At 50.3% G+C, this 72,089-nt stretch overlaps 1 protein-coding gene across 2 annotated transcripts; it reads right to left on the bottom strand.

Annotated features, from left to right (window-relative positions):
• Positions 1 to 39,613: 39,613 nt before the first annotated feature.
• On the bottom strand, positions 39,614 to 68,636 carry LOC122387273 (nascent polypeptide-associated complex subunit alpha, muscle-specific form-like). 2 transcript variants are annotated; one of them, XM_043377337.1, is made up of 8 exons: positions 68,377 to 68,636; positions 58,104 to 58,250; positions 55,675 to 55,771; positions 52,090 to 52,193; positions 51,623 to 51,719; positions 45,525 to 45,657; positions 43,862 to 43,942; positions 39,614 to 43,227 (listed from the first exon to the last, which is right to left on the bottom strand). In XM_043377337.1, the coding sequence occupies exons 2-8, from the start codon at positions 58,213 to 58,215 to the stop codon at positions 40,204 to 40,206; spliced, it is 3,648 nt and encodes a 1,215-aa protein (XP_043233272.1). In that variant the 5' UTR covers positions 58,216 to 58,250; positions 68,377 to 68,636; the 3' UTR covers positions 39,614 to 40,203. The 2 variants fall into 2 exon arrangements, with proteins under 2 accessions (XP_043233272.1, XP_043233273.1); XM_043377338.1 differs by lacking the exon at positions 68,377 to 68,636 and adding an exon at positions 61,506 to 61,608.
• Between the last annotated feature and the right edge of the window lie 3,453 nt (positions 68,637 to 72,089).

The following is a 72,089-nucleotide window of genomic DNA, read 5'->3' as shown; positions in this document are numbered from 1 at the left end:
TCGAAAAGCATCGAATTAACGACAAAATAAACTTGGAGGCTAACAAGAAACTTTGACCTAAGGCAAAGATTAGGTATGACCTCACCAGAAAAGGTTATGATGCACATCGGTAGGTGTTTGACCTGGAAATATAATCCAACCGTTTTATCACTCTTCTAGGCCTTATCAAAAGTCTGTTGGAAAACGTTTCGCAACCTTTTATGACCTACCATGACATTTTAACACGCCACTGACCATCATCTGCACCTTGTCCAATGCACATGGGTAGGGATGTCAAGATTCGAATCGGAACTTATCTTGCTGGGGTTACGGACAAAAGTACGTATCGCTTAAGTACGTAGGACAAAAGTACGTAAGCAAAAGTACGTAGGATTAAAGTACGTATCGCAGAAGTACGTACAGTATAAAGTACGTACGGACAAAAGTACGTCAGGGACAAAAGTACGTATCGCAGAAGTACGTACAATATAAAGTACGTATGGACAAAAGTACGTCAAGGACAAAAGTACGTATCGCAGAAGTACGTACAGTATAAAGTACGTATGGACAAAAGTACGTCAGGGACAAAAGTACGTATCGCAGAAATACGTACTGTATAAAGTACGTATGGACAAAAGTACGTCTGGGACAAAAGTACGTATCACAGAAGTACGTAGGGTATAAAGTACGTATGGACAAAAGTACGTCACGGACAAAAGTACGTATAGCTAATGTACGTAGGGTAAAAAGTACGTATGGACAAAAGTACGTCACGGACAATACGTATCGCAGAAGTAGGCGTAGGGTATAAAGTACGTATGGACAAAAGTACGTCACGTACAAAAGCCTACGCATAGCAAATGTACGTAGGGTATAAAGTAGGGTAGCCTTGGGCAAGACGCCCCAGATAATTTATTTTGCTACATAGGTAGGTACCTTCTTTTATCTCACATCACCTGGAAGGCCAAATTTGTGCTCGATGTGTTCTTTGGACATTTTATTTTAAATTCCAACCCTCAAATTCATTCACTTGTGATCGGACTCCCAGCTAGGAAGTGATTTGTGAAGCAACTGCAAATGGGGCATTTTGCCCCAACCCCAGGGCAAAACGCCCCACGGCCTGAGGCAAGAAGCCCCATACACTAGATTAAAGATTGAACATGGTAGTTGGCTAAATCTTATATGAGAGGTCCGTTAGACCGCTGGAGGCACGGCACTGAAGGTAACACCTTCCATCCTATCAAGTGTTCAGCTATGACACTATTGTATGACCAGGTTTTTCACCTGCCTCATAAAGGCCAAATAATAAATTTTTGCAATGCAAATCAGTTAACAATATACTTCCTTTGCTATACAGTTGCTGAGAAAATACATATAAATGCATAGAAACTTGCTGTTCGCCAGCTACCGAACATTAGGAAGTGGGTAGTCCGAACAACACGAGGTAAAACGCCCCATGGGGCTTTTTGCCCCGCGACCTACTCGGGCGTTTTACCCCATCACGTAGTTCGGTCAGCGAACAACGCCTTGCGCTCCAGCAAGACATAATTTAACACGAACCAACCCGGCATCATAAGCGTTAGACAACAGCTGTTGTTCAAAATACATACATAAAAGTTGTTAACCTGATGTGGACCACAAAAGAACGCGATGATGAATAATCAGACAACCAAACATAAAAATCACTCAACAAACACATTTTTTGCTATATCTCCTTAGAGGATTATCACAATTTCTTTCCAGTATGCCTATATAATGATCATATAGTGCACATTGAACAGGAGAGAGGATCTTTCCCCAGAACCCTGCCAGTTCCGAGAAACATCGGTGAGGCGTTTTACCTCGGCGGGGCCGGTGCGAGCGACTTTAGCGAGTGTCATTCGAGCGAACGTCATTTGAGCGAACCATTTTCAGCGAATGGCAATTCAGCGATTATCAAGTTAAGCGATTATCAAATATAACGATTATCAATTTTAGCGAAAGCTATGTTTCAGCGATACCTATTTCGTCGACTACAATAGGCCTGTACACATTCAGCTGCTGTGCTGTTGTCAGCCGAGAACCACTCACACTATTGGCTGAAAAATTGATGACGTTATGTTGCACATGCAACATGACGTCACCTCTCTGCTGCCGGCAGCATGGGCTGACGGGCTGTGCTGCTACGAGAAAGCAAGTGCAGAGATGCCGAGCCGTCAGCAAAAGCCATAAATGACGCATTTAGACACTGGTAGTGGCACATGAAAGCAAATCACGTGCCAGATTTTTATTGAGCACTGCAGATAAATGAAATTTGGACACCATGTAGGCGCTATTCACATATATTTGGTTTCATAATTAATTGTCGATACAAGAAAAATACTTATTACTTTCGCACATTGTCAGTAGATATTTTGATAATATATCTAACTGCTTAAGTATTGTATTAATAAAGAACATGAAGATGAGACGAAATATTTGTTTACAACGCCATATTTGTAAACAGTCAGCCAGTGCTGACATTTCTCATCAGCCAAATGTATACAGTTCCGTCAGCCAGAAGCGGTGGGCGGAGCCTATTTCAGCTGACAACAGCACAACAGCTGAATGTGTACAGGCCTAATGTGAGCGACTGTCGGTTCAGCGAAACACTTCATCGTCCTATTACGGTGTATTTTTTTTTTTTTTTACTTTTGCCAGCGCATACGTATAATAGTAAAGTAACCTTGCGTACGAATGTTTTCGGAATTTCTCATGGTTATCCGGAACTGGATGGCGGATGTCACGTTCTAAGGTCAGACATTGAGTTCCAAATTTAATGCTACATTTCTCAAAAAAATTCAACGGTTCAATTTCACTCCCCTGCTTTTTGCCAATAATGGTGACCAAATATTTGTTCAGAGATTCATATCGCTTGCGCTGTTTTTCACGAAATTCCCCCGCTTGAATTTGGATCAGTTTCCATGTTGTAAAATTTGTTCTTGCCCCAAGCACCGTACAAATTTCCAGGCATTTGGTTGAGGTCCCTGAAACATAGACTGGATTCCCCTGTGCCATTTCTCGAGTTTATTATTGGTCCCTGACATTCCTTCCGTCGTCCTATCTCTCACATTCCACATTTTCAATTCAAATTTTGCCCGCCTCCTTCCCCTCCCGCCCTTGTTGGTCGCCCGATGTATGTGTCTTCAAATGATGCGTAAAGAGGTGCAATAATTTTCAAATTACTTTGTTCCCGAAGTTCATCCAGCTGCTGTCAAAACTATTGACCTGCTATTGACCTCAAGCTGAGAAGGAAGAAATGCCGGAAAGCCATACCCTGGGAAAGCCAAGGACTTAAAAGCAAATTTATATTTTGCCGCGTGCAGCTTGAAGCATGACACCTACCAAGCGGGTATTCCAAGGGCAAGAATTTCCGAGAAGTAGCAAATGATTGACTTTTGTCGCGTTCGGTTTCGCTGTAAGTTACAGCGTGTAACTGCATCGCTCAATTGGTCTCCCATTGACCACCATATACTCGCTCAATCTGGTTTCGCTGATTCTGGTCCTCGCCAAAGTTGATAATCGCTGTGATTGAATTCGCGGACTTGACAATCGCTGAAAAGGTCAATCGCTTAAATTGATAATCGCTGAAAATGTTTCGCTCAAATGTCGTTCGCTGAAATGACGCTCGCTCAGGTGTCGCAGAACCGGCGGGGCGACTTGCCCCGGTCTACCCTACGTGTGGACAAAAGTAAGTCACGGACAAAAAAAAAGTACGCATAGCAAATGCACGTAGCCCGTAGGGTATTAAGTACGTACCCCACCCTTGGGTTGAGTTGATCAATGTGTAATACCTTTCTTATTCTTTATTTAATGAGCATTTGGTACAAGGCATAGCAAAATTTCTCGGTGAGTAAATGGGCGAAATGGACATAGCTATATTACCTATTTGGTATATGAATTTATCATGAGTTCCTTGTTAGTATGGCAACAGAGCAGCAATAAAGAAAAAGTGGCTCAACTTACACTACCAGTATAACGCCTTATGGGCGACTAACGGAGCGAGCGAGAGGGTGAGCCTTGCACGTGCGAAATTTCGAGGGGGTACCTCCAGCTGACTTGTGCACGGCACCCTACTAACCGGTCTCTAGCGACGTGCCAAATTTGAGCACAATCGGCCCAGCCGTTCTCGAGATCTGGAATCGGCACCCTGCACGTGCGCACGTGCAAAACTAACTTTTGCACGGCACCCTACTAACCGGCCCCTAACCATGTGCCAAATTTGAGCGCCATCGGTCCAGCCGTTCTCGAGATTTGGAATCGACCCCTGCACGTGCGCACGTGCAGCAGCACCCTAACTCTGGCACATGGATATGCATTGCCTAGTGGGTGCCTACCTACATGCCAACTTTCAGCGCAATCGGCCAAGTAGTTACCGAGATATTGCAACAATTACAAAAGTGACACCTCTTCGTTTTGCACGTGGCAGTTGGCACGTGCATAAGGGGTCACCCACATGCATCGGGAATAGTCCAATACTTGGTATAGAAGGAATGAAGCTACCCTACAAAAATTACCGCGTGTAAATCGGTCAAGTGGTTGCTGAGATATAAGCCTCGCAAAAGCGTGACCACGGCCGGCAGGCCGGCCGGCCGCTCATACTCAGAAATTTCCGTTAATCTAAGGAAAGACTACGCTCGCTTCGCTCGCTCCGTAACTATACCCGACTTCTAGCATACGTACTTTATACACTACGTACTTTGGCATACGAACTGTACGTACTTTTGGCATACGTACTTTTTACACTACGTACTTTTGCATACGAACTTTTGCATACGAACATTTGCGTACGTACTTTTAGCATACGTACTTTATGCACTACGTACTTTTGCATACGTACTTTTGCGTACGAACATTTGCGTACGTACTTTTGGCATACGTACTTTATACACTACGTACTTTTGCATACCAACTTTTGCGTACGAACATTTGCGTACGTACTTTTGGCATACGTACATTTTACACTACGTACTTTTTCATACGTACTTTTGCGTACGAACATTTGCGTACGTACTTTTGGCATACGTACTTTATGCACCACGTACTTTTTCATACGTACTTTTGCGTACGAACATTTGCGTACGTACTTTTGACATAGGTACGTACTTTATGCACTACGTACTTTTGCATACGTACTTTTGCGTACGAATATTTGCGTACGTACTTTTGGCATACGAACTTTATCGCCTACGTATATTTGCGTACGAACATTTGCATACGTACTTTTGTCCTACGTACTTTAGCGATACGTACTTTAGTCCTAAAATCATCTTGCTGGTGTAGCGTGTTGTCTTCATTGCCTTCATATCAGCATTTGCTTGCTTGTTAATGGTTTCCCATTAGCCCTAACAGCCCAAACTATCAACAACAACAAGTGGTGTTTAACGGCGTTGAAAACTGAATGCAAGTTACAGCAAATGAGAAATTGCAGTGTTATTCAAAATGAAAACAATTAAAAAACAAAAACTGGTCATGCTAAGTCATTCGTGTTCGTGTTTTAATTCTTGAATTTGGTACTGGAATGATGTAGAAAATGTGTACATAACAGTGATCTATTTGTATTTCGATTTCGGTATCCATTTCCACTTGAAATTAATTCATACGGACTCAACTGCTGACCCCGGCTCGGCAGCACCCTCCTCAAACAGCACCGTCATTTTGTTCCGGCAGCCCGGCCAATGATCGCGCGACCCGTCTGCGAGCGGGCAGCGAGGCGCCGCCCCCCAGCCGACCGGCCCGGCGCGTCCTTCGACCGCCGCACTGTGGCGCCGCCTGGCGGTGGACGCACCCGGCCGGCCGACCGGGAGCCGCGCGCGGCCGACCGTCCGCGTCGCACGCGGCCGATCACTTCCGGGAGAGCGGCGCCGGTGAAAAACAGAGAGCAGTGTGTTTATTTTCCCAGCGCCGAGCCCGCTGGTGGGAAGGGAGGTGAAGGGAGGGAGGTGGCCAGCCGGACGCGACCAGCACCGCCCGAGCGGCGGCGGGCACGCGGGGAGGGATCGCGGACGCTCGACTGGTCGGCAGAGTCGGCAGAAGGACGCGCCGCCGCGCCGGCCGACCGGCACGCCCGCCCGGTCGGCAGGGCCGGGGAAGCGGACGACGACGCTTTAGGTGGTGAACGAAGAACGGCGTTGTGCTGTGAACCTCGGGAATGAATAGGTACCTACGTTGCGACAAGCTGATATATTATTTTGTACAATTGTGACTGCAACCGTTACGATCATAAATACCTAAATGGAGGAAGCAAAATGTGTCACGAATGTTACTACGTTTAATTATTGCCAATTTTGTTAAAAAAGGAGTCATCCAGTAAATCGTGTAAAAGAAGGGGGCCCATGGACGCTAGACCGCTTTTGCAGCCGGATGTGGAAGGGGTCAACCTTACACGCAGTGGCGTAGCCAGAGATCAGCGAAAGGGGGGGCCATGGTGCTCGAGGGGGCGACTTTTTCCCTTGAGAGGGGCGCCATTGTCAGCTATTGACAGGGGTGTCAGTCTAAAATGTAACGTCATGTTCATGCATGTTGCAAAATACATAAGAACCAGCTTTCGCTGATTTTCATAAAATCCAATTAATGCAATTTGCAGCCTGGTGTTTTTTATCAAAAAACCTTGATGTAGATGAATTTTTAACATGATATAGGAAACGAGCTCAGGCTACGGACATTTTATTCTCAAAATACGCATCCATGCGAATTCGAACCGGTAAAATAACTATACGTTGATCGATAGGCAGAATCTTTATTCTTTGCAAAAAAGAAAATATACGGGCTTACTCACTGATCCGAAGTGACCTGTGGGCTGCAGCCTGTGGTCGACCGGGGTTGCCGTGTTTAGAATCCCAGACCGCACGTATGTAGGATACACGCTGCGACTTATTGCCTAAATTGGAATCAAGGAAAGACTTGAACATTTAAGACCATGAGATCCACCATGAGATCCCAACTCATTGTCATACCAGCAGCGACTGCAGGCAGAGGCGACCGAACGCTGACATACGTTCTGGATTTTTTCTCCACACATCACCTTTACAATTCGATGTCTAGTGCGTGCAGCCCCTACTTGTGGACATGCATGGCTGCCTCCAGTGACTGACTGCCACTAGCCTCCAGAGGGAAACAACTCCAAAAATAACAGTTTTTATTTAAATCGTTTTCTGCAATAACTTTTGACTCAAGACAGTGACGACATTTATTTTGCCAGCATCGTATTCCTCTCGTCGAAACGCGTCAAATGAACTATACGTTGACCTTGTAAGGTCATTTTGAAAATTTGACCTCAGGTCAAGGTCATGACCTTGACGGACAGGGTCATGCTGCATATCACTCGATCCGTATCGTCGAGCTGAACACACCTGACGTGTTTTCACCGCTTTAGCACGTCTCTATCAAAAGGTATAGCCAAAGAAATGCTGGTGACCGTTCATGACCTGAGATGACCTCAGGGGCACACAGAAAGGTCACAGGTACATTTTGTCGATTCAGTGTGTTATGTTAACCTATGAACCGATGTTTGAGAGGGTTTTGAACCACATTCGTCCAAAAGAGGCGCATTTCAATTTTCTCCAATTGATTTATACCTAATGGAGAAGTCGCAAAATTGACCTGACCCTAGGTCATGGATATCAAAAGTCCGAGATAAACATTTTTTACATATTGTTAGTCTTATCAATCTCTGAAAGTTTCAAAAGTGATCGTTCCGTCGGTGTGGCGTACGCTGGGGCGGCACCGCACTGCTAGGCGGGGGCGGCATCACAATAATGGGCGGCAATGCGCTGGGGGGCACCATTTGCATTGAGGGGTGGCATTGTACGGTGAAAGGGCGGAGTCGCATTGAGGAGCGGTATCGCAACGAGGGGTGGCACTAACAAGGCTGCATTATAAGAAACGCTTGGCACATCCTAGCCCAGCTCAGCACCGCCTGACTGCTGCATCTTGAAAATGGTCCTTGGTGTCGATGAGACAGTCCCATTGTCAAATAATTACCTACCTAGCGTCAGTGTTTTTTTTTGGGGGGGGGGGCGCTATCGATCTTGAATGGGGCGGGGCGACTGAAGTCTCCATTCAGATGGGCGTCAGTGACTACTGGAGGGCGCCAACGAACTCGAATAGGGCGAATGTGATCTTCAGAAGGGCATCGGTTGATCTAGAGGGGTGTAATGCTTAGATGGGGTCACTGCTGCCTTCAGTAGGGCGTCGGACGCTCTGAAGGGGCGCCATTGATCTCGGATGATTCGACTGTTATTTTCAGAGGGGCACCAGGGGTTTCAGAGGGGCGCCATTGATTTAGGATGGGGCGACTGAAGTCCCGGTTCAGGTGGGCGCCAGTGGCTCTTGAGGGGCGCCAGCGACCTTGGATTGATGGGGCGACTGTGATCTTTAGAAGGGCGTTGAGGGACGCCATTGGGCATGGATGGGACCGCTGCTGCTTTCAGCAGGACGCCGGACGCTCTAGAGGGGCGCCTTGAACTTGGGTGGGGGGACTGTAGTCTCAAGGGGCGTTGTCTCGGATGGGGCTAATATGATTTTCAGAGGGGCGCCGGGTACTCTAGAGGGACGCCATTGGTTTCAGAGGGTTGCCATCGATCTTAAGATGGGGCAGCTGTGATCTCCGTTTAGATGGGCGCCAGTGACTTTTGAGGGGCGCCAGCGACCTCGGATGAGGACGACTGTGATCTTCAGAAGTGCACCGGACGCTCTGGAGGGGCGTCATTGGGCTTGAATGGGGCGACTTTAGTCTCGAGCGGGACGACTTCAGTCTCAAGGGGGGCGCTAGTGGCTCTCTTGAGGGCGCTATTGATCTCGGATAGGGCGACTGTGATCTTGAGAAGAATGCGGGTGCTTTAGAGGGGCGCCAGTGGTTTCAGGGGGCGCCATCGACCTTGGATGGGGCCGAATGGGGCAGCTGTGAACTTCAGAGGGGTGCAATCAACCTTAAATAGGGCGACTGTTCCGTTCAGGTGGGTGCCAGCGGCTTTCAGGGGCGCCATCGACCCTGGGGGTTCGGAATACCTATTCTGGTTTCCGGAGGGGCGCCCTTAAACATTGGGGGGCTCAGGTCCTATTTGGGGGTACCCTGGAGAACATTGGGGTGTCCAGGCACCCCTAAAGAGATATTGAGTTCGATCCCTGCCTGCACATCGCTTTTTAATTCATGTTCCCTCTGTAAAACGGCATCAGCCTAGTCGGCGCTAATTGGGGCGCCATCTGGGCGGCTGGGCGGAAAGGGGGGGGCCATGGCCCCCATGGCCCCCCCTGTCTACGCCACTGCTTACACGTGACACATAGGAGCCGACACCCTTTCTGTGGAATGGTGTTCCTGGAGGCTGGAATGATGTAATGTACATATGTATTGAAGGCATGCCGTCTTAGAACCAGTATAACACCTTTTGGGGCGACTAACGGAGCGAGCGAGAGGGTGGGCCTTGCACGTGCGAAATTGCGAGGGGGTACCTCCAACTGACTTGCTCACTGCACCCTACTAACCGGTCTCTAGCGATGTGCCAAATTTGAGCACAATCGGCCCAGCCGTTCTCGAGATCTGAAATCGACCCTTGCACGTGCGCACGTGCAGCAGCACCCCAACTGTGGCACATGGATATGTGTTGCCTAGTGGGTGCCTACCTGCGTGCCAACGTTCAGCGCAATCAGCCCAGTAGTTACCGTGATATTGCAACTATTACAAAACTGGCGCCTCTTCGTTTTGCACGTGGCACGTGCATAAGGAGTCACCCACATGCATCGGGAATAGTCCGATACTTGGTAGAAGGAATGAAGCTACCCTACAAAAATTACCACATGTGAATCGGTCAAGTGGTTGCTGAGATATAAGTCTCGCAAAAGCATCAGCACGGCCGGCCGGCCGCTCATACTCAGAAATTTCCGTTAATCTAAAGCAGGGGTCGGCAAATGGTGGGGCATGCCCCCTTTGGGGGTAATGGAGCCCTTTCGGTGGGGGTAATGAGGGATTCTGAGAAAGCCTATCTTTTTAGAGTTTGTAGCTCCAGTGATGGAGCCATCGTGACTGTTGCATCCCAGGGTTCAAAGATTAGCCCAGGCCAAAGGCACAGCACACATTGATTAGATACCAATTTTCACGTACCTGCTCGCCTCACCATCTCACCCCTCCGTACAGTCGTTCAAAAGCAGCTGCAACTTTTAACCGTCGCCCGTCTGTTGGCGTTTCAACAGCCGCTAACGTAAGGGGGAGGAGTCGATCGGACCCCCGCGGCCTCTCGGACTCTGATATGGAGCTGTGCATAAAAAAGACGAGCGTGCTACCCGTGACCATAGGAAGCCGCTGCTGCCCATTTTTAAGGTCCTTGGTCATTCCGTCTCATTCAAGAGGGCAATGATAAGTGTCGAGAAAATCGGGACCCGCTATAACTTCTTGAAGTGAGATTTTATGGCTCAAGATGATCTCCAGAAAAAGCTCATTAGCCAACGGTCATTATGGGTCCAGAGGCCAGTTTTACCAACAGAAAAATAGCCGCCTGCCGGAATTTTTGCCTAAAGATCGTTTCACATATGGAGCGTAAACGGTAAAGCCCTATCCGCTTACGAGCCCATCGCGTTTACGCTCCGTATGTGAAGCGGTCTTGAGGCAAAAATTCCGGCAGGCGGTTATTTTTCTGTTGGCAAAACAGGTCTCAGGTCATGATATTTTCCGGGCTGGTGGGGAAAAAAAAAATGATGGGCTTGAGGGTACAATTTGGTCGTGATCCAATGCCTTTTACGTGAGCTTTTAACGAAAAACCACCCGCCGCCCCTATACGTATATACAAGGGTTAAATGGGATATAGCATAGGCGGCGGAACGGGGAGGGCACCGGGGCACCGTGCACCCTTTGATTTTTGCATTTTAACATTAGCCCAGCCCTATGGGCGTTGCATGGAAAGAATGGGACCAAAAGTCGGCAGTGCTCCCCCTCCCCCTTAATTGAAGGTGTTCCGCCGCTACTGGGATATAGGCATTAAATGTTTTGTGGAGGAAGTGTCATGTTTTAAATTTGATGCATTGGAAATGCACAAATACCCAAAGAGTTCCAGGACGGTATGGAATTTCAGTAAACTTAGTTGTGTCAGCAATGGGGTCTGGTAGGTGGGGGTAATGGCCCTGCCTGGCGCCCAAAAAGGGGGCACGACCCCGAATGACCTGCCGACCACTGATCTAAAGGAAAGACTCCGCTCGCTTCGCTCGCTCCCCGTAATCAAATTTGGCGGCTTTTACGTTTCGAGTTGCAGCTTTAGTTCTCACATTTGAATTTTCATAGTTTGATTTTTATGCATTTAATCAGCCTTTGCGTTTGTCCAAGCAAACCACAATTTTTAGCACTTGGCGAGCAGGGCCAACCTCGAATCAACAGAATGTCATCGATAGAAGGGCTTTGTACGATTCGGGTGGTCTGCAGAACTTAACCATGCCGTAGTTAGCGGCGTTTCAAGTTCTCACGCCCTCCTTCCGATATTTTGCTCTCAAATATATATAAAAAAACGAGCTACGCGCCTCTCTTTTTTCCTCTTCTTTAGTTGACTTAAAAATGGCAGAATTCGGTTGTTCAAAGTTAGGTCACCAGATCACAAAGTGACCCAGGGGTGGAGCTTCCTATTCACCTAGTGGGGCGCCTGCCCCACCAACTTGCCATTTTGCCCCACCAATAAGCGTTTTGCCCCACCAACTTAAGCCGATTTGCAGGACTTTACTGCTTAGCAAACCTATGTTTTTCGCATTGAGGAGCTTTGAAATGTCTGTGTAATGCAAAATATTATCTCTGTAATGAAAAGAATTGATTCATCGTTGAATTTTATCTAACTTAACAATCGGACATTGTAGGTTTGACAACTTTTTGCCCCTCCAACTTTCCTGGAAAAGCTCCACCAAGTGACCTCGCCTAAAAAGAATGTCACTATACTCGCCGTAACTGCAGTCTGCAAACTTAACGACTGTTTTGAAGCTTCCGGTGATTGATAACGTTTAAATGATGTATGAAACGGTTGTCTCGGACATTTACATATCGGTGACCTAGTAAAGTACATTTTGTAAACCCCCAATTATAAGTCAATTGAGAATACTGAACGAAAGCTACTGAACGAAAGCCTCTTTGGGAATATTTGAAGGGATTATCGAGGCCTTGAAAATTAAAAGGGATCGGCCTGTTTTGGCGATTGCTGGATTGATCAGGCTCTGTTGATTCTATTTATATGTGTAAACATGGGTGGAGAACCTGCCCCGGCCACCCCGGCCGTGGCCGGGGTAACCTTCAGCCGACCCCGGCGCGGCCGGGGTAACTTTTTCCACTTTTGTAAATCCTAAAAGCTGTCTCCATACGAAAAAACTGCCATCTATAAAAGCGTCTCTCATTATTCTTATCTACCTTGAAAAGTTCTTGAAAATTACTTTATTTTCATTTTGGAGCTTCTATGTTTTTAAGTCTTTTCATCGCGGAGCCCGACATGTTTCATCACACAGAAGTAAATCATATTTAAGGGCCGTTATCGTAAGATGGCACTGTAATAACATCACAAGACAGGACGAGGGTAATATCAGTGAGATAGAAGGACGAGCTGCTGGGGCTCAACTTCAAGGCTCCCCCAACTTCCTGCGCCAGGGTGGTGGCCTTATCGTAACACGTTGAGTCGAGAGGTGGGCTTTTCACGCTCCTTCTAACTCGGTTACTGGGCTACGAGGCGAGAAGCGGAACGACGTTTGAAAGAGCGACAAACGTGATCAGAGAAATCAGGTCATGCTTTAGGCAAGCTCAATAATAAAATCACCATAGATCATCAAAAGCCAAATTTCTCTGATTTTAGCGTTCTCCGACAACTTTTCTCACAGTTCATGAACATAACGGAGCTTAAACACTGCAAACAAAGCATTCGATTACTCGTTTAAGGCTCGGTCGCGAATAATATTTCAGGTGCGAGCTCAAATCAATAAAGGGTCATGCAAAACGGTTAAATTTGACATTTTGTTTTGTGTGGGAAGGTTGCAACTTCCACGGAATAAGCTTTGCAAAGGGCATGATGGCATTTTTAGCACGATCATCCAGCAAATTTGACCTGATGACCTGACCTAGCACTAGTGACATGCGTCCGAAATTTTAAGGCGTGTTGCAAAATTGTTACAATTACGAAATCTTCCGCACCTGCGTACAGCAGTTTTCCCTAAAAACGTACAAACGGCAGACATCCATTATTCTATGCCACAGAATAGGGGTTTGTTGATAACCGTTGACAAATATTTGAGCATCATCGTCTTTCTGACTTTCGGTCGCCGGCCGGGGTAACTTTTTCAAACATTCTCCACCCGTGTGTGTAAACGTTCATAAGAAGTGTCTTATTGTTCCAGTTACAACCATTTTAATTTAAACTATTACCAAGAAGTCAATTTGTAAACAACCAGTAAAACGCCTTTTGGGCGACCAACGGAGCGAGCGAGAGGATGGGACTTGCACGTGCGAAATTGCGAGGGGGTACCTCCAACTAACTTGTGCACTGCACCCTACTAACCGGTCTTTAGCGATGTGCCAAATTTCAGCGCAATCGGCCTAGCCGTTCTCGAGATCTGGAAGCGGCACACTGCACGTGCGCACGTGCAAGCGGGGTCCAAACTGACTTTTGCACGGCACCCTACAAACTGGTCCCCAACCGTGTATCAAATTTGAGCGCAATCGGCCCAGCCGTTCTCGAGATCTGGGAGCGCCCCCTGCACGTGCGCACGTGCTGTAGCACCCCAACCTTAACACATGCAGATGAATTATCTGATGGAGGCCTAACTGTGTACCGAGTTTCAATTCAATCGGCCCAACCGTTTTGCCGTTATTGAGGTTGCAATTTTGGGGGTTCTTAAAAAATGTCCAACTTTACCACGCGCCACGTGCGGTGGTTGGCAAGAACGCATGGTGGCTATCACACCACAGAACTTTTACGTCCAAGTGACATTCAGTAAAGAAGACCGCTTGTCAATCGGATGTCCCGTTCCTAAGATATTAGCTTTTGAAGAGCGTCCCCACGGCCGGCCGGCCGCTCATACTCAGGATTTTCCCTTAATTCAGTATGAGACTCCGCTCGCTTCGCTCGCTCCGTAATCAGGGAAGTTACTCCGACCGATTCCGACTCCGCAGCCATGCACTAAACCAGCCATTTATTCGAGAATTGAAATCACAATTGTCCCCCATGCGCATGCAGCGCACAACTGACTCTGAGCATATGCTGTCACATGTTGGCCAACAGAAAAAGTCTTCATTTTTTTTTCAGATTCAGTCATGTGATGTTGAAACGGTCATATGGGCGGTTATCTGACAGCTAAGGGGCTTAGTCCGAACTTTTCACTAATAGCTCCGAATTTTTCACGAAAAAATATGACAGTACATTAACCGGTCTGAGACATTGCTCATCAAGCCGCTGTCGAATATAAAATAATACATTGAGCCCGTGACCCAATCTCATAACCCTAAAAAAATATGTTCATAAAAAGTCACCAGCAGATTTTCGGCCATAAACAGAAACATGCTAAATCGATGAAAATATCTTGGATGTGAGCAACTCAACAATACAAATCAAATGATTGAAACATTGGATGTCGATCTCTGCCGCGTTGCGGGTGCCCGAGTTCTTCCAAATTTACGCCGGCTAGGCTTTGGAGCCCCAACAGACGGCGCGGGTCAATGTCACCGCTAAGGTGGCGGCGGATTTGCAATGCTTGGGCACCTGCAGCTCAACAGAAATCGACACCCGCTTAAACATGAAACATAGCCTATTCAGGTTGGGCCTTTGGCTTAGATTTAAAAACTGACTTAAAACTGATCTTTTTAGGTCAAATTACAGGCTATTCGAGACATGACGACGATAGAAACGGTTGGAAAATTAATATTTTGAACCCCTCTAGGTCTGATGCAGTCACTTTCAGACCTTGCAAGGCCGAACGTGCTGCACCACGCTGATTTTGGGGACCACGTTATCCTCTGAAAAGTTTAAGAACACTGGCCTAAGAGGGCACCAGCTCGACATCTACAGGCTCCTGTACATGTAGTTACAGAGCATTAGGGGCCACTCCGAGCTCAAACGCCGGTCTCTAAGAGCTACACGTCAACCTCTGAGGACCTCACACGTGCTTCAGAGGCCTCCCGTCGGCAAACTAAGGTTTCTGAAAGCCCAACGTCAGCCTCAAAAGGTTTCATGAAGATCTCTTAGGGCCTTCGGCTGGTCGAGGGCAGTGGCTGAGGGTCTGACTCTGGGCCCGTTCCAGCGCCTCCAGAAACCTCCAGAAAGCTCCAGAAAGCTCTCGCCAAAGCTCCAGAAACCTCCAGTAGCATCCAGAGAGTTGGGAGGTCCACATTTCTCTGGAGGCTCTGGTCTACAATAATGGCGCACGTGTGACAAGCACGAATGTAAACAAAGAACTTTTGACTGCTAATTTTACAACTTGAAATTAAAGAAATTACATTGCTATACTTTTGTTTATCTTTCTTACTAAAATCAAAAACAAATTTTGTGTTTCAAGAGAGAACAATCGTCATTCTTTTGGTATCTGTGACACCAATCTCCAGAAATCTCCAGATTGCGTTCCAGCGCCTCCAGTGAAACCTCTGGTAGAGCCTCCAGTCAAGAATTTCTACTGGAGGCGCTGGAACAGGCCCTCTGTTTCTTGAGGACCTCTGAGCCCTTCTGATATCCTTTGATAGCGCCATGCCGCCCTCAGAGGCCTCACTTCAACCTCTGAGAGTCCATGCCGGGCGCCGGCCTCTGAACGCCCCACACCAGCATCAGAGGACCTACACCGGCATCAGAATTCAGAGGGCTCCACGCTGGGCCTCAAGGGGTCCTACGCTGGCATCACAAGATTCTGCACGCTGGTTTCTGAGGGCCCATGCCGACTTCTAAGGGCCCAAGCCTGCATAAGGGCTTACGGATTGCTCTCGAGCAGTGTTCGCCATGGGCCGGGCCAGCCCAATGGGCCATGGGCTGGGCTGGGCTACGGGCTGGGCTGGGCCCACAAATATAAAGGATCGATGGGCTGTGGATGGGCTGGGCCAGGAACTGTTGTGAAGTCAGGGGTTCGCAACTGAGACAAAAACTATAACTACATAGCTTATTACTGTGCAAGACTAAAAAATGAGTCAATAAAGCACGCATGCAATGTGCATTATGCAATATGCATGCAGCTCGCAAAATATTGTTTCTTTGTTGCCTTTGGGTACCTGTGCTGTGTCAATAATTTTTAACCCATTCATTTTTGACGGGCTGGGCCAGGCTGGGCTTTGACACTTTTACCATGAATGGGCTCGGGCTGGGCCGGGCTGTGAACCCATGGGCCTGGGCTGGGCTGGACTAGGATTTTGCGGCCCGTGGCGAACACTGCTCTCGAGGCCCCCAGGGGGCAGGGTCTCCTCTAAGGAAATTTCACGGGGGGGGGGGGCAGAGGCTCAGGAGCCAAACCTAGGGTACCCTCAAATCCGGCTTTCTCATCGGATTTAAACCACTTGTTTTTCGTCCCAGCCCTGATGCTATTATTTCCTTCTCTCTTTTTCTTAAAGGGACCCTCCCACCTTAACATTAGATTTGAGTTGAGATAGCCAAAATGGGGTCCCTGGCTCACAATTACCGGTTTCGGCACTCACAACATCGAGAAATGCCTTAAATCGGAAATATTGAATTTCAAAATTGCAGCATTTTGATTCAGAGGGGCTAATGCATAGGAATACCCCTCTGAATGTGTGACGTCAGCGCAGATATCTAACGATTTTTAAATGTTTGACTAAAACGTTTTGTAGCACGCGGTGGTATATGCTGCTTTGCGCGCAACAAATGCCGCACTTTCAAATAAAGTCGCTAGGAACAGCGGAGATCCCAAAAAGTAAACAAAAGTAAAAGTCTAATATCTTGAAAACCGGTGAATATTTTTCGATGAAATTTGGTAGATATTCGTTTTTGCTCGTTCTGAACCGAGCGACATCACTTTCATGCCAATTCATTAACTTTTTTGAAGGTGGGAGGGTCCCTTTAAAGAAATGTTAGGTCACCTGAGGCCTCTTGCACCAAACTACCTAGCTAGGTAAAATCGAAAAAACCGGTTTCAGAATAAGCTAATCTAACGGTGGTAAATTTGTTTGCAATAGCCCAATACATAATCCCACATGTGCTTGCTAAATTTTGCACGCAAATTGTTATATTTGAGACTTGGACTGGTTATACGATGCAAAATAATCCAAGCATTGGTGCAAGAGGATTTTGGTGCAAGAGGCCTCTGATCATATACTGGCGGATCCAGGCCGGAGATGGGGCGGGCATTTGAGGTAAATATCCCCGCAGCGCCCGAAATCGACGAAAATATGCAGTACTAGATATATTGGACAGGTATGTAGTAAAGAGCAAGTAGCATACGAATATATTCAAGTAGCAATTACATATAAATACGCGGACCGGTTTCGTCTATGAAAGACTTCTTCAGCGCTTAAAAAAAAAAAAACAGTTTTTTTTTTAAGCGCTGAAGAAGTCTTTTATAGACGAAACCGGTCCGCGTATTTATATGTAATTGCTACTTGAATATATTCGTATACTACTTGCTCTTTACTACATATGCTATACTATATGCAGTATATACTTTTTCTAGAAAATAAACATTTACTGGAAAACTGTTTTAAACCACACAACAGGGAATTCAAATCCGTTAGCTTTTGAAATATGGAAACACTTTTTGGGAGTAAGCAGTTTGCACCCCAGCAGCGTCGCCTTATGAATGCATCTGCCAGTGAATGGCCCATGTTTCCTACACAATGCTTCCTTCACAATGCTTCCTTCAATGGCCCATGCTTCAGTTTGTAGCCCATTCACATTGCCCTTCCTGTATCTACCAGATAGTTTAAAAAAAAAAAACTTAAAAAAGCCTTCGACTTAAATGTTATCCAGCACAAAATTTTACGTTGAACCTGAATCCCTTTTTAGCATTTAGGGTAGCTTGACTCAAGCCCGGTCATATCAAATAGTAGGTTGCCACTCGCCAGTAGGTTTCCCTCCGGCTAGCGAAAGAGGTGTTGATCACCAGTGACAGCTTCGTAACGTGGGTGCACTGGCAGCAGAACTACTTCTTAAATGTTCAAATGGCAGCTAGATTCGACATCAACTCCAAAAAGTGAACCAATGTCATCTAAGGTCCATGACCTTGACCTGACCTTTCCGTGCCGCTGGCACTCGCCATAATACATGGTGGACTATCTTCATCGTTGCATTTTGGCACCTTTAGAAGACACAAAAAAGACTGGAATCGCATAGATAATGTGTGCTTTAGCATTCGGCGATTCCCGATTCCGGCCTGACGAGGTCTCGATACAGGTCACAGGTCAATGGTAATGAATCAGCGCCATTACGTTTTGAAGAAATGTGTAGTATTGAAATCAGGACCTGTTGGAACGTCGTTAAGTGTGGCTGCTATGGGTTTTTTCGGGATGCTGATCACGAATATCATGTTATCCCGCGCCTCGTAGGGCTATCGGTGGACCCTACCACCCGTGGGGGGGGGGGGCGAAATGCCCCCCCCCCTAAGATCTCGGAAATTTACCGGCCGAGTTTCAAAATTCAAACGGCGTTCTATAGCCCCGCCGGGGAAACTACCTTGTGACCGAATTTCATTAACCTAGGTCAAACCGATGACGTCACAGGTCAGGTCAAAGGTAGGATTTTCACCGTTCACAGACATTTCAAGAAATGTGTTGTAAAATCGAGTTAATTGGTAAGTTATCGAAAACCATCGATGGTACATTGTTAGTCAAACACATACTTTGCTATCCGAGGTCACTGATACCAGGTCAGGTCACAGAGGTCAGGTTAATGGGGGTCACAAATCACAATATGAAAGTGGCGTGTGGTGTCGGTGTGATACATGTTTTATGGTCCATTTTACATGAAAAATGCGATTATGTGGGTCAGGCAGCCTATGGGGTCAGTTTAGATTATGTTCTGGTGAAGGTCAGGTCAAGGTCAGGTCAAATTAGGTCAAGTTTTAAAGTCGAAATTTTTGCATAAAAAGGGTATGGATTCGATGCAGCTCGTCACGGGGAGTCTAATGGTGGTCTTTGTTTTGCCCTACGTGGTCTAAAATTGCCAAAAATCGAGTTTGAAAATTTGACGTTTTCATTTTTGAACAGCTTTTTCGCTATAACTTAGCTAAAAAACGAGATATCGATCTGAAATTTTGTATGTAGATAGAAGTGGGTTGTTGCTATCACATATATTCAAGTTTTTTCGAAACTCAAAAAACTTTTTGGATTTTTTTTTGCTAATATATCCAAAACAATGTTTTTTATTTTTGTGGATTAAACCTCAAACATTTCAAAAATCTGAGATAACATTCTTGTAGCCCTGTCAATTATACACCTTTTGTGGCTTGATTATTTGTCTGCATCTTTAAAGCTGTAGGCCTGACAGCTCTTCTCGCGAAGGTCTTTTTTTGGCCGAAAATGGCAGAACATGACGTCATTCTGACGTCATTTGTGGCCAACCTATCATAGCCTCTGGAAAATGTTTTGGTCACAATGTGTAAAATTGATGCCCAAAGGGGGATTGTGAGTTTGGTGCAGCGATATCTCTAGCCGTTTAGGAGATATTGACGGAAAAGGACAGGGGGGGGGGGGGCGTTTCGGCCCCCCTAGGGGGCGCGGGTTAGTTTTGATCACAGACGATGTCTTCATGCATTTAGGCCAGGTCGGGTCAGGTCAGGTCAGGTTAACCAGTAGAGGTCTTGCCGGGTATACGTAGTAGGTGTCAACTGTCAACCGCCTCTGACAGTTTCGAACATGTTACGAAGGCACCAAAACTGCTTCGTAAATGATAATATGGTTGCTAAATTCGAATTCAGCTCCAAAACTGGCCTAGAAACATGTAAAACTCCAAAAAAGTGAGCCAAAGTCATCAAAGGTCAATGACCTGACCTGACCTTCAGCCTTCAGGTCACCTTGACACCCACCCTAATGCATGGGACCAACATCATTTCACATGCTTGAACATTTCACATTAAGCTCCACTTGAAACCACGAAAAGACTACAAACGCGCGGCTAATGCGAGCCGACATACGCCGAATCGCGATTCCGGCTAGACATGGTCTCGAAAAGTAGGTCACAGGTCAAAGGTCATTTGGGTCAGGGTCATGCAATTTTCAGGGTAGGTGTAAAATTGATCAACTCGAGGGTTCTGAAAGTTTCGTCGCAATCGGCCGCTTTATATGTGAGTTATTTGCGAAAAACTGAGGGGGGCCGAGTTCGACCCCCCCCTATACGGGCGAGGGTTAACTGTGTGCCCCCCCCCCCCGTGATGCGATTTAAGCTCCACTAGGGGGGGGGGGCAGTGGCGTCACTGAGCGGGGGGCGTTAACATGTTAGAGAAGCGCCTGTAAGGGGGCCCAAGGGCCCCGCGCTGGCTTCTGAGGGCGCAATTCCAGCCTCCGAGGGCCCCATGCAGATATAAGAGCCCATTTCAGCCTCTTGAAGGTCCCCGCTCGATCCGGCCCATGGTGGCCCCACGAGCTGACCTCTGAGGGCCCCACGCTGGTCTCGGAGGGCCCTAATCTGGCCACAGAGGGCCTCCTGCTGGTCTCAGAGGGCCCCAAACCCGCCTTACAGATGCCCTCACCGGCGTAAGAGGTCCCCATGCCGACGTTAAAGGGCCCCATGCTGGTCTTAAAGGGTCCCATTCCGGCCTCAGGGGCCCATACTGGACTCAGAGGGTCACAGAAAGCCCCACGCTGGCCTCTGAGGGTCCCACACCAGCCTCAGAGGGAAGTCTCGAAGGGCTCCATGCCGGCCTCAGAGGGGACCCATGCTGGTCTCAACGGGCCCCACGCTGGCATCAGAGGGACTTGCACTCGTAGGTCGTAATATGTGACTAAAACAAGCAGAAATGACCAGTGTGCACAAAGAATAGAGATGGAACATGCAATTTGAACCATGGTGCATTTTGTATGAAGTTCGCAATCGCAACTAACTACTAAATTAACCATTAGGTATAACATATTCATTCGCCATGCCTGCTCCTGCCCATGACCCGTAGATATGCTGATGTCATATTATACCTTCTTTCGACAGCGGCAGCCACCAGCAGTTGCAGGATGCCATGCATTATTGCATATTGAACGGCCTCGAGCACCGATGAATACTAGTCAGTCTCCAGATACCTGCAGTTCTCCGAATTATTCACTGAGCCCTATGCAAATTTCTACATGTGCAAAGCATCGTTCCATCGCTCCTGAGGCGATTACTCCGTGTGCAGTAGGGTCGGCTACACTGTCGGTAGGTGGCTGGTGGCGGCCTGTCCCGAGTCGCCGGCTGCCCGCTATCGGCATATCTGGCCGCCCGCCCGGCCCTATCGGTTTTTGTCCGGTAGCAGGCGAGGTCGGCACGCGGCCCGTCTCCCGCTGAGCTCCCGAGCCCCTTCCCCGAACCCCCGCCCGCGGCGCGGGGCCACACAAGGCTGTGTGACGTCACCGGCGGCCATTTTGCGGCCCGGCCGGCGACAGATCAAGGTCACACCTCCCCTGCCGGCGCCCCGTCCCCACCGCCGGCGGAGCAGCTGTCAGACGGGCGCAAGGGCGCCGGGGACCGGCCCGGCACGCCGGCCGACCAGAGCGGGGGGGGGGGGGGAGCCACTGCTGCCCCTGTCTCCGCCGATGACGGAGTCATTACGCTCCTATTTGCTCCGTGCCTCACTCGGCATGGTGTCGTTTTGGCAGAAACGCCGCTAAAGGTTGGGCGATTGGATTTATGGGACCTTTTAGGGGAGGAGGGGGTCGAACGGACCCACTCGATTTTTCGCGAATAGCTCGCGTAAAAGCGGCCGACCACGATATAAATTTTCATTACCCTCGAGTTAATCAATTTTACACCTACCATTAAAATTTCATGACCTTGACCCAAATGACCTTTGCCATTCAATCTGTCTGTTTCTCGAGACCATGTCAGGCCGGAATAGCGATTCGGCATCGGCATCAACGGCATGCACCAGCGCACATTATCCGTGTGTTTCGTCTTTTTTTGTAGTGTAAATGTCCCGTCATGTGAAATGCTGTTTGCCCCATGCATTGTGGTGGGTGTCAAGGTCATATGCAGGTCAGGTCAAATTCAATGACCTTATGTTCATTGTTCATTAGGTTTTGACCTTAGCACCTTAAGTTCAATGACCAATGACCTTCGTTCATTTCTTAGAGTTTTATATATTTCTAGGGACTAGGGGAGTTTTTGGGACTGATTTCGAATAAGGCACCCCTTGAACAATTTAAAGTAGTTTTGGTGCGTATGTAACATGTTTCGAACCCGCAATGGTGGATGAAACCTACCTTGCCTACCTTGGCCTACCAGTAGGCCTACCTTGGCAGGAGGTCTACTGGTTGACCTGACCAAACCGTACCCGACCTGCCCCAAATGCATGAATGCAGCATCTTTGAGCAAAAGTAATATAAACTTCGTAATGAGGACCCGAAAAAAAAACTCAAGAACACCTTCACTTTTTGAAATCCTGGCAGGTCTCCATTATCGATTTTTCTGCGAAGCTCTAGCAATATCACAGGTAACATCGGAAATAAAAACCAGAGTCTAGACTTGGTAAAAAAGCAGCTTGTGATCGGTAAAAATCGTGAAGCCATGAAGCTATAACATATTTAAAAAAAATCGACAGCTTTTATCAGGCTCTTTCGCAAATGAGGTTTCAAATGTGAGCTTATGGCCTGAGGCTTAGCCTCAACAAATCAAAAAACGTAAATATTGAAAAATGAGAATTGAAGCGATGAAAAGTCGGAAACACTTACATTATACATCAGAATTAGCCAAAAAGATTGTAAGACAATCGAGTTTACCAGCATAGGTAGTGTTGGTTTCACCAAGTTATTTGGAATTAGGTATCTTTAACCCTCGCCCTGGCAGGGGGGTCGATGCGACCCCCCTAAGGCTTTTCGAAGATAGCGTAAAAACGGCGGCGCGCAGCGCCGCCAAATTTGGCACAGCCTATGGGGCAACCTTTTTACATATGAACTGAAAATTTCAGGTCCGAGTGGCCTTGGGTCAGGTCACCAGGTCAGAAAAACCGGTACAAGGTCATGGTCAAATTTCAATTTTCTTTTTGCACCTGTCCAACTCACAGTTTTCGACTGATTTCCTTCAAACTTTCAGGATGTGCTAAGTTCACCGAGTTGTATAACATATAGTCCGGCTTTTTTGAGGTCACTGACCTGAGGTCACTTAGAGGTCATTACGTCGTAATGTTAAGCCTATGGGAAAATACTAAATTCGGAAAATACTGGAGATATCCGCTTCGTTCTATCACTTTTGTGATTTGAAACCACGGTACTTAACAGCAGGTCACTTGGTGCTTCTTTGTTTGGTGTACTTATCCATGGGTCAGGTCAAATGAGGTCAACTGAGGTCAAATGACGTTTTTGCCGATAACTTGGCACATAATGACGCTAGAGCTTAAAAAATGAAATTATTGTGTTCCCGGTGATCAGCCGAATCGAATGATATGCGATATGATGCAATTTGGTTAACTTGAACTTGATTTATTAATTTAAGTTTACTTAAAATTTAAGAAAAAACTTTAAGTACATTTAAGCAAGCTAAAAAGCATATCATTCGACGCGCCTAGACGTGCTGAGTTCACTGATGCTTTTCTTTTTGCTCTATCTTAATTAGATCAAAAGTTATAAGCGAAAAACTTTTGACCTGTTTTTAGCGAAATTTTTACATTTATACCCCCAAAACCCCCCTAAATATTGACCTAGATCAACCAAATTTGCACAGGGGCGAGAACTCCAGGGGGCCCACCTACCTACCAAATTTGGTGTTTCTAGGTGCCATAGGAGCCAATCGCGAGGGGGGGTCGCATCGACCCCCCCCCCCTGCCAGGCCGTGTTATGAAAAATGCCCTGCCAGGGCGAGGGTTAAATTGATCTTTAAAGGTGAGTTTGAAAAAGAAAATATTAGTTCGAGGTCATAACCTGATCGGAAAAGGTTGCATATCAATCAATTCGCATAGTTAGGTTGAACACATAGCAAGTGAAATCGCCACATAAGGTCCCCATCAAAAGAAAATGTAAAAAACTGCTGTTAATTTTCAATTTTGTATAACCTACCATGACCTTTCGAACGATTGCTAGTTATCAGTTGCTCCTTGACACTTGCGTGTGAGAAAAAAATGTCATGATTCTGAAAGTATATTGTGGTTTTAGCGAGCTTTGTTCAAAACTTCAAAGCATGGGTAATTATGGTGGGATTACCAAACTGATCTGATCTGACTTCAGGTCTCCAACACAAACAATATAAGACAGTGAATTGTTGGAGCTGGTGCCGTCATGTGATACACCGAGCTGCAATCTACTTGGAAATTAGCTGTAGAAATGACAGGATTACAGCTTTTCTTTAAAGCATAATAACGTTTGTGCCTAATCTAACCTGATGACCATTGACCAAACTCGAGAGATCTGCGGCCAAAGTTGTGTATAGGTGACACCAAATTGACACGGGCGTCATTTTCCGAAAGCTATTGGTCGGGCTCCAATGGTTAATTCCGGGATACCAAAGCCATTCTTACCGGCAGTGCCATAAGGCTGATGTTAAAATTCCGAAACTATTGGTTGGGCTTCATGACCGAATTTTTCATTTTTCATGACCGGATTTTTACACGTTAACTTCAGCTTATTTGTAAATTGAAAGACAAAACAAAGACCAACCAAAGCCACGGAATACCAAAACCGCAAGAAAATGCAGGAAATCAAAGTTAACAGGATTTTTTTCCAAATTCAGGGTATCCGTTCCAATACGATAGGCAAAGACCCACATCAAACGTAAGGATCCATGAAAAAGATCAGGGTATGAAACAGGTGATGATCCAAATGAAATACCAACAGCTAAACTGGCACATATTTTGTATTGTGCTAGATAAAAAGGCGTCCGGATGACAACTCTAGTCAGGATGAATGGCATGGCACGTGCAAGTGTCCAACGAAGGATGCCGACATTGTTCCGCTTACCCTATGCGACCCTATACCTACCATTAGTGCCATGGTACATCATGATGCTATTTAATTATAAATATGCTTCAACAATGCACCCTTACAGCACCGTGCACTCATTCATTTTAAAGAAGCAGCGTTTTGGAATTTTTGGAATTTTGCACCCCCGCGGACAGATGTACGGTCACCAAAAAAAAAATGTGTGGCGCATTCAAAGCAAGTTTTGAACTTCTTTGAAATTAGGAAGATCCCGCAATGCAAAGTTCACCTTTCTCACGTGCCCAAGTTGTAAAAAACGTTCGCACGTTCGCTTCTCCATCTCAAGAATGTTTTGCTTGATTTCATCCAAGGCCATAATTTCATCTTACTTCTTTATGGGCCAGCTAGGTGGTTTACCAATACGAGTCAGTTTAGCACAGTACACACACCTTGAATGTGCGCACCGCACGTGTCACGTTCGCCCGGTATTACTCTCGCTCGTTCTTCGGCAAGGCCTCATAATGGCTTATTCAATCAAGACGTTCTGCTTCTGTTTTACCAATGGCGTTTATAAACTTCTTATGCGAGAAAACTCGATCGTGCGACTGGAGAAGTATTTGCGATAAATGGACGGCGAAGCTCTGTCTAAAAACGTGGTAAGGTAAAACATGACAAAACCTCACGAATATGGAACAACGTGTCTTTAAATCCGGCTTATGTTTAATCCACATGGCACATCATACAAATCGGTAAGAGGATTAGTGTTGACTGAAATAGGCATGTTTAGCATTCACGAACAACGGAAATGAAGAAGCACCCCTCAACTCTTTGAAAATTGAACGTACAAACACAACCGATCAAAACTTCCTATCAAACCAAGACTTTTACTTACAATTCTTGCGCCTGTGTTCTCTTCATCAAATGCTTGGATCATTAGCCATTAAGTTCTCTGCATCTAATGCCTAATGGAGTCGTAAATTCAATGACTGTCCTGCCCGCTATTAACACGGTGCTCGCTGAGATACGAGGGTGGGGTGAGACAAGTGCAGCGTGCCGGAGGGCCGGCCGGCCGCCGCTGCAGCGCACGCGGCCCTTATCTGGCGCCTCCCGCGCCGCTCCGCACGATCAATATATCCTCAGTACGGGCCCTAGCCGCGCCCCACCCGCCTGAAAAACACGGCCGCTCGCGCAGTGGACTCGCCCGAGCGGGGGAGGTCACTGTCGGGCAGGTGACCTCCCCCGTAACCGCTCGGTGGACTCGCCGTGCGCCGTGCGCAGAGGGAAAATATACGGGCGGCGCGGCGTGCGGCGGCAAAAAGGGGCGGACATTTCGGGCGTGTGGGAATTGAGGGGAGAGGGAGGGAGAAAAAAAACAAGCAATGCATACTCATTCACCCACGGACTGGTCTTTTACGGAATGGAGAAAGAAGCAAAAAAAAAAAAACGTGTCAGGACTGTAGGGGTCGTCAACTCATTACGTCATCGCAAATAAAAAGCATATGCCTACATTTATCACTTATCGGCACATAACACAGGAATGAATAGAGCTACAACGTCGCGGAAAAGCTTATTCGTTAGCTCTTTCCCATACCTGCTACATTGCATGATTAAATCGAGACATCCAGGCATTTAAACGGCACGTGCACTGTACGTACCACACTTTTCAAAGTTTAATGCAATGCTTTAATATTACCAAGGCCAATATTACAAGCCGTGTGGTTCGAGGGGTGTGGTTAAAGGGACACTCCCACCTTAACATTAGTTTTGAGTTGAGATAGCCAAATTGGTGGCCATGGCCTGCAAATACCGGTTTGGGCACTCACAACATCGAAAAATGCTTTAATTCGAAGATATGGAATTTCAAACTTGCAGTTTTCGGATTCTAAGGGGCGCATTGGAATGCCCCCTTAGAATTTGTGACGTCAGCGGAGATCTAACGATTTTTAAATCTTAGACTAAAACCATCGTTAACACGCGCGTGGTGGTATACGCTGCTTTGCGCGCAACGTCTGCCGCACTTTAAGGCTGCCAAATTATTGCTTCCAAATAAAGTCGCTAGTAACAGGGGAGATCCCAAAAAGTAAACAAAAGTAAAAGCCTAATATCTTGAAAACCAGTGAATATTTTTCGGTGAAATTTGGTAGATATTCGTTTTCGCTTTTTCTGAACCAAGGGACGTCACTTTCATGCCAATTCATTAACTTTTTTGAAGGTGGGAGGCAGGGGCGTCGCCACGGATTTTTGAGTGGGGGGGTCGGGTTTCCGGTCTTCGTCTTGGTGGGTATGGGTGTTTTTAGCCACACTCCCGGTTTTTCGTGTGCCCGGAGAAAAACCTCGGCGCGCAGCGCCGCGAAAGCAGCGGTATATCTTATTGTACATCAATTTTGCATCGTGCATAAAAATCAAGCACAGGTCACTTGAGGTCAGGTCACAATGTCATGTCAATTTCAGTTTTAATGGCTCTAAAAACTGCAATCTTGTCATTCCTATAGATTATCTCCCGACTCCTATAAGTCTGAAATTTGATGTAATGAATGGGATTATAAGTGCCAACAGTTCATGAATCTGGGATTTTACATCTGAGAAGTGAAGTCAGGTCAAATAGGTATGTGACCTCACCAATCATGATAAGATATGGGAAAAAGCACGATGCCCTCTGCTTTGAAAGAATATGCTAAAAACGCTAGATACTTTTGTAGCCATGGCACCTTGTTCATTTTAGAGACAAGGTGCAACTAATGACCAGTGGTGAATTGAATGGTCAGTGATTAGGTCATCAAAGGTCTCTAACACATTTTCGACAACAACTTTTGATGGAGACGTTGTAGAGCGATGACAGCACCTTGAGTGTGTTCAGCTCAGTAACACAGATCAATACATATGCAGCAGGTTCTTTTCCGATCAGGTCATGGCCTTTACCTGATGTCAAGTTTTCTATTCAAGTTTTTAAGTTCAAATTGTAAGCCATGCGACGTGTTTCGACGAAACAAAAACGATGGTGATAACATGAATACAGTGGCGCGGGAACTTCTTCCAGACTGGGGGGGGGGGGCTGAACCATAATAGAAATCAACCTAGGGTACCCCCAAATCTAGTTTTCTCACCGGTTTTAGGCCACTTATTTTTCAGACCTTGGCCTTTTCAACAAAAAAAAAAAACACACACACACACACACGAAAATATTTTCAAAAAGTGAGGTATTCCGTCTCAGCTGAGTGAAGAAACTACCGTTTTGGCAACCTGGAGTAAAGGTTTTAATCTGCCAAATGAGTTGCCGAGCCAGTGAAATAGGTGGATTTTTCACTTACATGCTTTCTTCCTTTGTGACCCACAACCCCTAATTTGGGGAGGACAAGCTGCCCAACGGTTCCTGGCCTCATGAAACGTTGTGGGGCACCGCCCCCACGGCCGCAGAGTTGTGGGGGCAAGCTTCCCCCACTGCCCCCTCCCCCGGTTCCCGCGCCTATGTATGAATCTATGAAATTATGCTGGTAGATTTCCGATTTCGATTCCTCCAGCTGGGGGGGGGGGGGCTCAAATACATTACGAGCAGGGTTGTATACGACTCAATCAATAGCAATCAATTCAATCACGACAAATTTGGGAAACCAATCAAATCAATCAAGTTAGAGCAGTTTTCGGGAATTGATTCAATCGACTCAAACGCGACAATGAAAGGAATCAATCAACTCAATCAAACGACTCAAACCAAGACATACATTAGGTTTTTTGCCCCACCAACTTGGAAAAGTGTCCATAGCAGTCTGGTGTACCTACCTACCTACCTACCTACCTACCTACCTACATAAGAAACATAACAATATTGTCTTTTAAAATTATAAATTGCCATGCCATTCAAAGTTTCTATGTAATAAGGAAGGATACCTAGTGATGGACAGGTGGATCATGATATTGAGGTTCAATGGGTAGAATTGGAGCAGAAGTGTCATTTATTGGGTGCAAAATGACCCAGTAGTTGACTCGCCCCTTAACCCAAATCACCACATTTCACCTAAAAGTTGTCAATTTAATTTTGGCCATATTCCAACTCCATTTACACTAAATATCAGATATTGCAGTTGAAAGTTGGCTGCTCGGATTTTGGCAGTGTTCGTGATTTGGCCATTTACCCTAAACCATGTCTATTTTAATGGATAATATGCATCAATAACATATTAACCATAGGGACATAGAAATAAACATCTTACCTGCATCATGCATGTGACGGTTTCGGTTAGACAGAGACTGACGGGCAGCCTGAAAAATCATTCCACACAATGTGCATTTGAGACATGGGATGTTGTCAGATTGGGAAGGAAGAGATTTGAAGTATTTAGCTTAGCGGTCCACGATTCTGGACGTGGCATGTCAATGTTAGGTACCTATGTGAAGAATTCAAAACATTTTATTGCAATACAATTTGAAACTGTTAGGACTGGGGGATAGGGATGAGGATTAAAAATATATTTAAAAGGAAATGGAGAGGACAGGGACTCTGGGAAAACGGCACGGCGCGACTGCGAAACAACGAAAACGTTTGGTTTTGCCAATAAGTATGCTAAGCTTTTATAAATCTTTATTCTACTTCTTTTGACTTTTTTGTAAGATGACGTCATTGATTATCATGTAGTATGGTAGATCATCATAAAATAAATCGGTTGTACAGCACCAATTTCGTTTTAATTATTATTTCATTTGAAATAAAAACACTTAATAATATTCGGTAAAATATTTTAAGGAAAAGGAAATATATTAAATATGTTATGCTTAGGCTCTCAGGAGAAAAGGATCAACAAACGTTCTGCTGCAAATTAAACAATGCAGCAAAGTAGCTATCAATTGTACGTAAACGTAATCAGCGAGACGAAAACGGCGCTTTTGTTTCAGTTATTTTTGTAGGGGTTTCAGATATTTATAGAGTTAAGTGGGTTGTTTCTGAGGAGATGTGGAGATGTGAATTATTAATCAATCACACTTTATTAGTATATAGGGTCTTGCACTTTATCATCTGGATTAAAAAAAAAAACGTTTCCTGCTGAGTGCAGAAAGGAAGGTAGGTGCATCGCCAGGTTCTATCACCAGGATTGGAGCAGTTATTGCAGTTGAAAGTCAACGTTGGCTGTTCATGTTGTTTAGGCCCTGTTCTTTATTTGGCCATCTACCCCATATTGCAGTTGTGATGACAAGCAGTTTTCAGTGTAGTTTTGTGATCTTTGGTGTCATCAATTGGTGTCATTATTTTTCGTCAAGTAAAACTTATTTGAACTTTCCATTCAATCGACTCAATCATACGAGTCACTCTAATTTTCGGGAATCAAATCAGTCAACCAGTCGCTGAAGTCAAACGAGTCAGTCAACCAGTCATCTCGAAAAGTCAATCGACTCAATCCAATCAACTCAAAATATGCGTTGAAACAAATCAATCAATTCAATCGACTTGATTGGTATACAACCCTGATTACGAGCCCCCCCAGCCGAAAAGCTGGGGGCTCAGCCCCCGCTAGCCCCCCCCCCCGGTTTCCGCGCCACTGCATGAATATCATACACATTCACTGAATCATAGGTTGTTACAGAACAAATGTTTCGGCAAAATCTGTCCGTTTCGCTGTTTGGACTCTATGGTACACAAGCCATAGACCCGAAGTCATATCTGAGGCGAAGTTGGCGAAAGAGCTTTAAAAAAAGCTATCGAATACGTTTTCTGTGTTGCTGTAGCTCTTATTCGTATTTTACGGGTCGCTAGGGTAAAACGTTTACCAACGTAACGCTAAGGCATGCTTTCGGCCCCTGATCGAGGTAGAGCTTCGCGGAAGAGCGAGAATGCTGCCCGTGATGAGAGAAAGCCGATGATGTCCAATTTCAAGGTCTTGGCCGCGGGTCATCTTAGGTCAACATCCAAAAGTAGGAAAAATCTGGCCGCCTGCTAGAACTTAGTGAGCCGTAGCTGTCATCGGGGTCCCGAGTACGAGTTCGATGTAACGATGTTAGTCTTGAACAAAGATGATGACTTTATGCATTTTGGGTGGATCGGGTCGGATCAGGTCAGGTCGACCAGCAGGCTTCCTGCCGGCCATCTAGAGTGGGTGACTGACAACCACCAACGATAGCTTCGTAACATGTTACATAACCACCATTTATCAAAACTACTTATTATGTTCAAACGGACGCTAAACTCGAAATCAGCCCCCAAAACCACACTTGTAAGTGGAAGCAAATAAAACTTAAAGTTAACCAAGGTCATCCATATTCGAATCAGGGCCAATTTTTTAGAATAGGTGTAAAATTCAATAACTCGAGGTCACTGGAAGTTTCTTTGCAATATACTCCTTTTTGCGCGTCTTATTAGGAAAGCCCCAGAGGGATCCACCATCTGACCCCATTTCCCCTATGCAGGCAGGTCCGAGGGTAGCAGGGCTGAGGCTAGCCAGGTACCTCGTAGTTACTGATACGTCATCCGACGAATCGACTGCAACCATTATTTTGACAATCAGACGAACGCTTGGGTCAGTCTTGACGCGCTCGCTCATTTGATGGATAAAAAGGGACTAGAATCATATTGTCATGCTGATGTTCTAGCCCACAGCTTATTGACCTATAAGCAATAGGGACATAGGGAGCTCTTGAAGCGATTCTGAATCTGACGTATTTGTTGATGTTGCTGGCGCCAACTTCTCTGACATGATAGCTAAAAAAAGCATACTCAGCATCGCCAAAAGTGGGGGGTCGACCCCTCCGGTTCTGACGAGTGGGGGGGGGGGGTCGCGACCCCCCGACCCCCCGTCGGCGACGCCCCTGGTGGGAGGGTCCCTTTAAACACGTTGAACCACACGGCTGCTGACGTCACTATCATATAGTTGTGAGCTTTTTGGCAGGTATGGGAAACACCTTCCAGCCCTAAGGCCGGGAATTCAATAAATGTCACTGTAGTCGAGTGTATTGGGTGCTTCTCCTGCGACCGTTCCAACCACACTGCCAACCCTCCCGTGCGACCCGGCGCCGCTGCCACCGCGACTCGGCGTCCCCGTCGTCACATATGTAACAGGACACCCCCTTGGACACATTTGTCAGTGTCGGCTAGACGGCGTCCCCCAGGCGCGTCTGGGCCACGCGGCGTCTCAGCCGGTCACACAGAGCCACACATAACTATAAACTACACGTCCCCCTGATCTTTAAGATCACACATCTCCACGTACACACGCAATATGACACAATGCACTACATCAGACACTTACGGCACGAAATACGACACAATCAACACGAAAGACGAAATACATTACAGCAGTTAGCCGATATTATTCGGTACTACTACCCCGAAGCGTTCTGGCGGAGCCCCCACTCTTGCACTACGTCGCGGTTCAGTACTGTTCTGAGCCGGTGGCTCCTCAGAGGTCGGCTGCGGCAGCTCCACCTCTACAGAGGGATCGGTCCCACCGACCGCCGATGAATGCTCTGACGCACCGCGCGACATAGCCGGCTCACTGTCGTCCTCGATCAGGGGATCGGCCGCCGTCGGCTGTCCCGTGTGCCGGTGGCGCACGCACCTAACGTGCCACGGAGTACCGTCAACTTCGATAAGCTGGTCGGTCACGATACGTGTGACGGTGCCAGGCCGGGAAACGTCAGTACAGCGAGTCGCAGGCCCGCGGCGCCGCACCCACACCAGGTCGCCCTCCCTAAAGCCGGCTCCCCGCTCAGAGTCTGCAGGGAGAGCCGGCGGCGGCCGGTCATCGTGTCCGCCGGCGCCGGTCACCGGCAGGTCACGTCCGACACGACGGAACACGCCGGCGGCGGGAGCGCTCTCAGCCTGCGAGCCATCTCGGGGCGTCATATTGTAGCGGTGAAGTGATTCCGCGATGGTACATCCTTTGCGGGCTGACATCACTTTGATCGTCCGGTGATGACGCTCCACGATGCCGTTCCCGCCTGCCTCGTGCACCGCCCTGAACCGCAGGGTCACGCCCCACCTCGCCGCGAACGCTCCCATGCGGCGACCACGGAACTCAGTGGCGTTATCCAGAAGCAGTTCTGCCGGCGCCCCGTGCTCCAGGAAGACGGCTTCGAGATGAGCAGTGATCTCGGCCGCATCTGACCGGCGCAGTCGCCGCCATATTCCATAGCGGGACGGACCACAGTCGACCACGGTCAGATAGTGATTGCCACGGTAGTGTGTGACGTCGATGGCGAGACGCTCCCAGGTCAGTTGAACGCCCAGTGACCCGTGTCGCCAGCGGGTCGGTGCCGGGTCAATTGACTGGCACACGTCACACGTCCGAATCACTGCGCGCACCGCTGGCTTAGTGGCCCACCGCTCACCGTCACGCTGCAAATACCAGAGCGTGCGCCTGACACCCTGGTGTCCAATGTTCTCGTGCACCGCTCGAATTTTTGCAGCCGTGTCGGGGTGTGTGGACTCTCCGTCCGGCGCCACTGCAGCCGCCACCGGCACCGCGCCTGTCACCGCTGCTGTCTCCTCCTCTGCCCTGCAGGCTCGAAGCCATTCCTTGGGCACGCGTGTCATTTCGTCCGCCGGATTTTCATCTGACTTGACCAGCTTGATGGTGATCGTCAACTGGAACTCAGTCACCAGCTCACGGATGATGTCCACCCGGCGGCGAATCAACATCTCGGCATGAGCTTTTGTCCGGAGACGCGACCGGCCGCTCAGTGCGTCACCGACCCACTTATGTACGGTCGCCGAGTCCGTGCGGAGATCGATGACTTTGATCCCCCACGCGATCGCCATGTTGACGCCGCTGAGCGCCGCGTCCAGCTCAGCCATATTTATATGCATGGCTGCCTTAGTCTCCGGCCGCAGCCAGCTCCCGTCCTCCACTACGCCGCCTTCCGGATCCTCCAGGACGACGCCCGAGGCGAGGCTGCTGGCGTCTGTCCATACGGTCAGCTTTTCACCCGTCAGCCTCCAGGGTCCACGGGCCGGGTCATTGGAGGTCACCCGTTCAGCCACTTGGCTGACTTGAGCGCGCAGGTCCGGGTCATCGATGGGATCATCCCAGCCCTGACTGAGAGCATTGGCCCGTCTCTTTAGCCAGGCCGCAGCTGGACGCAGCCAGCCGGCCACTGGAAGGTGGGAAACCAGCTGGCCGCACCATGCAAACAGCGCCCTGCGCGTCATCACCTCTGGCGGTGCGCCGACGGGGTTGTCCCGGCGCCACTGCAGCTCTCCCGAGCGCGAACAGCTCACCTGCAGCCCCAGCATTCGAGCGCCGTCCGCCGGGCGCTGCGGTGGCTTGCAGACAAGGCCGTACCGGGAGAAGTGCTCTGCAACCTGCTCCGCGGAGATGACGTCCTCATTCACGAGAATGTCGTCAACGTACGGGAGAACGCCCCGGCTGACCGCCTCGTTCTGCTCAAGTATAGTCCGCACCACAGATCTCATGATGTTCGGAGCTACATTCAGCCCATATGACATGCGCTGCAGGCAGTGAAGCTGACCGCGCACTCGTACGGTGTGGTATGGCCAAAGCCGTCTGTCCAGCCGGAGCTGCATGTAGGCCTTTCTCAGATCGAGCACTGCCAATCGTGAGCCGTGCCGCCGCCAGCGACGGAGTTGCTCTGCGCACACCTCTGCGTCTGCTGTATGGGCGGTGACGTGCCTGTTGAGTTCGCGATAATCCAATACCGGCCGCACCTTGTCCTTGTTGGGCTGTTCAACCGCCATCAGAGGTATCAGACCGCGCGCTGGGCCGTCCACTCGCTCGTCATATGCCTGCAGCCACCCCTCTCGAGCCCACAGTTCCAGCTCCTCGTCATAGGCTGGCCGTGCCGCGTCCGGCACTTTGTACTGGGCGACTGTATTGTTGAGGCGGTCCGGGCCCTCTCCGTCTGTCCACTTCCACGCCACCGTCCACTCGCCACTGTCTGCCGAAAACCGGGCCGTAAAATCCACGGCGTCCACTGACAGGTCCCCACGGTCCACACTGGCGGCCGGCGCCGCCCCTCTCACCGGACCCGCCCCCGTCACGGGCGCCGTCCCTGCCGCGGCCTTGGCATTGGCCGCCACCACTGCCCCATTTGTCACCGGCCCTGCCGCCGCCGTCTCGCCCTGCACCGCGGCCGCCGTTCCCACGACTTTAGGGGCCACCGTACGCACAGCTGGCGTCGCCACCGCCACCGCCGCCGTCGCTGCTGGCGGCGCCGTCTCCGTTGGCACCGCTGTTCCAGCAGCTGGCCTCGCCCCTGTCACCAGCGGCGGCACCGCCATCGCCGCCGTCGTTGCTGGCGCCGCTCCTGTCACCACCGTCGGCACCGCCGGCGCCACCGCCGTCACCGCCGATGCCGCCGCTTCCACAGCCGGCACCGCCCTCGTCACCACTGTCGGCGCCACCGCCGCTGCCGCTGCCGGCACCACTGCCGCACCAAATTCCACGCCATTGGGCATCTTCACACACACTCCGCCCAGTGCCACAATACCAGACATACCGAGCACCACGTCCATGCCCAGCGGCCGATCGGGTACGACCAGGGCCGTCAGGCTCGCCCGGTTCTCTCGGTGCTGCACGGTGATCTCAGCGATGCCCAGACAGCGCAGCGTCCCGCCGTTCACGGTCATCATGTTGACCGGGCGCGGTGACCAGTCCGAGCAGGCTCCAGCATGAACGAGTGTGTCCGTGCAGCCCGTGTCCACTAGAGCACGGCACTTACGCCCGTCCACGCTGATCCACACAACCGGAAGTGTGCGCGCTACTGATTGGGAGACGGCGCTGGCGCTGACGCGGTCTCCCGACCGTTTGGGCACCTTCTTGCGATGTGACCCACCTGGTCACATACCCAACAACGCAGCGGGGGGCGGCTGGCTCTACGCTCCGTCGGCTTACGGCGGCTTGCTCCGTCGGCCTGCTCACGGGCCGCTGCCGCCACCGTGGAGGTGCGCTCGTCACTGAGCACTGCCCGCGCCCTCGTCAGAATGCTGGCCAGGTCCAGCGCCTCTGCTCGAGTGCCGGCCCGAATCGCGCTGCGGACGGTGTCCGGCAGTCCAGTGATGAAGGCACAAGCGAGGGCCTTTTCCGATACTCCACCGTGCAGCGTGGCCAAACGGCGCAGGTCCGCCAGATAAACGTCGGCCGACTCGCCCGGCTGGAGACGGCGGCTGGCATACGCGTCGTAGGCCGCCAGCGGGTCCATGGCGAAGGCGTCGTACAGCGCGTCCCTGACGCTGTCCACGGAGCGGCGGCTCTCCTCTGACATCTGCAGCCAGACCGCGAAGGCACCGCCAGTCAGTCGTGCTGGCAGCACGAGCGCCAGATTCACCCCATGGTGCTTGCTCAACACCTCGGCACGGGTGAACCATTCCACTATGTCCGCACCGGTCCCTTCGCCACTGAACTCGGGTATTAGCCGAGGGTCGAAAGTGGCCCTTCCGCCGGACTCCGCTGCCGTCGGCGTCACACCAGCACTAGCACTCGCAGATGCCTTCACTTTAGGCATGGTGCCGAAATAGCTTGTAGTCGAGTGTATTGGGTGCTTCTCCTGCGACCGTTCCAACCACACTGCCAACCCTCCCGTGCGACCCGGCGCCGCTGCCACCGCGACTCGGCGCCCCCGTCGTCACATATGTAACAGGACACCCCCTTGGACACATTTGTCAGTGTCGGCTAGACGGCGTCCCCCAGGCGCGTCTGGGCCACGCGGCGTCTCAGCCGGTCACACAGAGCCACACATAACTATAAACTACAGTCACTTCGCTTTTTTTTTTAGCAAAATCACCTCGGGCCTAACGGCCCTTGGAGTTTTCGCTAAACACCGTCCGGCAGTGCGGACGCTTATATCTCAGCAACCACTAGACCGATTTACTTGCGGTAATTTTTTTTAGGGTAGCTTCAATCCGTCAACCAAGTAGGTATTGGACTATTCCCGATGTATGTGGGTCACCCCTTATGCACGCGCCAGTTGCCACGTGCAAAACGAAGAGGTGTCAGTTTTGTAACAATTGCAATATCTCTGTAACTACAGGGCCGATTGCGCTGAAACTTGGCGTGTATAGGTACGCACCCACTAGGCAATGCATTTGCATATGACACAGTTGGGGTGCTGCTGCACGTGCGCACGTGCAGGGATCGATTCCAGATCTCGAGAACGGTTTGACCGATTGCGCTCAAATTTGGTACACGGTCAGGGACCGGTTAGTAGGGTGCCGTGCAAAAGTCAGTTGGGACCCATTTTGCACGTGCGCACGTGCATGGTGCCGCTTCCAGATCTCGAGAACGGCTGGGCCGATTGTGCTCAATTTTGGCACACCGCTAGAGACCGGTTAGTAGGGTGCCGTGCACAAGTCAGTTGGAGGTACCCCCTCGCAATTTCGCACGTGCACGGTGCAACGCCCACCCTCTCGCAGCGCTCGCTCCGTTGGTCGCCCCAAAGGGCGTTTTGCTGGTCTACGAAGACTACGCTCGCTTCGCTCGCTCCGTAATGATATCTCCGTACCTACCGTAATGGTGCAAAAAATACAAAATAATTTTCCCCATCACTGATTCTATCTCTTCCAGTCAACTACCATCATAAATTCTCATCGTTAGTGATAAAATTTAGGTCGGTAGCCGCGTGCTAGGGGCGGTTTAGTAAAATGAAAAGTTTGCTTATCCCGAGGATGTCTATTACCTTAATGTCGTTGCTGTGTGTGTCAGAAGAGTGATTACGGAGCGACCGAAGCGAGCGGAATCTTTCCTTAGATTAACGGAAATTTCTGAGCACGAGCGGCCGGCCGGCCGTGGTCACGATTTTGCGACGCTTATATCTCAGCAACCACTTGACCGATTTACACGCGGTAATCTTTGTAGGGTAGCTTCATTCCTTCTACCAAGTATTGGACTATTCCCGATGCATGTGGGTGACCCCTTATGCACGTGCCACGTGCAAAACGAAGAGGTGTCACTTTTGTAATTGTTGCAATATCTCGGTAACTACTTGGCCGATTGCGCTGAACGTTGACATGTAGGTAGGCACCCACTAGGCAATGCATATCCATGTGCCAGAGTTGGGGTGCTGCTGCACGTGCGCACGTGCAGGGGTCGATTCCAGATCTCGAGAACGGCTGGACCGATGGCGCTCAAATTTGGTACATGGCTAGGGACCGGTTAGTAGGGTGCAGTGCAAAAGTCAGTTGGGACCCATTTTGCACGTGCGCACGAGCAGGGTGCCGCTTCCAGATCTCGAGAACGGCTGGGCCGATTGTGCTCAAATTTGGCACATCGCTGGAGATCAGTTAGTAGGGTGTCGTCACGTCGTGCACAAGTCAGTTGGAGGTACCCCCTCGCAATTTCGCACGTGCAAGGCACACCCTCTCGCTCGCTCCGTTAGTCGCCCCAAAAGGCGTTATTACGAGCGAGCGAGCGCAGCGAGCGAAGCGAGTCTTTTCAATAAAACGGAAAAATCTCAGTATGAGCGGCCCGGCCCAGCCCGGCCTGTAACGCTTTTGAGAGGCTTATATCTCAGCAACCGCTAGACCGATTGGCCTGCGGTCTTTTTTGCTGGGTAGCCCCATCCCTTCTACCCCGTAATTGACTACTTTTGATACATCTCAGTGACCGTCGTGGCACGTGCCACGTGAAAAGTCAAGATGTTCAACTTTCAAGCCATTTTGCAAAAGTAGTGATTTTGAGAGGCTCATATCTCAGCAGTCGCTTGGGCGATTGTCTTGCAGTAATTTTTGTAGGGTAGCTGCATCCCTTCTACCAAAGGTCGGATACTCTTGATCTATGTGAGTGACCCCCACTGCACGTGCAAAATACAAAAAGAAGAGGTGCCAAATTTGTTCCCATTTCAATAACTCGGTAATTACTAATTACTGGGGCGATTTCGCTGAAACTTGGCATACAGGTGGGCACCCACCAGGCAATGCATTCCCATGTGTTGTGGTTAAGGTGCTACTGCACGTGCGCACGTGCAGGGGGCGTTTCCAGATCTCGAGAACGACTGGGCCGATTGCGCTCAAATTTGGTAAACGGTTGGGGACCGGTTAGTAGGGTGCCGTGCAAAAGTCAGTTTGGACCCCGTTTGCACGTGCGCACGTGCAGAATGCCGCTTTCAGATCTCAGGAACGGCTGGGCCGATTGCGTTCAAATTTGGCACACCGCTAGCGACCGGTTAGAAGGGTGCTTTGCACAAGCCGGTTGGAAGTACTCTCTCGCCTTTCCGCACGTGCAGGGCTCACTATCTCGCTCGCTCGTTCTTCGCCCAAAAGGCGTTTTACTGGTACTGGTAGGTATGTCAATTGTCAACTGTTTCAGAAAAACAGTAGACACAAGTCAACCAGTGGTGCCAGTTTCAGGAAAGACTTATCTGGCTAGTTCGTCCGACCGGATTCCGAATTCGACATTGGACAAAATCGGTATCACGAAGATCTGAATTCCTATCAGCACCTACAACCCGTCGCCAGCATCGCCTTTTTCTGTAACGCCATGCATTCCAAATCACACCCGTACATTGCTTCCTCGCTATGCACTGTGCATGCTTGTCTAATTGAATCCACGCAGGGAACCCTAAAACCGAGTCTGAGGCTGCCGATGTCCCAAACGAATCTGGACACGCTGAGGGTGAAAAGTAGACAGTCGTTTGCGTGAGTGTGCGTGTTTCCTTTTTAGATCAGTTGCGAACAGCTTAAAAGGGTGAACCCATTCCCAGACCCCAAGCGAAGAGGATTCGAGCAGCATTGTATTAATACAGTGGTACAAAATTACAGCCATCGATGTACTCAATCAATATAAACTGCAACAGTCTCCAGCTCACACACACTAACAGCTCACTCTGACTATTTGACACCGCGACCACACACACCAACGAACAGCCTCCCCAATGGGGTCAGCGCCACGAGGCGAGATGGTAACGGATCCTCCGTTTGCACCCTGCTTCGACGATTTGCACAACCATGAGTAGCTAACTCGCAGACATTTTCAAAAAACGAACACTACTACCAGAAACGACGACCGATATTAAACAACAGCCTTTTTCGTACTCTGAACGATGGCATCTAGACGTCCAAGATATTTTGAGTTCAATGTCTGACCTCAAGAAAGACCGTTCTTTTTTACCAAGATCGCCTAAGACTTTACAAACGATTAGTAGATACAAAACGAACAAGAATCCCTGGCATGACGACGCACGAGTACGCTACGGAAGAAAACATTTCAGTTGTACCAGAAAACACTCGCATTTAGCAACCATCGAATTGAGCTTCAGATTGAGGAACTGTGCACCTTGCTGAGCTCGGGAAGGAGCGGCAGCCGATGCTACCTGCCTAGCGAGTTGGTCAGCCTCTCCATGCGCGCCAGCGAGCCGGACGAGGTGCTGGAGCCGCTGCCGGAGCCGGTGCCGGCCGCCTCTGCCGGCGGCACGTTCAGCACCGTCAGCCGGCCCTGCGACTGCTGGTGCAGCAGCGCCGGGTTGGGGATCTGACGGCGCGCCGCGCTGCCGCTCACCGGCCGGCACCGTGCCGCCGACTGATCGCCGGCCGACGGCTGCCGCGACACTCCCAACTGCTGCGACTGCGACAGCGACAGCAGACTGCCGATTGCCGACGGCGGCGGCGCGGTCGACACCGGAGGAGGCGTCTTGCCGGCCGCCGCCTGGATCTGCTTCATGGCCAGACTCTCGGCAATGGCCAGCAGTTTGGGCGAGTTGGGCGGCCGGGCCGGCTGCGGCTGCGAAGCCGGCGCGGCGCGGATCTTCTCGATGGTGACACTGCCATCGGCGGTGGCGCGGCCGGCCGGAGAGCGGGGAGGTTCGGCCGGAGCCGGCGACGGCGAGGGCCGGCCGGACGCGGAGGAACTCGTCCCACTCCGGGACATGTTCGGGATCTTGGTGATCGTGATCTCGTTGGTGACGAGATTTTGTATGCCCTGCGTACTGCTGAGGCGGTACTGCTGAGGCATCGTCCTCTGCGCCGCCGGTGAGGCAGCCGACGAAGGGACTTGGTGGCCACTCTTAGGCTGAGCAGCAGAGGCAGTTGAGACAGTGGAATTTCCTTGAGCTGAGTGTTTCATTTGGCCCGATGGTTTCCTCTGCGTGGGTTTGGGTCGGATCGGTTTGCCGGACGCCGGCTGGCTGGGCGCCGTGGCGCGGCTCAGCAGCGCCGAGGCGTCGGCCGGCAGCCGCCAGGAGCCGTTCGGGTGCGAGACGGCCGACTGGCTGACCAGCCACAGGAACTGGTCCAGCTGGCCCGTCATCAGCGGGATGGCGCCGGCGCCGATCGGACGCAGCGCCGGCAGCGACGCCAGGCTGCGGCGCGGCGAGGGCGGCACCGCCGACGGCTGGCCGCCCGCCGGAGCCGCCGGACGCTGGGCGGGGGCGGGGGCGGGGCCCGGAGGAGGACGGTGAGGGGCGGACACTCCGGGGGTGCCAGGAGGAGCCGGACGCTGCACAGGAACTGCCGTGGCGCCATGAGGAACTGGGCGCTGCGGAGGAACTGCTGTGGCGCTCGGATGGACCGGACGCTGCGGGGGAGCTACGGGGGTGCTCGATGGCACCGGTCGCTGCGGCATTGCTCCGGCAGGAGGATTCGAAGGAGCTCTTGGGATCGCTAGCGTGCTCGAAGGAGCCGGCCGCGAAGGAGGACCTCCATTCGCCGTGGGATGCCCCGGACGTTGAGGAGGGTGCGTCATACGAACGCCGGGGGACGTCACCCGTGAATCCACCGCCCTCACGTTAGGTGTGGTCAACCATGACACTGACTTAGCCACCGCCATCGGGCGGGAAGGGGTCCGGTTCTCCGGTACCACCACCGGCGACGGGGTCGTTTTCAGACGAACGGCGGTCTCGTCCTCAGCCTCGGCGTCGAAGTCATACACGTCGATGGGCGAACGGGCCGTGTCGGCGCCGGGTCGTTCTGAGCTGTCGGTATCGACGCCGCTATCCTCACACTGACGGTCGTCGGCGGGCGGCGTCCGTTCCGAGCTGCCCCCGCCCCCTCCCCCGCCAGGCCGCGTGGGAGCAGGCGAGGTGCACGACGCCGGGCTACCGGCAGACAAACTGACGCCACTTCTTGCTGAAGAGCTTGGGGTTGACACCGGCGGTTTGGACGGGGCGCTGGGTTTGGCGACTTTGGCGGTTTGGAGTGCTGGCTTCGGTGACGAACCATTGACCGCAGTCATCGGTTTATGAGTGCCAGCGTTTGTTGCGGTGCTGGGACTAGCGACGGCTCTAGTTTGTGATGTCTTTAAGGACGCACCATTTGGAGGAGCCGCCAGCTTCGGAGCGTTTTGTGGTTGAGCAGAAATTCCTTTAGCTTCATCGCCTGCCACTTTCGACGGCAACTGTGTCTTTTGAGGCGTGGCAGGTTTCGAGGACAAATTATGCTTCAGCGCGGGTGCAACGCCGCTGCTGGGAACGTTGGAATTCTTAGCAACAGCATGCGTGACCCTGGAATCAACGGGAGCGCCGTTGTGTCGCTTTGGATCGACATGGACGCCGTTGGGCGCTGCTGGTGATTTCGGAACATCAGCCATGGCTTTGACCGGCTGGGATCCATTCTGCGATGCACTGGTGGGCTGCGAAGTGTCCGTGCCCTGTCTGTCCCTCTGTTTCACGGTGGACACCATCGGAGCATCTTTAGCACTCGCAGAACACGACAGTTTGTCCCCGCCGGACGCAGCAGCCGGGCGGGCGGCATCGACCGCCTTTTCCGCATCACTACCGCGAATTCCCTGGCTCGTGACACCACCCACTTCCTCACGATTCGGGCACACATCTTTTTTCACACTTTCAGCCGCGGCCTTATCCGCGTGGCCGTTCTGCACACTGTCCTTCGCACTGACCGCCGTCGCGCCGGCTGGCCCGCTGGCCACATGTGTCCTCGTTCCGCTGGGCGTATCGCTGGTGACCGCGCCGGCCGCCGCCGCCGCCGGCCGCTGTCCGTCCGCCTCGCCGCCGGCACAGGCCGCCGGTCGGGGCTCGGTCGGTGCGCCGGCCGCCGCGGACCCCGGCCTGGCCCGCGGTGACGTCACAGACGACGTCATCGGCTCCCTCGGTCCCTCGAGCCGAGCGCCGACGGGCGGCTGCCGCTCGGCCGGCGGCTTCGGAGCGGCCGAGGCGGCCGCCGCCGCGGCCGTGGCCGTGACGGCCACCGGCGTCACGCCGTCCAGAGGCTCGGGCCGGGCGTCGTTTTCGACGTTCTCCTTGTCGCTGTCGGTGCCGGAGAGTCGGTCGTCGGCCGGCGCCGGACAGCGCCGCTTACTCGGCGATGCGGCCGGCTCCGGCGGCTCGGCGCCGAGCGGTCGTTTCGTCGTGTAGCGGTAGGAGAAGCGCATCGGGGCCGCCTGCCGACACACAAACACGGGCGGCTACATTCCAGTCTGCTCAGGCCGGACCGGCCGCGCGGCCGCCGGGGCGCGCGCATTAATTTCCCGCGCTGACTGTCACCGCACGAGCGGCGCGCACAAAACCCGGCCGGCGCGGCGGCGGCTCGCACATTCCGCGGGCCAGCCGCGCCATGGTGAGAACCAACAGAGGGGCACGGAGAGAGAGGAGAGGAGAGAGGAGAGAGCGAGAGGAGAGGGAGCGCTGGGAAAAACATCGGGGAAGGGACGAAATGAAAAAAAAAATGAAAGACGGGAAGCCTGGGAGAAAAGAGATGATGGGAAGGGGATCAAGCTTATGAGAAAAAGGGTGATTGACGGTGAAAGAAAGTGACAAAGGTTGAAATTTGGACAATGTTATTTATTTTTAACATTCGCTACAGGTATTAGCTGACAATTATAGCGTGAAACTGAATAAAACGTTTATGCTACGCTACAAACATGGAAAGGTAAAATACTATTGTTCGCGATATTAAATACCGTACAACATTTTGTGAATGCTTAAACGATTCTCAAAACTTTGCAAAACGAGCCCCACAAATAATTCTTACTCGACAAAATTCATAGCACATTCGCTCACACGATCCCCACTTACCCGATCCCAGTTGTACATGTAGGCCACATCCATGATGATCAACTCATCCGACAAAACGTCCCCAGCGTACAAAATATCAACCTGAAAAGAAAAAGAAAAAACGATGAGCGAGCGGCCACTTCTGTGCTCATCCACGCGATCCGTCATCTCGACGCATCGGCGCCGCTCATGGCTCTCTCATCACATCTGCGACGAGCCGCTGACAAAACAGCGACCGTCCGGCAGCTGAACAGGATTCCGGCACACAGTGTGCCGTCGTCTTGATGGGGTAACAAAGCCGGCCCGAGCCGCCGCGCCGGCCGGGGTGGGCGAGCCCGAATTACACAGGGGCGGCCCGGGCGCGTGCGATTAGCGGCGGCCAGCTGCCTGGGCCCTCGCTGCTTCCCCAGTCGTCCCCTCCCACTCCATCCCTCATGAGCCGCCCGGGACCCAACCAGGTGACATGCACTTTATATCACGCTGCATGACGGTTATATTATAATGCGCACGGAAATAGCCTCGTTTAATGGGTTAACCACTAGGGTTACCCGCGTGCTCCGCAATGCGAGGAAGGGTAATGTTTGACCCGTGGGTGTTAGGTTGGTCCTGTGTCGATTCGGTTGGTATCCATTTCGTTCGATTGTTTTATGACGGCCAAACATTTTGTAATTGAACAAAAAAGATCCATCGCATCGAGGTGCCCGTGTCGTATTATCATGCGTTCTACTTAAGAATGATTCGAAAACTGGCGTGAAGTCTTTTGAGGGCCATCGATGAATTTCGCTAAAAATGACAATGTAATGGTTTAGAACATTTGCATTTTTAAGAATACTGTTATTCATAATGCAAAAAATGAAGACTGAGCCTTGGACAGAATTGAATGCTCTTTCCAACGGTGCCATTTTTAATTGCCAGAGATATCAGATCATTGAGGAAAACCCGTGTGATTAATGAAGTGACACAAAATTGACAAACACTATTTTCTCCCGTGATTTGTACCACCTTGATTTGGATCAATTAGCTTTTCACAATTCTCCCATGAGAGGCGGTACATTTCTCTTGCCAACAGGCGTTGTTCCAACTCGCTCCGTTTAACGGTCAACTAAAAATGAAATTAATCCCAAAATCCGTCAAAAACTGCAATTTTTCAATAAAAGTATCCTCATAGGGGCAAGTGGCGCGTGCCATCCCCTGCAACGCACACCATTCAATAGCCCATTCGATTCTCTACACGATGCTGTTTTCCCCGTGCCGATCGGGCGCACGGTTACCGAGATGTTGCACGGGGATCGGACCCGTGTGGGGCAAATTTAGCCATTTTCGCCCGATTTTGCAAGCCAATTTATACATGTAAAGTCTATGACGCGAATTCGCACTTTTTGAGCACACGCCACGCGCTCCCTATCAATCCGATCGAGCTGAGACCCCTCAAAGGCACGTCGCGCATCCTTGATCTATAAGTTGTGCAAGTTTCACCGCGCTAGGTGCAACGGTCTGGCGTGTAGTCCACGCAAAGCACCACCAAGTCGGGACCTCGGTAACGGACAGACGCACCCTCCTCAAATAGTAATATAGATGTAATCGGCGTTGCGTCCCGCCCGACACCCGTTGGACATCAGTGCCACGCCCTCTTCCCCTCCTCTCCTTCCGCCCCACGCCGGTGGGTTCTCGCGTGAGTTCTCACCTTGGCATCACGCGGTCCCAGGCCGTGTTTAAGACGGAGCAGCTTCTTCAGTTGACTGATACCGAGACCTGCTGGTGCCTGGAAGTAGCGGACAGCGGGCAGGTCCGTCCGCTTACCGTCACCAGTTCCGCCCCTGAAAAGGAGAGAAAAGAAGTTTAGATATGCGCTATCTTTCTCCCCAATGGGCACTCTCTACGATGTACGATGCAATGTATAGTTATGAAGTGCATTAGTGCACAGAAAATTATCCCAAGTCGGCCGTTTGTCCCTCGATGTCGCCCCGTTCCAGCCAAGACGGAGCGGGACCCGGGACCAGTTTTGGGGCGGGACGGTCTGCAGACTCCGATAGCAGCCAGCAGCGTACCGGGCCTGTCAGAACGCTGCACCCCTACAACACTGCAGTAATACCGGACAGGATCGCACCACACGGCTGATTGGCGACAGCGGACAGCGACGTCAAAACAGCGTCAGGCCGGCGGAGGTGATGTATTTATGGTGTAAATAATCGACAGCTATGCTGGGCCAATGGAGCCCGTATGTCTATGTGTATGCTAGACCAATGTAGAAAAACAGGCGGTGGACAATCTAGGAATATGACCTTTGACAGAAGAGTATAGCGATTGCTTTGGTGCAGTCTGCGCGTGTGTTATTTCTTCGTAAATCATTTTCTCGCAGCGCACGTTTCTGAATGTATAGAAATTCTGCAACGTGACGCATATGAGATGGTGGTGCGTCTCTCCTTTCGGATCATCGCCGCGGCAATTGACAAAAAAGTCACTTTGTTACGTCTGACAGACAGAGCCAAAACTCGCAAAACAAACGCTCGAAACTTCCGCCTAACTCTTGACTGAACTTGACCTCTACGTCAGCAACCTCCAGCGAAAACGAGCTTCCAAAGCCAGGACATTACACCTTGAGCCCTTACGTCGACTGACTGGCGGACCACGTGATCGCTCCCTCTCTCCCTAAACCCTCAGAGAAGGACCGGAAAGTCGTCGGTTCCGACCGACGACGACAGCTTCGGTCATCTTTGCTCGCCACTGCCGAGAGCCTCTCACAGGCTATCACGAGGCACGAGCAGCGTCGTCACGTGCCGCAGAGAGCACCAGCCGCCACCGATCACCGCTAACCTTTCGGCCGAGTCCGACCGTGTGCCCGGCCCCGTATGTCTCTGTGCGTCGGGGCGTTGTATTGATTTCCAGAGACCGCTGCAAAAACCCGAGCCGGCCGGCCGCGGGTCTGGACTTCTCCGTCGCCGTCGTCGGACATTCTTTGTTATCGACATCAGAGGACGCCGCGGGGACGCTTCTCGGCTACACAGACGGGCCAATCGGCGTGGTCCGGGAGACGAATTTAGGGTCTGACGTCATTTATTCGAGCCGATCGAGCCGTGACGGTCACGACATGTCGATCGATGTCTCACCAATCGCCGCCCTCCTTTAGATGACGGTATTTTGCACCACTCCTGGTCGAAGCAGCTAATGAAGCTGTTACGGCGCAACGCACTAGCGCCAACGACTAATTATGGTTCGCGCACGCCCGCGTGCTGCCCTCAGCCTCCCCATGAAGACGTCGGGGGTGCGGCCGGCACCTCCTGCTGGCGAGGGAGCGCGGCGTGGGGGAGGCCGTGCGTGGGCCAGCCCACCTATCTCGGTCCCATCTCCGGCCCTCCCTCCTCGTCCCCGGCAGAGGAGTCCCGGGTCCCTCCGCGGCCGCTGCCCACCGCGGCCGCCCGGCGGGGCCGGACCGGGCCGGGCCGGCCGCAATCGGCGAGCACTCGCCAATAACGGAACGCCTGCCGGCCGGCGAATCAGAAAAACGGGAGCTGCTAGGGACCGGGGCGGCGACGGCGGCGGCCCGTGAGCACGTGCCGTCGGCGGTGCGCCGGCAGCCCTCACTGTGCGCTCGGGCGACTCAATCGGTGCGCGCCGCCAGGGCCAAGGTCGAACCGGAGCGCGCGGGGCTCTTTCAGGTGAGCCGGCACGGACAGCGGCAGCCGCTCGGATTTTGGTCCGGCGCGCCCGACCGTAGTATGCAGATGGCGCCCCTCAATGGGCCCATAAATCCAGTGGCAGCGTGTTTAGGGCAGGTGGCGGTGCGCGGACGGCGACCCGCCGCTCCCGTCGAGAATGTCCGTGAATTGGTGGGCCGGCCGCCGACCGTCTAATGGGGAGCGATGGCCGCCCTCGGCCCGCCTCGAGCCCCGTGGACTGTGACGGATCCCCCGCCTGTCAACAGTCGACATCTGCTAACGGTCGCAGAACGACTGCCGTCAACGGTGACATTTTTAGCTCCCAGCACTCACGGCCTTACCTACTTACATAGGAGGGATGCGCTGACTTCTGGCTGAGGATACGAAGGAAGTAGGAAACTCTTGCGGGACTACAGGCCAGTCCAATCCGACCCATGAGGAACAACAAGAACAGCAACGAGCGATGACCAGCGATGACCATTTAGCTGCAGAGTAAGGTGACGATATTCGGGCAATGTTCCGGTGTCATCGAGTTTGATTGATACCGTCAGATCGATATGTCACTCGTCAGCTCACATTTCTCATGTCTGCACCATGGCAACAGGTCGGCCTATCTGATATCGTGCATCTCCAGAGCTGCAACTTCTCACGAGCTGACGTATCGCTGAAATCATCGTAACGTGCTCAGGAAATCCACGATGACTGCCGACTGGTTATGACACAAACTCGTGCGAGCATGAAGCATTTGCATCTAGATTTATACACTCTGACTCGTGTCCCCAATTTAAGCGGCTCAGTTGATGTGACAGATTAGAGTTCTCAGTCGTTAACCGTCAACCCTTCTGGCTTCTGTTTATCATCATTGTGCCGTGTGCGACATGACAAAGCCCATGCATTCATTCAGCGTATTTTCGGGCATAAACCATATAACCTAGCGAACTTGCAACTTGCAAGATATCTAATACTCTGCCGATTCGCTCATTCATACATGTCTGACAGCAATCATAACAATCAAACTGTCAATGCTGGATCTAAAGCTTTGTCTACAAAAGCCGTCATCGGCTAACCTAACTCGAATATAGATTTATCTGCAAAAGACATGCCAGAATATCATCCAACATTCACTTCACTCACAAAAAAATGTCACCAATTTTTCCCCGCCACACCTGCCTTTTGGAACCACACAGAGCATCGGAGCGGAACGCCCCCTGCGTGACGTCACAGCCGGAAAGCGCGCGCCAAAAAAACCGCGCCACGGTCGGCCCGCGGGAGTGCGGCGGGGAAAAAACGTGACGTCACGGCCCGGCCGACGGCGGCGATTGATTGCCGCATCCCGGACCCGGGCCGCGAGCTCCATACAAACACCGACCCGCTCCCCCTCCCCCCCGCTGCCGAGAGTGGCGCCAAAATTACGCGCCATAGCGGCGGCGTCCCTTCGGAGCGGCGCGATAGAGGCCAGGTGGCTGTCGGCTGCATTGGCGGGTGAATGGCGCGCGCGCGCGCCCGGGACGGTCACGTGACCTGCTCTCTGTGGTGTCGCCGCGTGGATAGGGGAGGAGGTCCTTGTGGTAGGATGTGCCAGGATGTGCTACCTGAGGGTCCTGCCGCCACCTGCTGATGGACCACCGGGGGGGTAAAAATGCCCACAGCTGAATCGTGATGTTTGCCACCCAGTTACACAGCGTGGACGGCCCGGCAGTCGCATGGGTAAAAATCGAGACACGGCCCGTTAACAAGCAGGGTGGAAAGCAATTAGTGAAGGGGTAGATGAATGATATCCGTCGAGAGCAAGGGTGGCCGACTGACAGAGAGCTGTCCAAGGGGTAGCTGTGACGCGGCAGTTATTTATCGACATTTTGTTCAGGGGGCACATTACGTGTCCAATTTCCCACTCATAAATATTTCATCTGATCGCGAGTGAACGCAACAAACCGTTCCTGTGTTGGCCATCGTCATAGCTGGCTTATAAGTAGGTTGAAAGCCCGATGATATCTTGAAGAAAAACAAAAGGCTTCGCCAAACAAATACGCAAACAACAATTACGACGGATGAGCAAATAATTTTCGATAGGGAAAAAATGTGGGAAATTTTTACACGGGGGTTAAATAAATACCAGTTTAACTTCTTAGCCGCGGAAAAGTTTACCTTTCATGTCCAATACCCAGCAAACTTCACTTCAGTCCACCGAGTGAGAAGACGTTTCCTTTTTTATAAACAGTCCGTTTAGCTTTAAACATGAGCTTCAAGGTGCGGCATTTTCAATGTGAATTACCCAATACTGGTAAACAAGCGCCCAAAGTTTTCCCATACTTCGGGGCCCACCCTGCGCGGAAAGTAAAATCCTTCAGGCTTCAGCGTGCGGGCGATCGGTCACAATTAATCACTGTTCTCACAGCGATTAGTGCGCGTCGTATGGGAACGCATAAACAGCCAAGAGAGGGGTAATATTGAAGCGAAATGAGGATAGACGTTCTCTGACTGCTCTCCACCATAACCTGCGAAGGAACTCGTTCGCAGCAAGGCACCCACACGGATACACGAATACACACGAATGCATTGACAACACAGAGAGTAGAAACTAGTACATAATATTGCTATTCTCGACGGAAGTAAAGGATTTCATGGAACTTCTTTGCAGTTCAACCAACGGCTTTACAAATAATATTTGCCGGGAGCGTTTGCCCGCAGGCACGCTGCCATTGTTGCTCAATACACGCACCTGATTCGTTGCATTGATTTTCAGTGGTGCCAGGCGCTGTTCGACCCGGGCCTGCAGTGACGGGGCCGTCCCCGGAGTCTCATTTCCGCTTCCGTTCAGTCACGTTCTGCACTTTGGGGCGCGCCCCGCACCGACGGCACAGCGACAATTGGAGGAATTAGAAGCCAAATGAAGGCACGCGCTCCCCGCCCGGCGCGACCCCAGCGCGGCGGACAGGAGCGGAATGGACTCCGGAGGAGCTCACATCAGATCGATGAGAATGTGGCAAGAGGGAGCTATCAGCTATTGGCCGAAGAGTGGAGCATTCTGACGCCGTATGTATCACTGGCGTTTTGTCCTTCGTCCTCTATAAGACGTAGGATTTTCACTCAATTTAACTTTGCTCACAAGCTAAGCCTGAATTATATATCAAACCGACTGGCAGGTTTGAAGCACGCCTAGTTAAGTGTCTACTTATACCTATGCCACTTGTGGTGTTTCTAGCCTCCTCATTAGCCGTTTTTTCTTCTTCGAAAACTAACTCTTCTTTTCGGTCACCGCGGACGGGTCTCAATTCCTCGTTCCAACGTAAAGGAGTGCCCCTATTGTCTACCGAATACGGCCTTGGCTGGAATGGTATCACGTGAACATGGAGCTTGTCTACTTTTCGCCTCTGTCCGAAAAAAAAAAACACCTGTGCGGGCAACGCGGCAGTGCGGTGAAAGGAGAAGATCGCTGATACCGTAATACTCTTTTGAGTTTTGTACCAGAATAATGTTCATTTTTCCTCAATTGTTTTAACCAGCCTGAACCAGCAGACTGCCATGAATAAGTGACCGACCGGCTAATATAACACGAGTCTAAGTACGCTAGATAACATTAACAATTAGTACCGAAGTCATTGGCACGATGTAGCAGGGAAGAACTAAGAACGGACACATATCATCGATACTTATCACCGACTCGAGTAATACCACCCAGCAGTGAGGCAGAACCCTGAAAACCGAGCCCGGGTGCAGCGGCGACCTGCTGCAGTCCATCTACTGGAATTCAGAGCCGCGATAGCGATCTGCCGCCGGTGCGGATCGGCAGCTGCCGGTTTTTACCGCGGCTCCGGCCCCGCTCCAGACGGACTGTCAGCGGCACTATCACACGCCCGTGCACAGTGACAGCGTGCAACGGCGGAAGTGGACGCCGCCGCAAAATGGCTACCGGAGCGCAGTCTCCCCCCTCGAAACACGGAAGGTAGGGCAAAAAAGCAGGGTAGCCACGTCTAGGGGCAACACTTACTCCATGCAGTGAGGGCGGCAGCGTCCGCGTACTACCAGTTATATCAGTAGCAAAACTCACACAAATTATGTAACTGCATGCATACACTGGTAGTTTCATGACAGCAGGTACTGTCTGAACAAATCTGACCGAACCTACCTGGCGAACTCCAGGCTGAAGCTGATGGGGTCTGTGAGGGTATAGACAAACTGCTGGGAGCTGACGTCTCCCCGCCGCTCCGGCGACAGGCTCCGGTCTGCCGCAGACGGATGGACGAGAGACGGTCAGAACAAAGACGGGCAGAGCACAGACAGTGACAGGCATACAGAGACGGAGCAGATTGCAGAACGAGAACAGGTAAGTAGATATAACAGTTATGGACGTAGGAAGAGTAGGGACGAGAGCATATAGCGAAATGATTTTAAGGCCCTCACAAAGGCAAAGTAATATGGACTGATTCGTCTATTATCATCAAGCCTTCGCCTGTTACCATGCCATTCATTATAGGCATCCCATGCATAAGATCCGTGGCTAGCCCGGACGGCTCGCTATTTGGAACTGCATTCGGTCCCGTAATGGAGACTCAGTTGGGTTTCGGAGAAGGAGTCTCAGTTATATCACCTCACCTCTCTGCGGGTGGTCCTGGTAGAAGTCTCGCCGTCTCTGCATCTCCTCGTTGAACAGTCGCGGCACCAGTTTATAGACGACAGACTGCAGAGTCTGGTCGGGTCTGTAATGAACGCGCGCGTCAGCAAACGACAGTGACTGGAGGGAGAGTGGATAGCTCTAGCCCGCCCAGATACAAGCAGCGGATACGAAGACAACTCGGCTACATAGTTAGCAACTGTCACCCGAATCCGAAAACCGCAGAATCCGCTCCGCCGCTTGGACAGTGCAACTGGTTTCCGTCCCTCTCTTTCTCTTTACATTGAGTTCATGACCAAACCAGTTCCCGACCACAGCCGGTCGCTGTCAGAACAGCGACCTCTCGGAGTTGGTTTGAGTGGACGAACATCTGAATCAGTTGAGATCAGACATATCGTCTTCCGGGTACTGAATCAGTTGAGATCAGACATATCGTCTTCCGGGTAAAGGACTGATAACGATAAGTGAAATGAATCTCAGAATTTCTGATACCACAGACGCTCTACGATTGATATTTCCAAAGCCAACATCCGAGATGAAACGGCAGCCAGATACCCCGAGGCCCTAGATTTGAGTTAAACTGTTCTTTTAGTCCAAAGTCCCGGCCGTGTTCAATGTGGAATATTCCCTTTAAATTTATGTGGTGCCAAAATTTAAAACACCGCGCAGTCTCCTCACGGTGCATGGCGTGACATAGCGGGAAAATCAACTGTTGCGTGCACCTCACACCTACGAAAGCCACCGCAAGCAAAAACCGCACTCGAGTCGGGCAGACGGCTCGGCCTTCCCCACGCCATGGCCTCTGCCAGTTCCGCACGGCGACGCCGTGAGACAGGCGGTAGCCGTCCCTGTCCGTCGCTGCCTGTTCCCGCCTACAGGTGGTCGGTCGGTCACTGGGCCTCGGCCCCGGTCACCCGATCCGCCGCCTCCCGGCCAGCGCGTCCCGGAGGTGGCGAGAGACGCGAGTCAAGGGACTGCGGAGGACCAGGGACGCCGCGCCAGCCGGACGGGCCGGCGGTGGACCGGCCACCAGCCGCCGGCCGGCCGGCCGTGATCGGTTTTTGCACGGTGGCCAACACGCGATACTAACGAAGACAGCGCCGTTGTAATTACGGTGCGACAAAGCCGCGACAAGACACCGTTTCCGCCGCCACCATCGCGGTCCTCCGCTCGGTTACATGCGGCGACCGCGGCGGTGGTCATATGGCTCTCGCCGACGGACCACGCTCGGCAGGTTCGGGCCGAGACAGGAAAAACAGCTGCTCACCGGCGCGACAGGCGATGGCGCTCATGCAAACCAGTTCGCCGAGCTGGATAAGCATTAGGCTGACGTTTGAAAGGCTCTCTCGGGATAGCTGACCTCTCAGAGATAAACACGAATCCTTCCCACAGCAACCGTAAGCTGCTGCCCGCTTTCCACCGCGAGGAAAAGCGCTGGCTCGTGCCTGTATCTTTTTCTTTTTATCAATTGCGCGAGGGCAGTAGTTCCAACATATCTGGGGAGACCTATGATATTCACCGTCTCAGGTTGTTGAAAATGTATCCCCAGACGTATGAATGCATGGCTAAAAAGAGCAGAAGACGAAAGGCATACACTGGATAATAATTTCGGGATGTGAAATATCCAAGGCCATATATTCAAGAATCTGCTCTATGATTTCACATAACTTTGGGTACTGGGGACTGTTTTACAACTACTGGGGAAGGAAGCCAACCTCGCAGTCATAATCCAAGGATAAAACTAAACGAGATGTCATTCCGTTAAAAATGTGAGAATGTTCCTTTAATCAAAACGGCCAAATAAACCGCCCACAAATCACCCACTGCGCAACAAACATCTCATCCGGGCAGAAAAACGACACCAGGAAACGAGCATTTTCTCGTCCCACTCGGCACATCAACCTACTTCCGCGCATTTTAACAGCCTTAGCGTATCCATTAAACGATTAAACCGGACTGATAGACGGCACTCCCCCGAGTCCCGTGATTAAAGCGGCCGGCGCGCTCGCGAGCCAGAGGGGAGTGGGCGGCGTCACGGCGCGGCGGCCGGAGTCCGGCGGCGGCGGGTTTCCGCACCGCTGGAGCTCGAGTGTCGCGTGGCCCGGTTCAGAGGCGGTGAAATCGCCACTGAACTGACCCACACCGACCGACCGGCCGCGGGATGGGCCGCCGCGCTGGATGGGCCGCAGAGCATCACTCCCGGCTGTCCGGTGGGGACGCTCAGAGGTCGGCACCTGGTGATGGTGCAGTGCAAGGCTGGTGATCGGCACCATCACCCAAAATCTGATACTGATCGCCAGTCACCAGATGCGCGGCCAGTCACCAGATGCAAGCTGGCCGATCCGACCGGACTCACTCAGTTAACAGCTCACTTATAATCCTTTCCTCACTCTGCTTTTTTACTGCTACCAATCGATCATTTAAACGTTCACGTGAAAAAGACCGCCCTTATTGTAGTATCTCGGCGGTGCTGCCCTCCCCGTTACGTTTACTACGCCTTCCCTTTTCGCTCGTCGTTCCACTGATCGACTCACCCTACCCTTTCCCCTTTCGGAGCAAGTTCGACAGCGCGGACCCACAAGAAAACGGCGCCAACTCACTGGCGCCAAAAACAAATATGGAGGCTGCGAGAAGACAAAATACCGGTTGGTCTCCCAGTCACCCGAAAAAAGTATCGCAAAAAAGGCGCCGCGGCCCAGTCTGTCTAGCGTGCTGTGGTCTGGCCGTCATCAGCGTGCCACCGGCCAGCCCTTGGACCGTGCGTGTCACTATGTCGCGGGGGGAACGAGTGGGGGGAGGGGGTCTTTTTGCTGACTGATAATTGGCTCTCGCCTCGGCTGTCGCAGATAAGCTGTAATTCCATCAGCTATGGAACAGCGACACCACACTGTGTGGGACTCTATAGGAGACATGAAAAGTGTGCCGGGGCAGGCCCTGTGGTCGCGAGCAAAACACACGACAACCATAATAATAATTTGACCTCGATACTTGGAGGCTTACGTCACGTTTATTATATTTAAAATCAACCGATCAACGCCCACCACAATAGACTGGTGTTACAGGTCTCTTCGCCAAGTTTGGGATCATGCATAGCATATGCCTTGGTATTGCTCATGAACTTGTTTTGGGATTATACATGTCTTCCGCGTTTACCAGTGAAACCAACAGCACATAAGCAAAAGCAGGCATCGCAGGATGCTACAAACCAACATCGCAGTGGTGAAAAAGCCATTGTCATGCATTTGACATTTGACACAATCAAGCCGCCTTTGCAATACATCGATAGAAGCAAGTGTGAAAAATAAACATAATAAAAAATAATTCAAAAAAAATAATAAAAATAATTCATGATGTCATCAATAAAGTAAGTAGTTGAGCTGGTTTGCAGGGCAAGCATAACTTTAAATGCGACTGACATTACCCAAGCGCTGCACCTGCCCTTCCCTACCCAATGCTGCTCCTTCACTCTATCTCCAATGCCCAAAGATAAGCCCTTCTCTCTCAGTGTCCCCCTTCTCTTTCCCCAGCTCTCAGAAATATCATCGGCAATCGGTGAGTGACGGTACCTGAGTGCCGAGGTGAGCCGCGCCTTGTTCAGCTGGGTGCCGCACTTTGGGCAGTCGCACGACTTCTTAACGTGGTCCATGATGCACGACTTGCAAACTGAAACACATAGAAGACAGAGCGTCAGCATCAGCAAGACCCAAACAACGGGGACAATGTTTGAAGGTCGGCAAAATAATAAATATGACGACCTGTAATAGCATACAAAATGGATTTTACAGAAAAAAACATAAGATTAGGTAGATATATCATTAAAACATACAATCATATCAACACTGCAGAACTCCCAGTTCCATAAACTGCCTCACCCTGAAAAGGTAAGGAAAACACGACTACCGACTTCTGCATTAGAGATGCCAAAAATTTGCAATTTCATTACCCGCCCCGCCCCGCAGCTACCCCTTGCCCAACCACAACTACCCGCAAGCTGATTTTGGCTGAACCGAACCCGCAAAAAACCCGCAATTTAAAAAACCTGCTTTTGCAAGAAAAAAATACAGCTGGGTCAATGCTAGAGCTATATAAACCTTACTTGCTTCATTGCTGTGCAGAAAAAGGCAGCCAAACAAATAGTAAGGACTTGAAATTTCTATGCTAAGTCCTCAGGAAGTGCACACTGGATAGCGGAAAATGAATAATGCATCAATACATTTGAAATTCCTTTCTGATAAGAGTTCAGTAAAATCTTTCTCTCACCTTACCCTTAAGCATTGGCTGAGGATCAAAATTTCACTCTAGCTCCCTCTCAATATTAGGCTTCTAGAATGATATTGTTATCAAAATGAATGTTGATATAAAAAGATATGGGATTTCCAGTTAAAAATAAATAGTGACACGTTGAATAATGAGTATCCAGTCGATCTACACATAAAACAAATCACGCAAAGTCCCAGCAAAAACCAACTAACCACCAATAAACCACGCGTTTTTGGAAACATGCGTCAGAAGCGTCATCAACAGCTGATTGCAAGGAATGTTACAGCGACTAAATTATTGCAGCCGTAGTTAGTGCGAACTTGTTGCGAAAACACCGTTGTATAATGCATATTCATGTGCCATTCTGATAGTTATTTTACACAACAGCTAAAGTTTTACAATTCAGAGTTAATCACCTGTTAAAAAAAGAGACAGTAAATACTAAATTAAATGTAATAATTTTAAAGATGGTCATGGTAATGCTCTCCGGCTGGTCATCTCTCGGCATACAAATGACAAGTAAAAAGACAAAAGAAATAAATGCGACCAGCTACGTGGTTTTGAACATGTATAACTGCTATTTTAAGGTATTCAAAAACCAAAACAGAAAAATTGATTGTAAAATTATTATTGCGTCATCAATGTCAGCTTTCCTTCGCCTCAGAGACCAAAATTGACGCAGTCAAATGCCAATCCTTGTCAGAATGTCGGAAGTGCGCCAGTTTTGTATTGCGTTATGTTTGGGCCGCATGCCAGTCAATATTTTGATTTTTTGTAAGGGTAATTGGTGTTATTTTCGTAATATAGGGTGGGACAGAACATAGAGTAGGATAGGTAATGAATGAATTTGCATTGCATCAAATTTTGTTTAGCTGATAGCTCTTTTTTATGCCGACCAGACGCAAATAAAGTAACATGTGGCATTTACTCTGATTTTCAACATCTCATTAAAGTCTGGGTTCTTCCATAATGTATATCTAGTGCACACCAGGGGCGCGGGAACTACTTTCCGACTGGGGGGGCACACCATAATAGAGATTAACCTAGGGTACCCCCAAATCTAGTTTTCTCACCGGTTTTAGGCCACTTATTTTTCACCCCTCGGCTTTTTCAACAAAAAAAGAAAACATTTGCAAAAAAGTGTGGTATTCCGTCTCAAAGCTGTGGGGGCACCGCCCCCACAGCCCCAGAGTTGGGGGGGCAAGCTGCCCCCACTGCCCCCCCGGCTCCCGCGCCTATGGTGCACACTGCACATAGACTTCAGTTCAGCCTCCTATAAGTTTGCTTTCAGGTTCTTTTATGTTTTATGGAATGCTTTCATCAGCATTTACTAATGCTTTGTAGTTTGTTGCTTGTATATACCCTGGTTTGGTCATTGCTAGACTGTGGATGCTATTGCTGGTTGTTTTCAGTTTCGCATTTGAAATGTGCTACCTTGATATATTTTTATATTTGATTCTGTTTTAAAAGTTGTTTTGATGAATATTGTATTGTTAACCTGAGCAAATGCACTTGACATTGTGTTTTGCATCTAAAAAATAAATTTATATGTTCTTAAGTCTGACCGCCAAATACCCGCCACACGACAAGTTTTGCTTCTCGAACCCGCCAAAAACCCTGCGGGTTTTGAAAACCCGCAGAAAGCGGGTTCGCGGGTTCAAAAGTGGCATCTCTATTCTGCATGTCCTGTATCGCAGCGCCGAACAACAAGAAGGCGAGCAACCGGGTAACTTACACGAGTGTAGGCACTCGACGACGGTGAAGGCGTCGACGAAGTATCCGTGACACAGGTGACAGGTGAGCTCGGGGCCCAGCTGGCGGATCTGCAGACGGCGCGCCCGCTCCATCGTGAGCAGTGGTCAGCGACGCACCGCGCCGATACCTGCGGTAGAGGAGCGGATACACGTCAGTGGGGTACCGAGGGATAGGGGATGTAGCGTCATCTGAATGAACTCAGTGACTGGATTTAGTATACACAGACTGGGCTTTCGGAGTGATCAATTCTTTTTGGGGGTAAATGATAAGTAATTGATGATTGTCGACAGAAAGGTCAATTTCTTCCCATGTCCCCTGTGTGAGGACTGAGGAGCAGGTGTTGCATTTTTTGTCCGTACCACACTCGCACATTGCGTCGCGATCACTGCATTCAGCCGCAGGCTATTAGAGCGAGCGCCGCGGTACTGCCTGCCTGACTGAGGTCAAACCTTCCATGTAGCGGCGCGGGTGGCGGTCTCATTTAACCCTCGCACGACCAGGCCATTTCTCATAACACGAACGACCAGGGGGGGGGGGGGTTGTTACGACCCCCCCCCCCCTGGCGTTTCGAAACGGAAGGTCGTAGAGCTTAGCGGAAAAAACCAACGGATTGCTCTCAACGAGATCTCGCGATTGGTGGTATATTTTTTGGTCCTAGGTCAACATTTGACCTACTTTTGACCGGTCAAAGGTCAAATTTTCGGAAAAATAGACTTTTTTCAACTTTCGGCGGCGATTGCGGCAAAACGGTGGAAGATATCGACTTGAAACCTTCACTATCGTGTTCCTTGATCAATTCTCTATCGTTTGGTATGTATTTCGTTTCCCTAGCTCTAAAAATGGCGCGTTGGGAGCGCCGGAAGTCGGCAAGGTCACAGTCGGCGGCAGAAATTCGAAAAATCAAAATTTAAATTTTTGAAAGCTGATTGTATTTTTGGATTTGGGAGGTCCATTTGCTCCCTATAGAAGCTAATATTGCTGCATATTCCCATTGAGGTGACAAGAATTAGCAGAATAGTGGTTCGGGCGCTTTTCAAAAATAGTACCGGACGCTGTTCCTCTTGTGACGTCATAGCTCCGTGACCTGACCTGACCCGGTCAAATTTCTTATACCATATGATAGCCAATACTTGCCCCAACATGCATGGGAAGTTTCATCACGATCCATCAACCGATGTCCGTACCACCGGCAGGAAACCTCGGGCGTTGGCACTCAGTTTGTGAAAATCCGGCCGGAGGCTGTACCTCTTATGACGTCATAACTCCGTGACCTGACATGACCCGATCAATTTTTTTCGGCAAAAGATGCGCAAAGGTTGCCCCAGGGGGTATTGAAAATTTCAGTCCGCTACGACAAGCCGTTTAGCGTGCACTTCGAAAAAACCTCAGGGGGGGTTGATACAACCCCCCCCTAGGCGTTCTAGGGTTAACGGTGCAACAAAGGGACACGGCATCATACAACATTACAACAGACACAGTCAGCGGCGAGGAGAGTCTACCGCTGGCCACAACCACACCTGGGGCGGTATCATGCAACAGACACCGTCAGCGGCGAGGACGGTTTGCCACTGACCACCAGCACACCTGGGACCCGAATCTCTGGCCAGAAGACCGCCACGCCGGCCGGCTGGGACGGACCGAGAGGCAGATGTCTGCAGTGATTTATTGAGAAGCAGACAGCTGCCGAGTGCCGGGTCACCCGCAGTAATTACTGACACGCTGACCGCGCTCTGATGAGCGGCAATAGTCACGCTGTATTTAGGGACACCAGACATATCCATAGCACAGGAAGAAGCGCCTAGCATTGCAGAAGAATGAGATAAGACTGGGGTGGAACGTGATCGAGATCCAAAGAGGAAACGGTATGAGATAGCGTGATTGACAAGGTTGCCACAAATATAAAATACCTACAGGATGCGCTAAGACCAGGTGATAGCACATTTTTCCATAAAATTAATTAAAATATGGCAGCCTATTGTACCATAGCAAAACGTTACCAGAGTCGTGCGTCTTTGCGGGATTATCTCGCGATTATCTCGCTGTTGGCATCCAGCATCATCACCCTTCAAAAGGTGTGGACTGTGGGACTGAAGGATAGCTTACAGTGCTTCACTGTCTGAAATGTTGTGTCAGTAAATGTAAGCAACATAATAAAAATGACTGCTTAGCGAAAAAAATCGCAATGGCATTCAGCTTGGCAATTATACGTGTAGGTATATGAGCGCGGGACACTTACCTAAACCGAGGAAAGAGGAATGCCTCGACAAGAAAGCATAACAAATCAAATAATAAAGAAAGGGAACAAACCTTTTCCATGGTCCATGAAACCGCAGAGTAAGCGAACAAGTGAAACGCTGACCTCCAACCGCAATGCTACGGAACAAATTACCTATCCTTTTTTTTGGCCCTTCAATGTTATTCTTTAAACAGATTTAAAATGTTCAGTAGCCAATCCATTCCTATAGGTAGTTAGTTTGTCTAACTCTATGCAACACCCGAGCGACGCGCAGATTCTAAGCTTCATGTGTCTCATCTGGTAACCTCCTGACATCTGGTCCCGACTCTTGAGACTATATAAAGAGTTCCGATTTCGCCTTTCGGCATCATTTTTACAGCAATGCCGCTATAAATATCAATATCGGTAAAAGTTTTCGGAGAATCAGGGAATTCCGTTTTTCTTTCGCCTGTCCACTCATTCATTTTCTTTGAGTTGGTTGGCAGGTTGACCCCCCCAAGACAAATTTTACGTTCGGATCGATGGGGGGGGGGTACGGGACAGCACGGGGCATGTGTCCCACTCCCACCCCAGCCAACACACGGACCAAGGCCTTGGTCCGTGCCCTTGCAAGGGTGCATTCGGGGCAATAAATAATGAGAATGTCAACGTCACACCAAAAGTCACACAAACGAGGCGCCCTACCTGATACGAGCCAGCTCTAACGTTAACAACAGAAAAGAAAAGCAGCATCAGATGCATGACAGTGCCCAATCTCATGACCCTGGAGTTTTCCCGTCCCTACCACATAATCTCGGCTGTCGTCGCGAGGAAAGGGGGAGGCAGACACATCACCGACGCCCCTGGCACGACGCCCCCACCAGTCATCGCCTCGGGCGCCTGCCCCCCCCCCCCCTCCTGTCGCCCCGCGGCACCACGCCGCCGGCCCGTGCCATTGGTCGTCGGCCGGCACCGTCGCTGACGCACCGAAACAAAGCAGCCACATGTAAACACGTCCACTGCGCATGCGCGAGCCGGCCGACGGCGCCGCGTCGGGGCTGTCCAATAAATAACGCAACACCGGACAAGGCAAATAACTCCAGAACGCGACGAGATATCGAAAAAGTGATTTCACCAGTGAATTCAGCGTGTGAAAATTGTACTCACCGTAAATTATCTTCCCTGTAGCTGTCCCATCTACCGAGGAATCACACAAAACGGAGGAACCACTCGCCGCACCACCCCACGCGCGCCGTGAAAAACGCTGCTCTGCGCGCGGCCAGCAGCCGCCGGATCCCCCCGGCGGTCACGTGACTCAAGTTCCCGGATGAGGCTCCCCCTCGCAGCGGCGCGCACAACCGGCTCCGCCGCCTGCTACCCAAGGCCGGGGAAATTCGTTTTAGCGTTTCGGAGGGTCGATTATAATTACGCCGGGCCGGCGACGGCGCCAGTGGAGAGAGGGGGAGAGCGGGGAGAGCCTGCCTTTTGTGCGGCGGCTGGCGGGTAGAGCGCGGAGCGGACGGATGGGGACGCGGCCCGACCCAACGGTCGGGGCCGGTCGGCCGGCGTGCCCGCTGGTAATTGAGGGGACGCTCGGGTCCGATGGACGTGGCCGGCGATTAGGGGCCCGGGCGCACGGGGGAATGGCATGCGTGCTGCCGGCGCTGGGGCGTCCCTGGCGGTCCCGGCCAATAGGAGTTTTAATTTGTCGGAAGGGATGGCAGGACTGTGTGCGAATGAGTAGGCACAGTTGTCGAAAGAGGGAGAGAAAGAAGAGGGGAGGGAGGGACTAGAGTCTAGAGAGGGACTGGAGGGTCATGGTTATCATAATATCAGTGAACACCGAAACGGCAAGTTGCCAAGTTGCCACTGGCAACTGGAAATGTTAATTTATTGAAAAAGCTGGTCGATATACGTAGATTGTAGGAGTCGTAGACACCATTAACCGATGCAACAAATCGAACTCATTGTCTGACAGTCCGCCACTAGGTGCATACCTATAACAAAACAAAAAATTAGAAACGGGTGATGGACACAGAATAAAGACCAAAGTTTCATCAACAACATTTCTAACGTCCCATCCGCCGTACATTGCAGAGATAAGCGAAGTGACAATTTTCGGTGCGGACTACATATAGCGTGGATAGTGCAGGGCATATTTTAACAAATTTTTACTGCGTCCCAAAGTTGAGCAGAGGGCACGTGCTACGACTAAGGGCATAGGGCAAGGAACAGAGTAGGGCACTGAGGAGGGCAGAAAGTAGGGCACGGCAGGTTACAGGGCATGACACAGGACATTTTAGAGGGAAGGGTACAGGTCAGGGCACACAGCAGGGCACAGGTCAGGGCACAGGGCAGGGACGCAGTGGGTCAAATCAGCAGGGGCTACGTCCCAGGCGAGGGGGCTGCGTCCCAGAATGGGACGCAGTAAGTGCCTTAACCCGCGCCCAGATGGGGTCTGCCGAGCAACGCGGTCTGATGGGGGGGGGGGGCCATTTTGGCCCCCCCCCCCCTCAGATCTCGAGAACCACGCAACATAGCGACAAGCGGTAAACGGTGTTGGATAGCCCCAACAGGGAACTACCTTGTGACCCAATTTCATTGACCTCGGTCAAACCGATGACGTCACAGGTCAGGTCAAAGGTCGAATTTTCACCGTTTACAGGCATTTCAAGAAATGCGTTGTAAAATCGTGTAAAATGCATTTCATTGAAAATCATCGATGGGGAAATGTTCTTCAAACACATATTTTGCTATTTGAGGTCACTGATACCAGGTCAGGTCACAGAGGTCAGGTCACTGGGGGGTCACAATATGAAAGTGTCGTGTGATACATGTTTTATGGTCCATTTTACATGACAAATGCGATTATGTGGGTCAGACAGACTTTAGGGCCAGCTTAGGTCACGTTTTGGTCAAGGTCAGGTCAAGGTCAGGTCAAGGTCAGGTCAAATTAGGTCAAATTTTAAAGTTGATATTTTTGCATAAAATGGGTATTGATTCGATGCAGCTCGTCACGGGGAGTTCAATGGTGGTCTCCGTTTTGCGCTACGAGGTCTAGAATTGCTAAAAATTGAGTTCAAAAATTTGACGTCATCAATTTTTAACAGTTTTTTTCGCTATAACTTGGCCAAAAAAAGAGCTATCGATCTAAAATTTGGTATGTATATCGAAGAGCGCAGGGACTATCACATATATTCCGGTTTTTTCGAAATTCGAAAAATTTTTGGAAATTTTTTGAGTTTTTCTAAAAAAATCAATTTTTTGATTTTTGGGGGTCAAAATCCAAAAATTTCAAAAATCCGAGATAGCAGTTTTGTAGCGCCGTCTTTTCTCTACACAACCACATAAAGAACTTTAAAATTGCTTGTGAACTGTAGAATTGGTGAGCGTTTCAAGATGTCATGTTTTTTGCTCATTTTTACTCGAACATGACCTCAGTTTGACCTCAATAACTCCTGACCTGAGGTGACCTGTGACTTGAAATTTTGTGTGAAGGTGTCAAATTGATGTCCGGTAAGGTACCCAAAATTTTGCGGCGCTGCGCGCCGCCGTTTTCTCGCTATTTAAGAAAAACCACAGGGGGGGCCAAAATGCCCCCCCCCCCATCAGGGCGCGGGTTAAAATATGCCCTGGGATAGTGGCCCCATGATGAAGAGAGCGGGAATAATTGGGAAACAGGGAGCACTGGGATGACTTTTAAAGTGACCATTCCACCTTAACATTAGTTTTGAGTTCAGATAGCCAAAATGGGGTCCCTGGCTTGCACTTACCGGTTTGAGCACTAGAGGTGGCAAAACTGAAAAAAATTTTGGGACCCGGACCCGGACCCGGTCTGACTGGCACATTTCTGGAACCGGTCAGACCCGGTCTAAGTCAGCGTTGGAACCAGATGGACCCGTTCCCGAAATTCATTATGAAAATTGTGTACAGTTGTAGGTATAGCAAGAAGAAAATAGTTTCAGCTTTCCAATTGGGCATACTTGTGTTGCAAAGTAAAAAACTCATGCCATGGTCATTTCACTTCGCATCACAGTTTGTATTTTAGACAGGGGCGGATCCAGGAAAACTCCAAGGGGAGGGTCATGAAAAAATTGTGACTATCGGCACAGAATAGCCACGCCGGTGTATGTGGAGTGCTGGCAAAAGTCAATACATGAATCGAAGTGGTGCCCCTTACCTCAGTGGCGTATCCAGGATCTTGAAAAGGGGGAGGCCAAACCTGCTCAAGGGGCCCCACCCTTACCTTAGGGGCCCCAGTGGTAGGATACTTAAACCACGCACAGGTGCGGTTTTTTTTTGCCACTTTCGCCACGTGAGGGAGCCTTTTTAGGCACACTTGGCAATCTAAAAACTCTGAAGGCTCATTCTGGCCTCTGAAAGCCCCTCTTCGGCAACAGAGTGAACGACTCTGGCCTCAGCCGGCCCTATAATGGCCTCAGGAGACCCATGCTGACCTCCCAGGACCCCACGCTGGCTTTTTGGAGCCTTTGAGTCAGTCTAATGGCCCTATGCCGCTCTCGAACCCACGCCGGTCTCTAGAAGCCCATGCTGCCCTCTGAGGGTTCCGCGCCGGCTTCTAAGGGCCACTCCTACCTCAGGGGGCTCAAACATGCATAAGATCTGAAGTATGGCTGCCGAGGCCCTCGAAGTGGCCTCTAATGGCCCGACGCCAGCCTATGAAGGTCCCGTGCTGGCTTCTGAGGGCCCAGCACCAGCGTCTGAAGTCAGATGACAGGTGGCCCCACGCTGGCCTCAGAGGGTTCACGCTGGTCACAGAGGGCCTCACACTGGCTTCAGAGGGCTCCACATTGTCTTCAGAGGGCCCCAAGCTGGTCTCAGTGGCCAATGGGCCTCAAACTGACTTCACAAGGCCCCACGCCGCTGGGCTTAGAAGACCCCAAGCTGGACATAGACAGCCCCACACAGCACACTGAACATGAAGGTCCCACACTGGCCTTAGAAGGCCCCACACTGTCCTTAGAAAGCCCCACAATGGACTAAGAGGGCCCCACGCTGGCCTTAGAAGGCTCCACGGCTGGCCTTAGAGGGCTGCGCGCTGGCTCCTTGTGGGCCGTTAAGAGGCACTGGTGTGGGGACCTTAGAGGTGGCGGTGAGGGCCCTCCCAGGCGCCATTGTGAGGGCCCTCAGAAACACTGGTGTGGGCCGTGGGGGCATAACAAACAGGTGTGGGGCCCTTACAGCTGATCCCTCATTAGCCTTCAAGGACCCTCAGAGGCCGGCAAGGCCCTTCAGAACCTGGGGTGGGGCCCTTCTGGAGAAAAGTGTGGCTACATAAGAGCTCATGACGTGTTCTCAAAAGCACCGTGGTGTCCTTTCACTCCTTTCCAGTTGAACCGTGGCCAGCGCGGACCCTCTGACGTCAATTGGCACCGCAGGGCCCCTCGGGCCCGAGGGGACCCTAAACCATATAACGGACACGTGTCTCCTCGCCCCCTGGCTATGCCATTGAATCCAAGTGATCAGGAGCCCTTTAGGTAATCAGGGGCCTCTCAGGTGACTGCAGGGGCTTTTCAACTGATCAGGGGCCCACCACTCACCAGGTTACCGTGACCACGGTATCCTCTGAAAATCAGGTGCCGGTTATACCAGGGGCTGCTCGAGCAACTAAGGGCCTTCATGTGACTGCAGAGGCCCTTTCAGATAACCAGGTACTCCCCGGGTAAACATGGGCCCCTCAGGTGACCAGGCTTCTTTAGATGACTGGCCAGGGGCCATCCAGGGGACCAGGGGACCCTTGGGTAACTAGGGGCCCCTCAGATAACCAGGGGCCCCTCAGGTAATCAGAGGTCCCTCGGGTAACCAGGGGCCCTCGTAACCAGGGGTCCTTTACCAGGAGTCCTTCAGATAACCAGGGGTCCCTCAGGTAACCAGGGGCCCCTCAGGTAAACAGGGTCCCGTGACCAGGGGCCCTTAGGTAACCAGGGCCCGTCAGATACCTAACCAGGGGCCCCTCAGGTGACCAGGGGCCCCTCGGGTAGCCAGGGGGTCCCTTAGACAACCAGGAACCTCTCAGAAAACCAGAGGCCCCTCAGATAACCAGGGGCCCCTCAGGTAACTAGGGGCTCGTCAGATAACCAGAGGCTCCTCAGGTGACCAGGGGGACCCTCAGGTAACTAGAGGGCCCCTCAGGTAGCCAGGGGCTCTCAGGTAGTTAGGGGTGCTCTGTGTCCGTCACTGTGATAGATACCGCTCTTTGATATTAGTTTTTCTTCCGAGTAAAAGACGTTCTGTCTATAGTACTGGATTAAGGCAGGGAGACCCAGAACGCCTTCGTCACGCTGGTCCCCCTGAGTCATCCTTGGACCTCAGGGGCCCCCGTGGCCCCCCTTGGGTACGTTACTGCACTCAAGTGACCCAAAGGGCCCACTTGCATGTCTGATCCCAAAGGGGGAGGCCATGGCCTCTTGGCCTCCCCCCTGGATACGCCACTGCCTTACCTATACCCAAAATTAAAAACTCAACGGATTTCGTCCACTTCATTTTGGTGGTGCCCCCATTTTCAGTTTTTTTTCTTTTTATTTTTTATTTTTAGTCAGTATCTTAACTCTTAGCCACTGTGGAGTGTGGGCCCCTGCGAAGTAAAACCGGCAGCTCTGGCGCAGCGGTCAGTGCCGGGCAGCGGCAGCGTTCTCCCCTACCCTCCCCGTCGGGACCCGTCGGCGACCGTCCCGGCGTGATTTGGTGTGCCGCCGCGTGAGAAGTGTATTTGTGTTGTTACTTGTTATCGATTGTTGTGTTTGTTATTGCGTCGCGTACCACGGGGCTGTGATGCTTGTGTGCCTTGTATCGCGTTGGTGGGCGCTCCGCCGGCCGCTGCCCGCGCTCGCTGTAGCGCCGGCCAATCGGAGGGCCGGGCCGGGCGGCTAGCCCCCGGCGCCGGCCGAACTGACCTGGGGTCGGGACTGGGAGCGGCAGTCAGTCGGCTCTCAGTCTCTGCGCGGTACGTGCCCGTCCGGACACGTGCTCTCAGAGCTCGGGCGTCGCTCCGGCAGTTGAGACCGTCCCATGAACCTAATACTGGCGGTGCGCCCTTATGGACGACCTTTGATGCCAGTATCCCCCCGAAAATCCAATGCGTTTTGCATCTCAACGGAGTATGGTTTCAGCCGTTCGGTCGAACCTACTCGTTAAATTTCCTTAGCAATTTTCCCATAGTTATCCCCTCGTAATCTGGCTTATCTCCAGTTTAACTCCGGCCATAGCGCCGTTTCACCTCAGGGTTAACACACGACAGTACAATCGCACACATCAGCGGGATGCGCTCATGTTCGATGGCTCGATGCGTCTGACTCGTTCTTGGATTCGTGTTTGTCTCTGCTGGCAAGTGTCTAACCAGCTCATGTCTTGTTCTTGATTTGTCTTGATTTTCGGCACGCATGAGTAAGACTTGTGCGGAGGTTTCTCCGACAAGGTTTTACTCATGCGTGCCGAAATTATTCAAAGAATTAATTCATTAGTCCTTACAAATATTATCAATTATCCAAGGCCCCAAACGAGAAAACATTCAAAATCAAAATAGAAACATCAAAACTTTGTGAGGTCCGCCAGAAATGTCGACACGATAGCAATGCAAGGACAAAACAGGCGTTAAATCACTGCAAAATTTTGTTGGGGTTAAAGCACTGCAAAATCGTAATGGCAAATGGCAATAAACTTTTAAGTACCTACTGCAAGGTTGCGATCATGACTTAAAGGGACAGTATCATCGAAAAAAAAATCAATGTATGGAGCTGATTTTTTTTTTACTAGCATTTCTTGTTTTTCTGAATCAGAAAAACATAGTTTGAGGACCGAACTCGGTGAAAAATATTGCAACCACATTTCATTTTCATGATTCATTTTCATGAGCGAACCACCACTATACAAGCATGGCCGCCAGTTTGGAAGCATGCAAAATTACTACAGAACTGGCGCAGATAATACATTATTGACGCTACGCTTACGCGGTCGTTCTTCTGATTGAGTTGTCCTTACGGAGAGGTAGCCTTAGGTATTTGTAGCGTGTCGCACTCACTTGTATTTGCTTCCCGATCAAGATAACACTTCAGTACAGGTGCCGCACTCTCTGCGCTCGGCTCCGATCACACACTGCCCTGCGACCGGTCAGCGACCTCCGCCGGCAGGCAGATAGGCCCGCCCTCTACGATCGAACACCGAAAGTTGCAGTTCTTACTCTTAACACTAGTTGAACGCCTACATATTGCCTATAAAAATATCACGTGACAATTGGAGGGAGTGACAATTGGACGTGACAATTGACAATGGGAGAAAATATCACGTGACAATCACGTGATAAACGTCATACATTGGAGGGAAATTGTGATTCAAGCTGGAGGAATTCCTTTGTTGAGCCGCTAGAATCCGAAGGAAACAGCGGAAATTGCCTACGACTATTTAATGAATTTAACGGTGATGAATAAGTGCGAAAAACGTTTTGGCTTTATAAAATTTGATGAAATGACCAGGGTAAAAGTTTTATTACTGGCGGTCAATTCAAAACGGCGCAAACATTTAAAAAGTGAAGATAGTGAAGCACGATTCAGCACGATTCAAAGTGTGGTACACCTTTCGTACTTTGAGCGGCGATAGCGGGATAACGGTGTGGAGCTTCGAGGATCGGTCTTCAGTTCCCGGACCAGAAAGGTGGGGCCTATGCAATGTCAAATTTCATCAAAATGGTGATACTGTCCCTTTAAGTGCCAATTTATTAACGTAGAAAACAAACCACATTTTTTGTTAGTACTTAGATATAGTATAAATAACAAGGGTTCTGAGACTTACTTGATTTCTTCCCAAACGTGTTCCAAAATTGTAACCTTTATGCAGTAGATTAGCGTGCGTAAGGTATAGCATATATGACGCTCAAATGCGCCATTTTCACATCAACACGGAATCATTGGCCTTGGAGAAGGGCATTGGTATTAACCAAGGCTATGTAAACCAGGTAGAACGCTCCCGACGAAAAACTGGGGACAACAATGAATTTAGTAACCGCGACTCTGGGGACCAAACAAACTCAGGTTGCCATGGTAACGGGGCAAATTTGGCATGAGTACGCATCTAACAACTCATTTTTCAACGAATTGTTTTAGAAAAAAGCAAAAAGACTTGTCGGACCACTACTAGAATGAATTGCAGTTTTCATAACCGACCAGAGTTATTATCAGACTGGCCTGAATAATGTCAAAATCAAGTCCTAAACCTAGCGGCCCGTGCTGCTATAGGTTACCTCTAACGCTCTGGCCCCCAAAATCGTCACTGGCTTATCAGCCAATGAGCGTCGAGTATTGTCGTACGCTGATTGGTGGGATTACTGCAGTTGTTGTTTAGAATGCTTACGCTGCTGACAGCGCTAGCGAAGCTGTCTCCACTTTTCGTAATGTTAAAAGCCCGGAGCGCACCCCCCTGGTATTAACTAAGTTTTTTTGCCAGCTGCTGCCGTATGATGGCGCTAGTAGAGAGCTATATGTATAATACGCTCTGCTAGCGCCACCATGCGACGCCAGTTGGTTAAAAATCTAATCAATACTACGGTTTCTGGGGAATGCCTTGGATTCATTTTTAGCTTTATGGATTTATGAAAGGGCATGTTGGTTTTATGAGTTGTCTTCTGGCCGTGATAGAAATAATTTCAAAGCTGTTTGAGTTATGAAATGCATTTGAATATCAAACATGAACTCTGATTTCCGGTGGGCATAGTGACTTTGGTATGTCAATGTCTTTGAAAAGGCAGGTGAGAATGCCACTGGTCAGCCTTGCTTCAATTGGATTTGTGTCCATTTATAAATGGATTTCAGTCATACCTACTTACCTACATATGTTATTGGTATTTGATTTCTACAGCTCAAAATATTGCTAGGTTTTGTACAGCAAACTGAATGGAAGTGATCCGTACAAACATTTGGTGAAATGTTTTATGGATTGCTAGCACTTAGAACTTGTTTATTCTGTTGAAGGTGACAAGATAAGAAATTAAAGCAAGACTGACCAGTATGCTATAGAATAGGTAGCCCAATCTGCAGGAATATTCAAATTCAAAAGTGGAATTGGGAATTATGAACGGTTACAGGACAATTTGCCGAAATGCATTTTGCCGAATGCTTATTCGCCGAATGTCAATATGTCGAATGCATTTTGCCGACGTGTCTTTTTGCCGACGTGTCAAAAGGGCGAAGTGCTAAAAGTCGAAATGCAATTTGCCGACAAGCCTTTTTGCCGACGTGCAATAAGTCGAAAATGTCAATTTGCCGAAATGTCAATTTGCCGAAATGTCAATGTGCCGAAATGCTAATTTGCCGAAATGATAATTAGTCGAAATGTAAATTTGCCGAAATGTCAATTTGCCGAAATGTCAATTTGCCGAAAAGTCAATTAGTCGAAATGTCATTTCGCCGAAATGCTAATTTGCCGAAATGTTAATTAGTAGAAATGTAAATTTGCCAAAGTGTCAATTAGTCGAAATGTCAACTTACCGAAAAGTCAATTAGTCGAAATATCAATTTGCCGAAATGCCAATTAGCCGAAATTAACCTAACCTAACCTAACCTAACCTGACCCGTAAGTATTAACTTTAGGACCGACTCGCTTTTCAAAGGTAAATAAACCCACTTACATGTCACCAAAGTATAAGAAAAACATAACCAAACCTTACCTAACCTGACCTACTGATTTTTTCCTACCCGTGGAAAAGGAAGAAGATACTCGCATGAATAGATTGCAGACAATGACAAGTCAATTATTTTTAGGTTAATTGTGCATCAGGCTTCAGGTCTTCGGCCTGAAGCCAGATACACAACAATTTAACCCTCACCGGACCTATTGGTTTTCTACATACGCGCCGGCCGAGGTGGTAATTGCTGAAAGGCGATTTGCCGAATGTCATTTTGCCGAATGCATTTCGCCGAATGTCATTTTGCCGATGTGCTTTTTGCCGATGTGTCAAAAAGTCGAAATGCCATTTGCCGACATGCCTTTTTGCCGAAATGCCTATTTGCCGAAATGCTTATTAGTCGTTTCGCCCCTGGTGGAGCTGGCGCGTCGCGGAAAAAAACGAGCGTGTGCGCTGTTACGAGACGCAGAGATTGATACCCAATTTTAAGGTCCTACGTCAACCGGTGACCTCTGAGGTCAGGTCAAGTGCCCCAAGGTACGGTTCAGTTCTTGGCGAATAACTTCGCCACAAAGGGCCGCAGAGCCGCGATTTGGCAGCATCGTGTTTGCCTTGCTTAGGCCCGTCAATTGATATATTTTTTGTTTGGGTCAGGTCAACTTACCCTAGACTGAGACTGAGACTGAGGTCAACTTATGGTGTTGACCTCAGGTCACGGTCAGGTCAGCACCCCCAGGTCATGAAGTTGGTGGAAAGAGGTCATGTCGCATATCATTCGATTCGGCAGGTCTTCCTGAGTCCATTGGTGGCTTTCCCGACTCACTAGCTCAATTTGATCGGGAGTTATTGACGAAAACTAATATGACCTTGATAACGTCATGAATGACGTCACGCAAGGTCAGCATTGCAAAAGTTACGCATCTAACCTTGCAAGGATGGCGTCAAATCACGATTCTGTGTGCTGGAGATAGTTAGAGGTCGTTCCCGGCGCCAGAATAGCAGTTTTCATTTTTCTTCTTGACTTATAATGGTGAGGTCACGAAAATGACCTGACCTCAAATAACCTTTAGGAAAATCTGAGACATACAAGCTGTGAGACTCGTAATGTATATTAGGTC

This window comes from Amphibalanus amphitrite, unplaced genomic scaffold (assembly GCF_019059575.1).
Source record: "Amphibalanus amphitrite isolate SeventyFive unplaced genomic scaffold, NRLGWU_Aamphi_draft 000280F_arrow, whole genome shotgun sequence".
Lineage (NCBI taxonomy): Eukaryota > Metazoa > Arthropoda > Thecostraca > Balanomorpha > Balanidae > Amphibalanus > Amphibalanus amphitrite.
Note: the sequence above shows the minus strand (reverse complement) of the source record. Positions and strands in the feature narration are given on the sequence as shown.

What these genes read in the sequence shown, in the direction of transcription:
- LOC122387273 (XM_043377337.1), bottom strand. Translation starts at nt 58,215, where the DNA reads ATGGAGCGGGCGCGCCGTCTGCAGATCCGCCAGCTGGGCCCCGAGCTC. An exon ending in CCAGGACCACCCGCAGAGAG is followed by an intron (nt 51,720 to 52,089) that starts GTGAGGTGATAT and finishes CGTCTGCGGCAG; the next exon opens with ACCGGAGCCTGTCGCCGGAG. An exon ending in TTCAGCCTGGAGTTCGCCAG is followed by an intron (nt 45,658 to 51,622) that starts GTAGGTTCGGTC and finishes TCTCCTTTTCAG; the next exon opens with GGGCGGAACTGGTGACGGTA.